Source organism: Phasianus colchicus, chromosome 14, assembly GCF_987193195.1.
Source record: "Phasianus colchicus chromosome 14, bPhaCol1.hap1.1, whole genome shotgun sequence".
In the NCBI taxonomy this organism is placed as follows: domain Eukaryota; kingdom Metazoa; phylum Chordata; class Aves; order Galliformes; family Phasianidae; genus Phasianus; species Phasianus colchicus.
Genome location: NC_143449.1, coordinates 5,915,669 through 5,987,757, shown reverse-complemented (window position 1 = coordinate 5,987,757; position 72,089 = coordinate 5,915,669). Strand labels below are relative to the sequence as shown.

General features: G+C 41.9%; 1 protein-coding gene and 1 long non-coding RNA gene across 2 annotated transcripts in view; both read left to right on the top strand.

The window, feature by feature from the left end:
- The window catches only part of SMARCA1 (SNF2 related chromatin remodeling ATPase 1), a 27,833-nt gene extending 27,437 nt beyond the window's left edge, over positions 1 to 396 (top strand). The window contains exon 24 of the mRNA XM_031602753.2: positions 1 to 396. This exon is cut by the window's left edge and continues 1,088 nt beyond it. The gene's annotated coding sequence lies outside the window, so the exon portion shown is untranslated.
- Positions 397 to 25,928: 25,532 nt separating this feature from the next.
- LOC116234921 (uncharacterized) lies at positions 25,929 to 53,498 on the top strand. Its single transcript, XR_004168233.2, has 7 exons — positions 25,929 to 26,296; positions 26,469 to 26,614; positions 34,184 to 34,251; positions 36,484 to 36,564; positions 39,134 to 39,206; positions 52,773 to 52,853; positions 53,101 to 53,498. It is a non-coding gene; the product is annotated as an uncharacterized LOC116234921 (long non-coding RNA).
- The last annotated feature ends 18,591 nt before the right edge of the window (positions 53,499 to 72,089 follow it).

Below are 72,089 nucleotides of genomic sequence, written 5' to 3'. Positions count from 1 at the left end.
GTTCATAGTTTCTGCTCACCTTGGAGTCTCTGCCTTTCTCAGATAAGTAGAACAGTGACTGTGACATCCAATGTTTTACTTTAATCTTCTGTCTCTGATCTGGTGTTTAGTATGGACCTTGCCACAGCAACACATGACCTTATAATGTCAAGTCTAGATTAATGCAGTGTGCTTTACATGGTACCTTCCTTGAAGATGTGTAAATTTCTTCTAGTGCAGTTTGCTTCCTTCGTGAGTGGTTTGAGATGATAATGTTGCCTTGTATTTCATGCTTTTGTTGGCTACTTTCTTCTGAATTTTGTAAAACTTAAACTTTAATAAAAACTTACTGAGTTCTAGGACAGAGTTCTGTCCACATTTTTGTGTTAATTAAAATTTGTTGGAACGTATCTGAAGCTTTCTGGGATTTGTATGTGAACTTGATGAATAATTACCAGTCTTTCCTGATGGTCTGCATAGAAGGTTTTGTACAAAAATGGGTGTGGTGACTCGGCTGGGCACTTGGAAAGATACTGTTCTTTTGGCTTTTGTATTTCAGATGGAGCTTTTTTTCAGGGACCCAGCATTAATTGTTTGCCCTGAGCTTTTATTTGTAAGATTTGTAGTTTAACAGAGTATTTATCTGTTGAGATCTGAGTTGAGAGCTATGCCTAATAATGATGGTGGGGCACAGCTTTCAGACAGAAGTCTAACAGTGGGTGTCAGCATACTTTTAACTGAGTATGCAACCACATTGGGATAGAGTGTATGTGGAGAGGGATGGCTTTCCAAATAGTATTGCTGGTATCAAAGTAGACAGCATCCTATTTTGTCCTTGGCAGGAGGACATCTAGTGTAATTATGGTCTGTAAATTGTTATGCAGCTACCTACATATAAATCACAAATCTCTGGAGCATTGCTATTAATAGAGGAAGATGCCTTATTTACATTTGCTTTTCAGCTCCTATGTCACTCAGCAACTTTATTGCCTGAAGTTATAAAAAACATGTATAAAGAGGAAGGGAAATAAACTGGAAGAGCCAAGTTTTTACTTATGTCAGCTAGGGGTAGAACCCTATTCCTTTGCTACTATTTGGCATAATCAGGTAATATTTTTAATGCTTAAAGTCTTAAAATACATGAAATCTGTTTTTTTGTTTATTGGAGATTAGCTTTGTTACACTTGTATGTTCTTGTGTATCCAGTTTCTCTGTACTATTTGCAAAGTATATGGGAAGTATTAAAATGTTAATACTTGTTCTTTTATGCAGATTTCCTGATTTTGGTTCCCTCAGATTAATACTGCTCCTTCAGTGGTGTGATACAGTAGCAGTATAGCACAAGATCATGCAGTCCTTTCAGATACTACCCTCATGATCAGACAGCTTCTCTGAAGCATGATAGGTACTCCCAGGAAATATGTTATCTCGTACAGTCTGTGGTTCCTAGTTAAACTAAATGTGTTGTTGAACAACATCCTTGAGAGCACTTGTATACCATACACTAGTTCCTCAGCATATTGAGTCTTCCTATTCATCATGTCCCACAGTGATAACTAAAGAAAATTGCTAACAGCTGCTGGTCAGGATTAAAGTAAAATGGATCTTTCTTTTCTTTTTCTGTTCTTCTAGTTGTAGATATAACCACAGTATGTGCCTAGCAGAATTTAAATGATACGCTGCTGTGGCTTAAAATTAGGTGGGCTGAAAGAAAGGAATCACTTAGTTTTAACTACTTTTATCTTAGATGAGGAATACTGCCTGTAAGAAATTTGTAAGCACTGAATGTAATTTCACACAAAGAACTCCTGAAAATTCTGGGCCTTCAGACAATTGGATAGTTGTTGAAGAAATATGATATGAAAGGTTTGAAAGGAATTTCTTGTCTCCTATCGAGTACACAACTAAAATTTGATGATTGTGTTAGGTTGAAGAAAGTAATGCAGCAATCATCTAGCACTTCTCAAAGTGCACGTAACCTCCTTGGAGAGGGCACAACATCTCTGGTGTTTTCTTTCAGATACTCATTGTTTCAAGTTAACCACCCTTTATTTTTGAGTTATGTTTGTGATGATGATAAACTTACATGGCTGGATCTTCATTGTTTCTAACTCCTATTTCTCATAAGGACATAGAAGGAAGGGTTTTCTCCCTGCTAGTAATGTGAAACCATCTTCAGGTGCCATTTGAACAAGTAGCATCCCTGTGCTAAAATAGATTTTTTCTTAAAAATTTGCATTGCTTCTTGAATTTATTGCTAATACTGGTTATGATTTAAAAAGAAAAATGAATTGGTTTTCACTCCTTGATATCATAAGCAAAGGAATACAGTATATGGGAGGTAATCGGAATTCATCTGTATGCCTGGTGAAAGCAACTTCTTTTGCATTTCCTACAGCACCTGCACTTTTTGCTGTGTGCTGTCACAGTTCCTGGCACTGTCTGTAGGCTCTCACTGTGCATGCCTCTTCCCCAAGTTCAGAGCAGGGATTAAGCATGTTCAGTGAACACAGATTTATACCAAAGCTACCGAAGAAGAAGAAAAAGCCCCAGGTAAGAACAGCCAAAACCTATGTGGACCTTTATGGGTTGAAAAAACATGGAATTCTTCAGCCAGCAGTAGTTTTACAGTATGAAATGACAGATGTGCAGACACTGACACCCATGCTGATCTTGGACTGGAAAGAGTTCATCTCTAGTTCATATCTGGATAAGAACTGAAGATTGATTGCTAAATTTTATGTCAGTTTATCTGGTCCATGTACTTCAAGCATGTATGTAAATGCTTTGCTGAATCACAGTTAGAATGTTTGCTTATTTTTTCCAAAAGAGTAGAATTGAACTTGGTTTGCATATTTTGAAACATAATGTGTTAATTGCATTTGCACTCTATCCAGCCTTAATAGGAGTAATATTTGCTGCTTCCAGGTTCAGTCTACATTGTGTTGAAAGGTAACTTCTGAACATTTTGAAAATGAGATTTATGTTGTACATTAAAAAATTGATATAACTTGTCTTCTACTAACTGCACTCTGGTGCTGACTGGCTCATGCACTTGGGATATTGTTCAGAATAGTTTGGTTTATTTCCATTTCTCTTGTACTGCTCAGAATTTATTACAGCTGAGTGCAAGGTGTGTGTATGGCCCTTCCACATCTGCTTTCAAACTCTAATTTCCTGTAATCTTAAAGTGCTAGTAGTGTCTGTATTTTTGTGACAGCCTTACTTGTTGTCTCAATACGTTGATGCTTTATTAAAGTATGTTGTTTTTCAGTTTTTTCACACCTCTGGTTTACTAAAATAAAATACTTTGGAGCTTATGTCCACTTGATGTAGAGTAGTAAGAACCAGACATTGTATCACTGCAGCCTTTGATCACTAGTAGATGTGACTCCACAATCTCATTCCTCAGCTCAGTTTAGTGCCCAGCTGAGGATGATCCGTATCTACTACCTACTTTCATACTGTCTGTGTCTGTCTATGAGCACTGATGCCTATCATTTACAAAGTGTTTTGGAAGCAGTACCTGTTAAGTCTTCTGAAGAAGCTTCTGTGTTCAAATAAGAGGACTTGTAAAGGGAGCAGCTATCCTGTCTGCAGGTATAGTTGGTAGTTTCCCCTCATGGAGAACTAGAAAAATTTGGGGCAGATCTGTCCCACCTGGAGAGACACTAAACTGTTGTTTAATGTTAAAAACAAAGATTTCTGTAGTCATTCCTGAAGAGAATGTTTCCACATCACTCTCCACTATAGCAGTTGTGTGACCTATGCTTTTATAGGCGCTATGAGAGCACTTCCACTTGGGACTAGGGAAAGCTATTGGGGGTCCCCATTTAAGCAGGGAAGCTGGAGGAATTTGGTGCTTTGCTTACAGGGTTTGAGGTCTGCTACAGTGCACAGATTATCTGGAAAACAGCACAGGAGAGTTGAGGCAGGTGGGAAGGGGATGAGCAGCTGCAGCTGTAGGAACAGCCAGAAGAGCAGTGGTGGTTGGTGTTGTTTTCTCATTGCAGCCACTCAGTGTCTGGAAGGCCAGCTTTCTCAGGGAACAGAACTTGTTGCTTCTATCTGGCAGTTTCATGCCTTAAAACAGGGTGAAAAGTTATCTTTTATTTTATCCATTGTTAATTAGTTGGATGCTGACCAAGGCCATAAATTCTTCAGGATTGAGTGCTTTCTTTGCCTTTTATTTTGTGATCTCTGCTGGGGGAAAGAACATTTGATTATGGAGTATTTTAAGTCATAGCAATCCTAAGCCTGCCACTAATGAGAAACTGTAGCTGAGATTTTTGTGCCAATAATGCCAAGTGCTGCATACCAGTGGCTTTTGAATTTCATGGAGCTTCTACACAATTCCAAGAGTTATGTTGGTGGTGAGTCATCTCTTCTAAATGAATGCAATACAACAGTTTATTCAGGTAGCATTATATAACTGCGTTATAGCTTAAGGTTCTCAAAGGAATTGGCTGTTATAAATTTTTAATTGTAATGCACCTTGAGGAACTGGTTATAAAACCATTATGGTACAACTAGTAACTATATTGGTAAACCGTAAACTTTTAATATTTATTAGCTGTGTCAATAGCTGTATTTATATACTTATGGATAGAACTTCGACTTTGCTAATTGCTCTTTTTTTCTGCCTGAGCTCCCTGTTCATCAACTAATGCTTTTTTTAATGAATTCTTATTCTGTGGCAGTAGGCACAGTAAGAACATATAATAGGAGTTCATATTTGGCTCTTGACTGATATGGAGTCCTGTCTTTTATTTATACAGAACATCTGAATAGATACTGTTCACAAAGTGCTCTTCTGAAAAAGAATAGCTGCACCTTATTCACTGACAACACACTTGTTGCTGAGTGTTTTAATATTATTCAACAGATGGGGGGGGCCCTGCCTCTGTGTTGCCACACTCTGTGGCAGGGACAAACTAGACCACTGATTTGGCATCTAATTTGAGTGATACCACTGATCAGTTAACTTTTTCCAACCGTGTTTGACTTAAGAGCCTACTTTGGTTGCATGTGGGAAACTGCATGTACTTTACACCATCAGCTCTGCTTCCATCATCCCCACTAACTAAAACAAGATGATGTGGTCCTTGCCTCCTTCTAGTTGTGGTTGGAAATCCTTGATGCCCTCACATGATTTTAGATGAGGATTCATATTTTCATTCAGTACCTTGTTCCTCATTGCTGGAGGTTGTTGGCTGCCTGATTTCCTTGTGTTCTGCAGTTGGCTGGTAGGAACATTCCTACCATGGTGCTACCACCCTTCTCAGAGCTGCTTGTAGCTCTCCTGCTTGGCATGTGTGACCTTGTCACAGCTCAAGTTCAAGCAGCCCTGGAGACCATCAGCTTATGTGCTGTTGATTGATGCTTCTGTGGCTGCAAAAAATGGAATCAGAATCATAGAATGTCTTGGGTTGAAAAGGACCTCAAAGATCATTTAGTTTCAACCCCCTGCCATGGGCAGGGTTGCCAACCACTAGGAGGAGAGGAGACACAAGTTGTAGGTTATTACTGTCACTTGAAACACTGCTTGGTGTTTGGATTGTAGGGTGGTCGAGTCTCTGTAATGAACAGATGCATGAGTATGTGAGATGTGCTCGATAAAAATGTACCTCTGGTTTGAGAGGAAGGTTTTGCATCCAAGCTCTAATTCAAATCCTGCTGGGCTGGCTGACATCATGGACATTTTCATGAGGAGGCTCCTTGGAAACCTGTCCAAATTAACAGATTGGGATCTTGGCATGTTTCTGAGCTGTTGTGAGGGCTGCTCTCACAGCGGCCCTCTCTGCTAACACTGGAAATGAAGAAGGAAAAGGTTGTGGCTTCGAAACAATTACCTGTGCTGGGAAACTTGGTGTGCAGTTATCTGGCAAGTAGTGGCAAAATCTTAGTTTTACTGGTTAAAACACTGAAATTTAAAGTAAAACTGCTGTAACTTGCTGCTGAGAATGTTATCGCAGTACTGAGGTGCTTTTGTTTAGATTTGTCTCAGCAAGGCCGGAGTCCTGCAGTCCCCTCCCAGTTGGTCAGTCCTTACCAAAAGCACCTGCAGTGTGCATGGATGCTGTCGTGAGGGATGAGCTGGGTGCCCCTTCCTGCTCCAGATTTTCAACTTGAAGGGCTCTGCCTGCTCCAGCTCCTGGTGGATGTGGTGCTCCCTATGCCCACCTGCTCTCGCCTGGAGCAGAGGCCTCTGCCAAAAAGCAGCATAAACATCCCAGCATCAGTCAGTGTGCCGCAGGACTGGGCTTCGGCGACTTGCTGTTAGAGTTGTTGCTGGAATGAAAAACAAAGGAAACAACACCTGCCCCTTTCAGAACAGTGTTTCAGCATCACTTTATGGCTTCTGTGGGTATGTACTTCAGAAATGATTTTAATTATTTACATTACGAAGTGATTCTAGTAGGCTTTGAAATTCACCTTTTGATGATTCCCATTGCTTGAATGCTTGTGTGGAAGAGGTACAAGAAATTTCCTTTGTTCAAACATCAGCCCTGGAGATTCAACATTTCCCTTCCATACTAAAAAAGAAACTTAATTTTTGCCTGTTTGGTATTCTGTGATAATTAACTCCTCCATATGCTGTATCTTATTATTGTACAGACCTGAAGATTTTGTGCTGGTAACAAAAGGAAAATCAATTTCAACAAATATAGTTGTTGCCTTCTTATTAGGTTACGGTACTCAATGCAAATTAATGTTTTGAATTTGTTGTCAGTCAATAGGTGCAATTATTGATTTGGGACTTACGAGGTAAGAAGTGAATAAATAAGCTTTTGATTTTGTTTTTGTACCATGAGAACATGACCAAGTTTATGGAGCTGCAAGTTATTTTGTGGTGAATCAGAAACAGAATCAGAGACAACTTATTTTTTCAACGCTGACTGACAGGTGTTCCATTTTAGAAGTGTATTCAGGGACCTGAAAAGTAAGAATTGTCACCGGTCCTGATTCCTATCCAGTCTTCTGTGGGAACACATCTTGGTACAATGCTTTTAAGTGCAGTTTTGTGCCTTTTGTGTAGATGTGCTGGGTTGCAGATGCTGGTAGAGTCATCACAGGCAGAGAGAATGACCCTTGTGTGCCATCATGTTTGCTCAAGTATTTCTTTATGGAGATTCTTACAAGCAGAAGCTTTGATGGATGAGTGAGAAATCAGCCAAAACAAACTGAAAAACAGGATGCAGATACATCATCAGATTTTCTGTTAATAAAAGCACCAACTACTGTACACAGTGGCAAAGCTTGTTCTTTGGTGCTCAGTGTTTTGTTTCAACAACAAAGGTGATTTGAATTGGAAAGGCAGGTACAATGGTGTTATAAAAAGACCGAATCTCTGGCAGAAGTAGAACACAAGCATCAGTTATTTGCTGTAAGATTTATGGTATTCTGTACATTGGTAATTTACTTTTTTATTTTCTTTCTGCAGAGTTACATCCAACCCTAATGGTCTTTCTGTATTGACCGATTGCTGCAGTCACTTTGTTTAACAATCCCTATTCTACTCTGTTGATTTGTGTACAAGACACGTCTAATAAGGGCTCCCTAGAGCCAGACATTACCTAAAGCAAACGTTGCTGACTCTCAGTTTTTGTACCAATCTCCATCATTCTGCATCAGATGCCTTGCTGCATGTTGCCCTCTCGTTCGTTTTCTGTTTGCAGAGTCACATAAACATTTATGTACTTTGTGGAGTGTTTGAGGTTTACCGTAGTCTTAGGTGCAGAGGCAGAAAATTAGGATTGTGAACAGTAATTCACTTGAAAACAGGAGAACAGTGTTATTGAGTTGTACTTTGTAAAGAAAATGGCTCTGTCTTCCATATGGATATTTTGAGATACAGAACTCTTTAGAAAAGTATGTTTGGTGGCATTCAACCATCCTGAGGTCTGCCTGATTTACTTAATGTTTACCTCCAGCTTTCTCAGTTCATCTGCCTCTACAATCCTGTGCATGGGCTGACTGCATCACTCTTGAAAAAAACGCATCTTTCATGCACAACTCTCTTAGTACTGTGTTGAAGGTAGCCTGTCTGAAAGTGGTCAGAAAGTCTTCATCAGCAGAGGGAACTCAAAGTAACATGTAGTTAATTACATCTATTAACAAAATGGATGGAAAATATTCTTTCCTCCCTCCCTCCCCCAACAGGGATTAAACCATTACAGTAAGTTATTCCAGTGGTTGCTGTATCCCTTGCTCACACCTAGATACTCCTGAAGTAGACTAGATGAGGCAACCTAAACAGTCAGTCTGTCAGTCAGAGCCTGTTTGCATGTGCCAAGGGTGCTGGAGAGTTAAGGAGAGCCTGCTTTGCAATTAATGCAGTACAGTGTGTTTGTGTTGACATACAGCTTTGATAAGACTGTCAGTGAATTACTACCTGCTTTTTTAAAGTCAATCCTCAAGGAAGGACGGTGCCTGGAACCTAAGATGAGCAGCACTGCTAGCTTGCCCATGTACTCAGTTTATTTTTGATTTAGCTTAGAGGCCTTCTTTGGAGGGTTGCTATAGAAATGATTGTTCTCATTGGGAATTAGCTGTAGTAATAATAGTTGTGAAATTACAGTATTTTTACTGCTCTCATGGATTTGGGTCAATGCCTTTAAAAATAGACCCGAAAGCAAGGAGAAGAAGCGATTGAAGACTTAGTACCCTTGATCAAATGGAAGCAGAACCTGGCTGGCAGGAAACCTATTAAAATAAAAGACAAAATAAGACAGACAGTTTTGTCAGATGGGGACCGCATTCCTGCTGGAGATCTGCTATGATTGATGTGAATTCTCTGAAGTTGCTGGGGGTTATAAATAGTAGGTCCTCTGCAAAGACTGTGGGTTATGTCTATATCTTAGATAGCTAGAAATAGATACAGATACCTTGTCAAAGACTCAGTGGCATTGTAAGGAAAAGTATATATGAACAGATCTATCACAATACTGAGCTCAGTAGATGCTTCTCCTTCTGAAGCAAAGTTGAGGAGGGTATGTCTAAGAGTCACTATATTTATCAAAGAGAAAAATGAAGACAACACCTTCTTACAGCTTACTAGTCATCTAATAGTCATCAAAAAGACCGCACAACTTTTAGTATGATTTTTTTTTTGTCAGCTTACATTTATCTGTTTGCTGAGAGCCATCTTATGTTCTGTCTCATGCAGCTTGGCAAGTGCTATTGGCTTTCTCTAGTTAGCATTTGGTACTACCTGGCCTCTTTTGTCTTCTTGGCTCTGTTATTTTATGCATGGGACTGTCTTTTATTCTTCCTGTGCAGTGTCTAATGCCCTTGGCCAGGATTTGGGCTTCTTCAGGAAGAGACCCAAGACCTCATCAGAGACCCAAGAGCTGATCAATTCCTCTTTATTGCAAGCACTGCTCCTCTAGTATATGTGCTCTGCTCACCATTTACACTTGCTGCGTGCATAATTGAAGAATCATGGAATAGCCTGAGTTGGAAGGGAGTGAGAGACCTTTCCTACATGTCTCTCTCTCTCTTCCCCTCCTTTGGATGCCCTAATAGTTTTAATCTCTTGCAGCATGTTGTATCATAGAATCACTAAGGTTGGAAAAGACCCACAGGATCATCCAGTCCAACCATTTACCCATCACCAATGGGTAAACTATATCCCTCAACACATAATCCAAACGTTCCTTGAACACCTCCAGGGTCAGTGATTCCACCACCTCCCTGGGCAGCCCATTCCAGTGCCCGACCACCCTTTCAGAGAAGTAGTATTTCCTAACGTCCAGCCTGAACCTTCCCTGGCGCAGCTTGAAGCCATTCCCTCTAGTCCTATCACTAGTCACATGAGAGAAGAGGCTGACCCCCAGCTCACTACAACCTCCCTTCAGGTAGTTACAGAGAGCAATAAGGTCTCCCCTGAGCCTCCTCTTCTCCAGACTGAACAATCCCAGCTCCCTCAGCCGCTCCTTGTAAGACCTGTGCTCCAGACCCCTCACCAGCTTTGTTGCCCTTCTCTGAACACGCTCCAGGGCCTCAATGTTTTTCTTACGGTGAGGGGCCCAAATCTGGACACAGTACTTGAGATGCGGCCTCACCAGTGCTGAGTACAGGGGGACAATCACTTCCCTGTTCCTGCTGGTCACACTATTTCTGATACAAGCCAGCATGCCATTGGCTTTCTTGGCCACCTGGGCACGCTGCTGGCTCATGTTCAGCCAAGTATCAATCAACACCCCCAGGTCCATTTCCTCTACATAGTCTTCCAGCCACTCTGCCCCAAGCCTGTAGCGTTGCCTGGGGTTGCTGTGGCAAAAGTGCAGGACCTGGCATTTGGTCTTGTTGAATCTCATCCCATTGGCTTCAGCCCAGCTATCCAGCCTGTCCAGATCCCTCTGTAGTGCCTTGCTACCCTCAGGCAGATTGACACTTCCAGCCAGCTTGGTGTCATCTGCAAACTTGCTGAGGGTGCACTCAATGCCCTTATCCAGGTCATCAATAAAGATACTGAAGAGGACAGGCCCCAGCACTGACCCCTGGGGAACATCACTTGTGACCGGTTGCCAGCTGGGTTTAACTCCATTAACCACCACTGTCTGGGCCCAGCCCTCCAGTACTCAAGATGGTACCAGTGCACAGCAGAGCGGGGCAGTCTCTGCCCTTGTCTGGCTGGCAGTGCTGGACCTGGTGCACCCCAGGGTCTGGTTGGCCATTCTGGCTGCCAGGGCATGCTGCTGGCTCAGATTCAATTTGCTGCCAACCAGGGCTGCCTTGGGGCTGGGAAGGGGCCTGGATAGGCTGTGGGCACAGCCTGTGCTGGGCCTTGGCTGGGCATGGACGGCCAAGAAGGGGGGAAGGAGGGTTGCAATGGTTCTCTATTCTCTAGGTGCAGGGGCAGCACTGAGGGACTGGAGAGGCCTTGGCAACCTCCTGCATAGGGAACCCGTGTGGTTGTACGCATAGAGTTCACAGGCAACATGTGGCTGGCCAAGCCACAAACTTTGCACTCTGGTTACCACTCTACCTCAGCAATTTTTGGCTGTTTAAAGCAGAAATGTTGAAGTGATGCAGAGTTTTCACAGGCTTCAGAGGTGTTCCCAGCATGCCTTCATTTTACACGTTCATATAACTCAGACTCTGATAAGTGTGTTTTGCAGAATCTCCTCTGCTAGCTTATGAAGACTGCCTTTCTGCAGCCCACAACATCAAGCCGTGGCCCTCTAAGTTTGAGTAGTGTCTGCTCATGTTCCTGATTATGGAGCAGTGACATTCCTGATTGAATTCTATGCTGTGCACGAAGCAGGTATCACCTCTGCTCCTCAATAGCAGTGGCTGGCAATAATTTCTTGTTGATCTCATCAGAATGAAATAAAAGGTAGTGTTTCAGGATCAAAGTGATTCTTAAAAGCCAGGAGTCCTCTGAAGAGTCCTTAGCTGCTGGGGTGGCTTCTTGTTGCCCTGCAGCTCAGATGGGGTTGGCCTGCTGGCTCCCTACTGGAGCTCCCAGTTGGCTCCATGGTACTGAGCTGAACTCCATGTGACTTAACTGGACTTTAACATCACACAGTCTGACTTTCCTTGTCTGTGTATTGTCTATGGCTTTGTAGCCAGGTTCTCTGACAGAGTGAATACAGACAGATACCAATAAGGGGATTGGATTTTCTTTCCAATAGCTCCTTTGATCAAATCAGCAGGATTTCTCTGGTTGCAGCTCTAGAACACTGAGCTCGTTGTGCCTGGGCATCATCCCAAGATGAGTGCAAAATGGATAGTTCCTCTTCTATGCACAGGGTGTCCTGTACGTCTAAGTTGGGTAAAGATGCACCACCTATCCAGAAACACCTGTGCGTCCATGATGTACTTGTAGTTCCTCTGTGACAACAAGCTCCTTCCTCTGCAGCTTGCTCACCTTCCCTCCTTGTCCACACCTGTCTGTGCTGTGTGTATCCTTTAGGGTTAGGATGGATATTGAGCTCTGTGTTACAATGCTGAGCGAAATGGGATGCGATCTTGGCTGGGGTCTCTAGGTGCTGCAGTAATTTTAATAAGAGACAGGTAATAAGATTCAGTGTTTGCAGCTTTTTCCCATTCATGTCTGTTCTCAGTACTCACAGAAGCAGGGACATAGCTGAAAGAACAGTAAGTAATTGATTTGCTTCCTATTGAATAAGTGATGTGCTGGTGGAATGATTAATGAAGAAGAAATCACGAGTGTCACTGACACAGAAATGGGGATAATCATTCCCTTGACAATTTTTTTTCTAGTTGAGTTTAACTTTCTAGTGGGAAATAGTTTCACTAATTCAACAACACCACCCCATAAATAACTCATCATTTCTTATAAATGTCAGGTAGGGAAATTTGTATTGAAGCACTGGGAAATGACACCTGTAAAGGAAACATTGCCACAAATAATGGGAAAATTGCAGATGTATTTTATACCTATCCTGAAAATCAAAAGGTCTCATAAATACAGTCTGTAAAAATGTCTGCGGAAGAGTTAACGTAACAGTACAAGCAATAAGCCTGACCTTTCAGTGTAATTTATTTTAGATTTGCTCAATCCTTTTTTATTAAAACTAGCACATCTGAAGCAGAATTAAATCCCATTATACCGGCTCTGTGATTGTATCAATTTTTCTCTGCCATGGCACACTTTATTAAAAGTTACTTTGTTTCATATTGGCTAATGCAATCAGGAGAGTAAATGAGGTTTTGTGTTCTTCGGTAGAGAAAGAAGTGTGTGGTTTCTGTCCTTGATAGTGGTGTGAGTTACCACGAGGCTGGGCTATGTTCCAGCCTTACAGCCCCCAGTTCAGGCGTTTTGTCCTGGCACTTCTGCTGGGTGCTGGGAGGACACAAGGTGCCCATCCTGCACCAGTCTGCTCTAGTCATGGCCCACCTTACGTGGGGCAGCAGCTTAACACAGGAGTTAAAAGCAGCGCGTGCATCTCTAAGGCCTTGGATTCACACTAATAGAGATGCTGTGGAATCTGGGATTGATGAGTTTTTCCGGGAGTCATATCAGCTTCAGAGCCCCAGGCACTGAATTCCATTTCCTAAATTAGATCTTTGTTCCAGACCAGGAGGTGTGCTCAGAAGTAGCCTTTGTCTACATTCCTTGACTCTTGTCTTTTAGTGGAGCCTGTTTTTCATGCCATTTGTTTGCTCTAGGAGCCAGCAGTTACTGAAGTGACAGTGCATTTGCTGCCCTTGTGTGGATTTTAGCTGGCTGTTTTCCCCCATGGTTTCTTGCAGTGCAGAGTTAGGTTGGGATGTAAGGAGGGGATTTAGATGGAGCCAAGTATTTTCCAGGTTGAAAGCCTGCCCAGAGTTATATAACTGAATAAGGTCTCCTGCACTTTGGAGTATTTACTGCTTCTATTTAATGGGCTGTTTAATATTTCAGTACAGACTTCTGTAGCCTAGCTGGGCATATTTCCATACTTATGGCATGTTTACAGTGAATAATAATAATGGACACAATTTATGTGTACGGCTTAATGCCCCCAAATCTGGTGCTGTAAATTGTTATGTGTGGGCACCTGGGGCAAGAACCTTTACCCCATCTGCAGTTTGTTCTGTATAGCATTTGGGTGAGAGCTCGCAAACGTGAGCTTGCTTTTTGTTTCTTCTCCTTATTGTAGATGTGGTGTAGCCTCTCCTTCCCTCTCCCATGTAGAGTGCACAAGGTAGGGAATGAGGTATGGCTGGAGCTCCCTGAAAGGACGTGTCATTGCTGAAGAAAATCAGAAAAGCCTCACAGCAACTCTTAGTTCTCTTTAGGATCATATTGGTGTGTGTCACGGAGGAAGCTGCTGAAGCCAGGAGCATGCAGCTGCCTCTGCAGTCCCTGTGCAAAACCTTCCCTTGTGCAAAGCACCGCATCCAGCACAGCTCTACTTGGTGCCTGGCTGTGTCCTCAGAGCAGCCTTTACAGGAGCAGTGCTCCTCTCCCTCATTAAGACTGAGTGGTCTCAAGCTCTGGACTTCAAAGAGTTTTCCAATTTGGAAAAAATCAAGCTGTTTTCTGCCTTTAAAATACAAGTGTTATCTCACAGGAGTAAAAGCAACTTCAAATATATATTGGGTACAGAATGAGGCCTCTGGGCAGTGTTATTAGTAGTGTAGGACTACGTAAGGGACAAACAACTTACTACTTATTTCTGTCTGCCCATAGCTGACCTTTCCAGGTGCAACGTGCCCTGTCTGCTGCATCTGGAAATGCTCCTGAGCAGCCCACAGCCTCCTAGGCTTCAGGACTTAACATTTCTTCAGCCAAATTCAAATATCTGCAAGTGGTGGGGGAAAAAAAAAAAGGAGAAACTTTGGAGGGGAATTGCCTATTCACCACTGAATCAGATTTTGTTTCTAACGGGTTCTGTTTGGTATTAATTTTATCTTGAATGTTTGCTTAAAAATAATTAAATTCTGGCGACAAGAATTGAGCTGACAAGCCCTGATGCTGTGCAACTGTCTGTTTTGTTGCTGAGCAGCTGTATCACAGCCAGCTCAGGAGTGGATCTTCCATCACAGTAAGGGCACTCTTGGGAAGTGGGGGATCGCTGCTCACCATACTCACTCAATCCTTGGCCTCAGCCACTGCTCAGGCACTCAGTAGTGATACCTGGAGTGAACATGTACTCACAAAACTCATTTCACATGGGCCACTGAGCAACCATTAGACATGAAAAACGTTCCTACCCCCAGGCTGTGTTTGAACCAGTGACCTGCAGGTGCAACATGCTGCACCTCCTGCAGCTGTGGAGCACTTTGGCTGTATCTAAAAGCAAATTAATCTGCCACACCATCATACTAATCCTGTTGTTAATCATGTAAACTTTTTTTTTTTTTTTAACAAATCAGCACAAACACAGAAGTACTATTCAAGAAAACATTTACACCGAATTTCAAATGTCCAAACCTTTTTTTGTCTGCTGGCTTACATTTTTCTGCATGTAAAGTCAATCATATACTTTTGATCTGGACAACTTTTATATTAGTAAAAAGGTCGCCAACAGCAATTCTCTCTGATAATGTAGAACCTTTCCCTTCTACCAGGCAAGCTGCTTTTTCTTCTTCTTCTTTTTGTCTTTCTCTTTAATTTAAAAGTAGAACAGATAGGGAAAAAAAAGTTATCCCCATATCTACCATACACCCCTTCACACTGTGGAGTTTCTGGTAGATATGGCAGCAGACAGACCCAGCTGTAATCCCAGTCACTGTGGGTGACTGAATCTCCGGTTCAGAATCTCCAGTTTCCTTTCAAGCAAGGGAAGAGCTGAGGAGGCAGGTAATTAGAAGTGCAACTGCAAACCAGCAGAAATCATTATGATGACAGAAATCCTGACACTTTTAAGCTGTTTTGAACTGTTGGCACTCCACTAAATTCAATGTAGACACATCAGTAGATTTGGTTTTATACTGGTAAGACTCCTCAAATGGTCTGTGTGGGCACCTCGTCATTTTGTGCAGTGGCTGGAGAAGCTATCTTGTGAGCACTGATTTCAGCACACATATCTGAGTGGAGCATTAGGCAGCAGCTCACTGCTAAGGGAGTTCACTTTGTGATGTCTCTGGGCAATACATGATAGATGCTTGTTGCATTCCTGCAGTTTATATCAAATGCCCACGATGATGTGGATAAGAATAATTAGTTAAATAAATACTCTGGTGTCAATGCTCTGGCAGGAGATACCATGGGAATTATCTGTATGCAAAAGGATAATTTAAATTGAGAGCATCTACAAGACTGATCAATGCCAAATCTACTGTTACCATTGATTTAGACATAATTAGTTTGAATGAAGACAAAAGACTGTCATCAAAAGTAATAACTTGAAGCATAGCAGCTAATTCAACAGGCAGAAACCTCCATCAGAGGTGTTTAGGGAAGGTGTTTTGATGCCCTGATGACATAACTCAGTGTGTTGACTCTGGTTGGATTTGCTGGTTGGTTTGCTCTGTCTATGTAGATGCTGTGCTACAACAGATCTGTTCTGTCTCTTCCAGGACATCATTAGCTTACTGTCTTTTTTTTCCGTTGGTGTATTTGAAGACCTCTGCACTGAAACAACCCTTCTCTCCTGGTACTGTGTTAAAGATCTCTATTTTTTTTTCCTTTAAAACTCAGTTGAAGACTGGCTTTGATTTTTGGATCTGCTACTTGTTTTTGAAGTCTCCTACAGCCTCTCTCTGTCTGTTCCCAAGCTTTTGCAGCTGGCTCAGAGCTAACCTCAGTTTCTTACTATTGCCCTTTCATGGCTACATACTGTGAAGCTTTCCTCCTACTCAGTGGACCAGGCTTTCCTTACACTCTGTTCCCCACTTGCCCTGCAGCTTGTTTGTCATCTGTAAAGCATAGCCCACAGTAGTTGTATGGTGCCCTAATCCTCTGGAGAATGTGTGTGCCAGGTCTGGGCTGACAGATGATCTGTGTTATAGACTCAGCTACTGCCAAGTGCCAGAGTTTATTCTTTCTCATGCTGTATTACCTTCAGTATTCAGCATCAGAGATCTCCAGTTCCCAACTTCTGTACCAGCCATGCTGCTTGTAATCCTACTGATGTGTTGCCTTATCTGTTACCCACCCAGTGTCTGTAGCCAGCTGAGCTGGCTTTACAGGGTGCCAAACCGTTGCAAACAGTGGGCAGCCCAGGATAGCAACCCATTTGAAATCTGTGTGCTTGACTCATATTCAGAGGGAGAAAGAACTAACAGTGGGCTGGCACAGCCTCTACTTAAGGCTGTGGCTTTATCTGAATCGACCAGAATTTTCCCTGCTTTTCCAGAATGAGTTGCTGACCTGGCACTCAATTGCAAGTGGCCTGCTGACTTCAGCTGGGCCATGTTGGCTTTTCCTGGTTGCAGACCTGACCCTGTGTTGGTTTGAATCAATTCAGAGATCAGGTCAGCTGCCTTGATGTTGGCTGACAAGGGAGGTTCAGGAGCCCCATGAGTGAGGTGCACTGAGTAAATGACCTATTCTTTCACCATCAGCCTTGAAAAGTGTTAGATGAGCAACAGCGTGTTGAAAATTTGTCCTTCAGTTTGCTGTCAGCGTGACTTTCCCCTAGGGAAAGCAGCATACTGGACTGCCAAGAGCCAGCACAGACTCTGTGGAAAACGGTGAACAGGGGTGGCAGGGCCAGAGGTGAGAGGGCACTGTTGGGCTGGGCAGCTCTCCAGGCAGTCCAACTGCACCTCAGTGGAAGTAAATGACTTCCACCCTTTCTACTGAGATTTTCTTCACACAATGAAAGGTCATCAGTTGATTTCTGTCTGAGCAGCAGAACTGCTTCCAGGCTGAATATATGTAATGTGGTCTTTCATTACTTTGTGTGGCTGCTTCTTCCAAGGAGCACCTCTTTATTGTTAGAGATTGCCACTGGGACAGCACTTTTTTGAGCCAAAGGGAAGAGGAATGTCAGCACAGACACTCTGCCTGGGATTAAGATATCAAAATACCAGAGAAGGTTGTTTAGAGTCTGGACTAGTAAATGAATTTAATCTCTACATTCTTTAACCAAGAGCATGTTCCTCAGGTACTGTGTGTCTCTGTAACTCGCTAGTACCAGGAGGAGCTTGTGCTGATAGAGGAGTTGGTTTATATACATATTTATGATTTAGTTTTCATTTTGCCTCTCTGTCTTTCATTTCTGAATTAAGCAGAAACAAGGCCACTTAGGAGAGTATCTTTGTGAGACAGGAAAAATCTCCAAGTTCAAATTCATAGCTGTGCTGTGTTGGAACAGGGTATTTAAAAGGAATTGGCTTTGTCCTTCACTGATATCCCTTTCTGTATGGTGCATGTGGGCACAAGAAGATGTTAGGTGGTAGTACTGGATTTCATGGGATATCATCTACCCCCTGAATAAAAAGAAAATGAAGGGTTAGTGCTGTCCTTACTTATTCATGGCTCAAGGTGATGAACTTTCCTTCTTAAAAGAACATTGGTTCTGGCTGTGAGGGGAAGAGACATCACGACTATGCATTTGCTTTCCAAATCCTGGATGGCATTTTGACACCTGCTGAAGCAGCAGCTCTGCTGCTCTGCCTTCTCCCTTATTCCTGCATCCTATAAAGTCAATCCTGAGGATTGTTGAAGAGTTAAACATTTTAGAAGCAAGGATTCTAGGAAATGTAAACAATGTAGTTTATAATGGGAAAGTATAAATTAACTATGGAGAAGGAAATAGCATGTTGAAAATAGATTAATAAGGAGCACAACTGTGGATGCCTGGATAGCTTTACCAACTAGTCAATTAGAGCCAATTATCATCCTTAAACTCCTAGCACTGTGTTTAGTATGCTTGTAGTGCATCCAATTTAGCTTGCACTGTTTCGCAGGCTTACAATTTTCTTTCTGTGTCTGAAATGATCTAGCTGGAGACACCATGAAAGTGCCAAGCATTAAGTATATAACAATTGTAATTCTTTTGACTGAAACCTGATTTGATTCAGTTGAAAATGACTTTAGTGTATTGGATTTACGGTTCATTTAACAAGTGCTGTAGATGTCAATACATTAGTGTAAACCTGATGCAGGTAGTAATTTGGTTTCTAATGAGGTTCCCCAGCAGTACCCAACTATGAAAAATGGGACATTCTTCAGTGGAGCACAAAGTGCACCTGCGTGGTCACAGATGTTGTCTGAGGCCCTGCCTCCTAACTTCCAAGGAACAGCAGCTTTTATGTCGTGCAATGGGCTTTAAAAATGCCTCAAATCGATAGAACATTAGAAGCACAGATTGAGAAGTATACAAGATAACTCTTGAGAAGTTTTCTTTTAATTATAGATTTAAATTACAACTTTAACTCCTGTAGTCTTAATTGTGCAGTTGTTGCACAATTGTGCAGATGCAAAATTCCAGACAGATTTAATGAAACTGCAGCAGCTGGGATCAAGAGAAACCTATTATCATTATGGGGCTGTGTGATAAGACCTCCTTACCTCACTGCTGCCTCCAGAATGTTTCATGGAATGATCTTTCTAGTGAAGGAGTTATTTGGTTGTAAATGTTTAGGTTTTGGTGGAAACAGAAGCACTGGAGAAAGAGCAGGACAGAAGGCCATGAGGTTCCCTTGCTCCTTGGCCCACCTCTTGCCTTACTTCTGGACATGAGATACGTTTCAGAAAAGCAGTTGTGGAGGATGTGAGTGAGTATAAGCCACTGAAAGGAGGACAGCAAGCTCTGAAGGATGAATCAGTGACGTTGGTACAAGCTGCACCTCAAAAGTAGGATGTGGTTTTGAAGATGTATCTGCCCATGTGTTTTCTCAGGCTTTTAACTTTGGACTCCTAGGGTCTCTTTTCAGACAGCAGCTCTTGGACTCACTGCCATGCCCAGGGAGCTTCCAGGGATGTAGGTCTCCATGCATGTGTCCCTCCAGCTTGTCACCCCTTTCCAGGGTGATGCAGGTGACTGAAAGTTTTGTTGGTGCCACAGCAGCTCTCAGTGGCTTTTTCCCTGTGTGAAGGGCCCTTCTAGGCCTCTGGCCACCACCTTTCAGTGTGATTTTGTTCTCACAAAATATTTAAAAACTTTTACATACAGCATGCTAGCAAGTAACTTATCAGCATCAAGCTGATTTCCAGAAGCTGAGACATATTGATCAATATGGGGCACATCAGAGCCTGACCCCAGCAAATGGTGTTGGTGTGATTAACTGTATGGAGAATAGGTGCAATCCTACGCAGAGAAGCCCTTCACTGTCTCTTGATTCAGTTCTTGTCTCAGCTGGAAATACAATGCTCTTCTGATGTCTGTACTTCTTAATTCCCTCCCTTTGCTGTTATTTAGCTGCTAAGTGCTACGTGCTGCTGTAGATAATGGAAGAAGCTGTTCAGAATGAACAGAAGAAGTGGTGGGCTGTGAAAGGTGTTAAAATACAAACTTTGCCTTGTGAACCTCCAAGGGGTAAGTCTATTTTAGTTTAAGGTGGCTATGCCCATGCTATTTGCTACATCTGGGTTCATTAAACATGTATACTATACTCTACTAGATGATAAAACTAACATACAGGACCCATCTGCAAATTTGTTCATGTAGTCCCAGCTTAAGGCTAAGACAGCAGCACAAGATGCCTCTTCTAGCAGCTTGCAATGGTTTCCAGAACAATCAATCCCAAATGACTGCTGATGTAGACTGAGTTATTTAACTGAAATTAATCACATTGTGGCATTACATGTCTAATGCTGTTAGCAGCTACTAATGACAGAGAAATAAAAATTTGCATAGGAATTATTATGTAGCACATCCTCTCCCTATAATGATGTTGGTCTCCCAGTGACTTTTGCAGGTGCTTCTAATTGATTTATTTGGAAGTAGCTCTGGATAGCACAACCGTTCAACTGAGATGCCAGAGTGAGCACAGACTGTTGGCTTCAGTTGCCTTGGGAGATCTATGAATATATGTGCTACTTCATAGTATCAGAAAAATGTGTTAAGTTGTTTGGATATGTTAATATTTAATATGCAAAGTCAAAGCAATTTTGCATTTTGTACTTTTGTGTGTTCTGAATTTAAGACTGAATATTGTTTAAAACATGCTGTCCAGCATCTTCAACCAACAAACCTGAAGACTGAGCTGAAGTTAAGGTTGAGCAGTGAACATTGCAAAATATGGCACAGCCACCCTTTGAGGCTGGGCCACAGTGAGGAGACAAACTGTCACTGAAATGGAGAAACACAGAGCTGGGCACTTGCCAGATCAGATCTAACAGCTCCAATTGAAAGGCATGTTTAAACTGCATTGAGTCCCTGCATCATTCAACATTAAAATAACTTTAATTGAATGAAACTTAATTAATTTCCAATTACAGAAAAGTTAGCGACTTAGGTTCTGAAGAAACGAGTCTACAAAAAATTTTTGATCATTTTATTTAAATGCCATTTTGGTATAATTTTCTTCAGGGCTCCTATGTAAAGTGGCATTTAGAGACAGCAGTGTACGTGGTGTGGGATGTGTTCCTACCCAGCCTGCAGTGCTAGGCACGCTCTGTGCTGTAAGTGAACTCAATTCACTGTGTCCTTCCTCTGGGGACAAACCTGAAACAGACAGCTACCGTTTGGGAGCATCCCTGCTGGCACCCATGTCTACACACTGTCTGAGGAAGGTGTTCCCAGCTCACTGATCCCAGAGTCCGCCATGGCCTGATAAAAAACACAAGGGCCAGCATGCGACTGCAAGGTGCGCCTTGGCTGGGATAAGCTGGGAAGTTCATATTTATTTTATAAAGTTTACAAAAGGGCATAAAATGCCATGCCATTTCATTCTGAACAGCTTCTTCCATCTTCTACTGCAGCACGTAGCACTTAGCAGCTAAATAACAGCAAAGGGAGGAAATTAAAAAGCATAGAGGACAGAAGGGCGCTGTATTTCCAGCTGAGACACGAGTACCTGGGATGAGAAGAGCCAGAGCCAAGGCTGCTCTGCCTGTCCATGTAATGGTTTCCTTTAGGGTTGCAGCAAACAGCCCCTTCCTGTCATCAGTGTGTGTTTTTTCTACAGCCACCAGGTGACAGTAACACCTGCATGATGTAGCAGCTGGGGCCTATGTCTGATTTTTGTTTCCTTATCCTTTTTATCTAGGTCCAGGCTTGCAGAACAGTGAAGATATGTCACAGCAGAAATACAGGCATGGTCACCTCCTCATGCTCCAAAATCAAGAGGGAAGTAAAAACTATTACAAGATTACAGCAATTAAATTCATGTGAAGTTCTTTTTTCTTGTCTTAACCTTTCTACTTACACAATTTCTGTTTTCCAGGCCTTTGGGATGCTGCAAACAAGTTGAATGCTTCTGTTCCGTCTCCTTTAATGATGATGTGAGTCTGACCCAACTGCAGATATTTCTGTGCACTGGAATGTTAGAATAAAGAGCCTTATTTGTATCTGAGAGGTGGCAAACCTGCTTCTTTCCTCCTGGTTCCTTTCATCATGCAGATTGGGAGGAATATTTTGTTTGTTACTTAAAAAAGCATATTTTTAAAACTTTTTTTTTTTTTTTCTTGTAAATACTCATTCCCTCTTGTTATTACATTAGCTATTCTACTTTGTTCTTCTGTGAAGCAAGTTTCAGTTTACAGGTACATCTGCTTTCCATTCCACAGCTTTAAGTCGTCAGGAAAATCTTAAAACCTACTTAATGAAGCCTTTTAAATGCTCGCCCTGCACTTTTGAGTGAAGTGCAATTTATATTTCATAAAAGTAGAAGCTGAGCTGCAAGCTGTAAGTAATTATCATATAATTAAATGTCTACTATGAAAGAAATGAAAACTCACGCTTCTTGGGAAGCTTCCGTGACTGGTTTATGCAATAGCAAATTAAATTACACTTCTTCACCTCATGAACATTCTGGAGGTACGTTGACCCATTTTGGAGATGCACCTCTGAGACTGCTAAGCTGCTTTGAGAGGGGAAGGAAGTTGATCAAAGCAGCAGATTCCATGGGCCAGGTAGAAGAACATGTAAATATGTGATGGGTTCTGCAAACTGGACTGTTTGCCTTCTTGTCTGGGAACACTAGCAGTTAATAATGAAGAAATCAACCCTCCATGAAAAGTAGCTTAAGTGAGCTATCCTGTTATTAGATTACTGATGCATTGTTGGGTTCTAGCAGATGTGGTCTTTCTCTGCTGGAGAGAAAAAGGTTCAATTTTTGGGTAGAAAATCTGGACAGAGGAGTAACTCTTCATGTATTCAGATATCCTATGTCCTAAGCTATGAATCCCCTTCTGCTGCCCAAGGAGGGCAGCGAGTTTGTAGACAATGCACCTGGTGAAGTTTGTGGTGAGGATCTCCAGCTCTGGGTGTGAACTGTTCCTTTCATTTGACAGCTACTTTTAACAGCTGCTCCTGTTAATCATTATTCAAATAACGGTATTCTACAATGAAAATTTCATGACAAGGAAGGATAGAAAGTAGCATATCAACATGTACATTCTGTGTTCTTGCTATTCGTGTTTTCGGCAGTTCATGGCTGGAGGGATGTAGCTGGCTTAGTTTCACCTGAAAAGCAGCAAAAACTCTGAATTATTTAAAGATGAGAAGCTCTGGCTTGGAGCTGTTCTAATGCAAGGCGCTGCTGCAATAATAGTCTGTTATGGCTTTATGCAGATGATGAATGAAATATTTTTGTGTGCTGATGGAATTTAAGAGCAGTTTCTGTATGACTTACCTTAAAGAACAGAAAGAATGAATGTTTCATCATATTTCTGTAGTATTCTGATCTCACACAAAACTTGTGTTCCTTTACTGCAAAAAGGGAAGACTGAGCAGAGACTGTGAGAAGCTCCACCACTTTGCTGCTTGAGGGTCTAATGAGCCCCATTTTTATCTCCTCAAAAGAAGATACAGCTCCTGCTGCCTCCAGTGTATAGCATAGTGATAGTTAAAAATCTTAGTTCACTATTGTATACAAGGGGGTGATGACAATGTAGTGGTATCCTTCATGGCATGCCAAGGGGACGTACAGTTGGCGTTGCCTTTTTTTTTCTTTCCCTCTAACTTTTTTCCTAAGGTTAACAACTTAACCTTGACTTCAGGCTGTATTTTTTTCTCATTACACTTCTCCATTACACATTATTTGGTTTGGTTACAGTCACTAGAGTTTAACTGCTCTGACATATTAATTTTTAAGGGCATAAATGACTTCATTAAAATAATGTCCTTCAGATAAGTGTACTTGGCACTGTGATTGGAAGTGGACAAAAAGAAATATGAAGCATCAGCTCTTCTGTATTAATAATATATTACAGAAACCAAAACCAGTAGAACGTATAGATATAAAAAGCTGTTTAGTTAACTTGAGGTTGCCCAGGCCCCTTAAATCCTTTGGGAATGGCTGTTGGATCAGGTCACTCCTAAGGGTTAGGTTAAGATTTCCTTAACAAAGCAAGCCCAGAGCCCCAGTGTGAGTTGGGTCCATCAGACACCCCGTGTTGCATTGCCACAAAAAGTGTCCAGGACACAACTTACCGTCCTCTGGCAGCCCTTTTGCAAATAGAAAACAAAACCCCCCAAAAGTTCAATGTATAGCTCACCTCCTTCCATTGATTATGATCAATCATTTGTATAACCATCAGGATTTTCCTTTATAATGTGCTTTTAAGCAAACCTTTGCTTTATGTTTGGAATCTCTCTTCATTTATATGCAATGCTGGTTTCTTAGTCTCCCTGCTTATTCAGCCTTATTTCTTAGCAATAATCACATGCTTGTTAGGAATCAGAAACAAAGAGGAACACAGTCTGTTGTATCCTGATAGGAGATGTTCGTGGGAAGTAGGTTAGAGTTAGAATAGGTGCTTGGAAACGAAGGCTGCTCTCCTGTTGCCACTGCTGGACTCCCTGCTTCAATCCCTAACATTAAGAAGTCGCAATAAATTCAGTTAAAAGGGGAATGTAGGCTCTGTTGCTGGATGATACCAAGAGAAGAAGGAGCGGCAGGCAACTTCTCCAAACCAAGAATTGCTCTTTCTGCAAAGGACCTGCAACCCTCCTGGCCAAGAAGCACGCTGTAAACACTCCTAGCAAACCTCCAAGGGGAGGTTACAGGCTGAGATGTATGGCAGCTACAGCGATGCAGCCTAAGAACAGACCATCCAGGTACACCGACAAGGTTCCTTTCTGCCAGACCTTTTTCCCCAGCATGATCCCGTGTTGCCTGGTCTGCAGCTGGGCCTGGTCCCTGAGACTCCATAGGGGACTCCCATGTGTTGCCTCAGCTTCTTATGATGTGACAAACACTATGAGCCTGCTCTTGAAGGTGTTTTGTGTGCATCCTAGTGCAGCTGACGTTTTAGCTGAGTGCTATCTCCTGCTTGCCCCTCCTTCTCCAGGGCTGTCTGGCCTCTTGTAAGGGCTCCAAGCTTCCTTCATGAATCATCAGGCTGGGATGTGCAAAAAGCCTTGAGGTAGTAAGTGGACATGTATGAATGGACATGTCCTGAAATCCAGCGTTAAAAAGCAGCGCTTGTGCCTCACAGTGGGGGCTGAGGGGACCGGGGCTGAACCCCTCAGAGCCACGCAGCAGGCAGACAGCAGCTTTGTGGCCGAGTCCTTGGCTGCTTCCCTCAGACCCGCAGGAGCAAAGCAAGGCAAAAAATGCCGGGCTGCTACAGATGAAAAAAACCCTTCCTAAAAAATGAAGTTAAAATTGAAGCTGACCTGAGTTAAAAAGCAATTTTCTGAGAATGCAGAGGTGCGAGAGGAAGTGCTTGAATGCACTGTTAAGTGGGGCTGTGAATGTGGGAGCCAGGCGGCAGCAGGGAAGGGCTGCTGGGGGAGTCCTGCCACGCGCCCGGAGCACATCTCCATCATGGAGCATGCTTCGTGTGACCGCTGCATTCTACCTGGATAAATGGATTTTAGAAGAATATATGTAATTTTTGAAACCACTTGACAAGGTAGTAATAAATCTGCCAGCGTTTCTACTTTGACCAAAGCTGAGCTGTAATTTGGGCTTCATTTCAATACCTAATGCCATTTTGGGGTGGGAAGAGACCTTCCTAGCTTTGCAATTAGATTTCTCTACAACAAGTACTATACTCAAACCTGTATCGTTGCCTTTGAGGAGCAGCAGTATTTAAAATCCTCTGTAATGCAATAAGCCTGAGCTCCAGCTAAGGGTGTGCTGTGCTGGTATAACGCTGCGCTGGTGGTGGCTCTTGTTATGATATCGAATGTGAGGTAAACACAGGGCTTTCTTCAGGAGTAATTAATAATTTAACCTCTGTGAAATAGAGGTGGCACTTCATTTATCCCAAGTGTTCTTTGATTTTCTCTGTGGCCCATTTCAGCTGGCATCTCTGCCTTTCTCCCCTTCTCACCCATGCTGGCTGCCTTCATAATAAGCTTTTTAGCAAAGTCCAGCTTTTTTATTTTTCAGATAGCACTAAGCTTTTATTTCACATAAAAATAATCATGTCTTACTGTAAAAGACTGTCTGTTGAGCAGACCACTGGTGTGATGGGGAGCCGCAGCCCCTGAAGCAGCTGCTGCAAAGCAGTACTCACTTTGCTAAGCACAGCTCCTGGACCAGAGCATGGAGTATACACATGTCTGTCTGTCCACCTGTGTGTGAAGCTGAAAAGAATCTGTAGGGGAATGTTAGCTCAAGGCTTGAACTGGTGATTGAGCAGCTGGTGAAGGGCTGTGGCTGCCCAGGGAGCACAGGCAAATTGTTTGCACCTGTGCTCCCCAAGCGACTGAAAGGGGTGGAACCTGGGTGCAACCACCCTGGGCTCATATAAGGGCTAGCCATGGAAGGGAGAGGGTCTCTTGAAGTTAGGCTGTTTCTTGGGGTGCAGTGCTGCTGCATGGCCAGAGATCCCTTTTCTGGTTGAGTGAGTTCAACTTCTTTTAATTTTTTTTTTTATTTTCCTTCTGTGTATGACTGTTGGCCTACCTGTGAGTGCTTTGCCTGCTATCACCAAGAATTGCTGAGAAGCAGTTTTGCTTCTTTGTGAGCAGAATAGAATTGCAGTGAATTAATTTGGTGTTTGCTTCTGCTTTCAGATCTGCATGAAGTCTTGGACCTGCCTGGCTCTATGAGACATGAACCTGTACCCTATGTGTGCAGTGCTTCAGCAATTCAGCATGTCTTTGTGCTGGAAAAAGTCTTCTTCTTAATCACAGTTTGCCTTGATCTGCCCCAGAGCAAGGTAAACTGAATCAACAAAGCAATTACTACTTTCTAAAATGTGAATTTTTAATTTTATAACTAGTATTTTCTACAAGTAAGTGCAGTTGCAAAGCTTTGTTTTCTGTGAATTTGTATTTTATACTTGAATTTTTGCTTGTATTTACGTAGCTTGGGAACTTTCCTGTTGCTTGAGTATTTCTCAACATCTCCCTTGTGTGGGTTTCCTAGTATCAGAGGTGCAAAGTTAATGGTATGCTTTTTCCCTTAAGGAAACCAGAGTCTTGCTCTTCACAGCCACTCAGTTTCAAACTCTGTGTTACTCAAGTGAAATTAGATGATGGAGGTCAAGTATTAGGAGAATAAGCAGGAAGATGTGCAGAATGAACTAATTGGTTGGAATGTTCCAGTGATTACAAAATAATCATAAAGGAATCTCATTCTGAAGTACTGGGAAATTGTATGTAGAAAGAGCATGGTTTCCTTTTCTTCCTTTCTGACTGCATTTTGAATAGGAGCAATCACAGATGGTGGCTCACTGGTTGGAGGTAGTTCTTCCCCTGGATTTCTAGTGCTTTTTGTTTGTCAGTGGAAGACAGGATATGTGAAAATCTCCTGTCACAAGCACAGCTCTACTTCTTAGCCTTTTGTCATTCAACTTCTGCAGGGACAACCTGGCTGGTGAGCACGACTCCAAGATTGCATCAGGGCCTTTGGTCTTTGATGTTCCAGGTGCAAGCCTGGTGAGGTGTGAGGCTTTGCAGTGAAGGCAGGTGAGAGCTGGGGCTCTGGAGCAGGGGGATGCTGCCTGGCAGTCTGCTGCTGTCCTTTTGCCTGGTCAAATAAGGAGTCCTGGGGCTGTTTCCATTAGCAAGATTTGTTTTAAAAGCTCATTTATTTTTGATGTACCATTCTTATTTTAAAAGAATGCATTTAAAAGAAGTTCTATTTTATTAAGCATGGCAGGAGTTGAGCAGTAGGAGACGTGCTTTCTCTCCCTTACCTTTGCATTTTTAAGTCCTCCTTAACCAATCCAAAAAAAGGCTCTAAGTGGCTGTTGGTGTTCATCCAGGATGTGTTCAGGTTTCCTTGTGCATTCTGCCCATTACCCTGGTTTCTGCTGCCTCTTTTTCAGGCATACAAGTCACCATAAAGCAGTACCTAACAAAAAATCTCCACAGCTACACAGGATTTGAGCAAGAGTTTTTTCTTCTCTGGAGAGTTACTCTTGTTCCAGATGCCTACATCCATACCTAATAACTTGCAAAGAATGTCCCAGCTCTTCGGAGTTGATAAACATTTCTTATGTCAGGATAAACTCTTATTTTATGTCCAATACGTATTTCACTGTATTTATTTCCAAAGCAACATAACGATAAAGGTTATTTAGCATATTTTTTTTCTTGTGTTTCCTGTAGTCTTTAGTAACAAATCTATTTTCGTTCTGAAGTGCTGCTGGCATTTCACAGGATCTGAGCAGAGCTTTGCTCAGCCTTTCCCCAGACTGGTTGAGGATGCTGGTGTGTACCCACGTGTGATGCACTGTTTCAGCTGTGGGAAAAGCCTGTGCCATGCAGGTATCAGTGGAGGTGAATATTGAGGCAACTGCTGGCAGTGATTCAGAGTATCACCAGGGAGGCAAGGTGGGGAGATGTGACCCTGGATCATTTTTACCCCATAATGTGCAAGCAATTTAGCAATTCTAGCAGCTTCCAGTTTCAGAGCAACGGATGATTATTTTCAATATACGTTTCCAGAGTATTTTCTTCCCCAAATTTAATTTGAGCAAAGAATGCTTTCAGCACTACAAACTAAATTGGTTGCAGCACTGTCACGTTGGCTTTATGTATTGCTGTTCCCATTTTTGGTGGCTAGGACACTTGTGCTTTTGTTTTACAATTAATATTTTGATGAAACCTCGTAAGGTACCGTAGGCATAAATATTTAATACCTTCCTCTCCATGTTTCTTTATTGCTGAGCTTGGTGATAAGTTAGTACTTCAGACTGAAATGCAGATAAAACAGTAATGTGAGCAGTTTAAATCCGCATTTTTCCAGTGCTCCTCTGGTCAAGACGACTGTGTTGCAGCAGGAGTATTGCTATTTAAAATTGTTTACCTCTACGCTTCAGCTGAATGCTGCTGTATGTGATAAATGAGGTAAATAAAGGTGCCTTTCGGGTCCCAATAACTGCACAAGAAACCTAATCATTCTCACTAACATAAAATAATTTAACAAATGGAACGGTGCCATAGCAGCCTAATAAGAAATTTCTGAGTACTGCACCACATATGGCCAAAGACTCTTCAGGCATAATTCGTGCTCCCCCCAGCTTTATGGTAGGCTTGTTTTATGTTTAATGTGGAATAAAATGTTGCACGTGGCATCCACAATACTCCCACATTTTTCTTTTCAGAATATAGTTAACTTTTGATCTGGGCATGAAGTAGTATGGTGTTTTTTTTTTTCCCCATGATAACTGGCATTGCTTTACCTTATGGATAAGATGTGTTGGAGTTCAGGGTGGGGGGATGGGAGGGAAGCAAACTTAAACCATTAGGTGTGGATTCTCATCTCTTTAGAGACATTACAATGTCATTTAAATAAAACAGAACAATACCTTTAAAGGTGGATAATGAAATGTCTGTCCTCTTCCACCTCCTGCTTCCTTCCCGGTTTGCCCAGAATAAAGCAATTTCTGAACAGATGAAGTTATTACTATTTAATAAGAGTAATTTCTTGCATGACACCAATGGGTTTCTGCTAGCCAAGATGGTGTCATTTGGCTTTGTTTGTATCTTTAAAATGATGTTGCTTAACAGAATACCATTTGAGGTAAAAGGATGTTAATCCCCTGCCTTGTTAGGGTGATCTGGGTTACCTCCTGTAGAGAAGTGTGTGCATCTTCTGTGCACACCCTCAGAGATTTGATCTGGAATTCAACCACCTCTGCAGCTCACTTACATAAGATAAACATCTTGTGTTCCTGCCTCAAGTACATGCTAGAAGGCAGCACTAAGAGATCTAATAAAACTTCCAATTCTTCTCCAAAGTGCAGTTTAGTTGCAGGCTTTATGTATTTATGTGAAGAGTCAACTTGTGCTCCTATCCTGTGCTTCCAAGCCTTTGTCTTGCAGATACCAAGGCAGCAATGCGAATAAAAAATAGAGCTGGAGAAAAACGTGACTTTATTAGAGCTTTGGGAACTTGAAGATACACTTATCGCAAAGTCTGCTGGTTAAAACAAACACAGGAACTGTCTGTGAGAGTGTCTCAATTCTAGCTGTTTCAATTGAACTATTGCTTCGCATCACTGGGTACTGGCAGCTCCCTGGCCTTGCTACCTCTTCCAGCAGGTGAGGCTGGCTGCTGTGGGGGCTTTGCAGAGCTGCAAAGGGAGCAAGGCCACAGTGCACAGGGAGCTGTGGCTGGCACAGAGATGGTGCTGTCCTGGGCTGCCCTCAGCCTCTGAGCTGTAGGGGTGCAGAAGTCACTGCTGTGCCTTCAAAGAGCAGGAGCTGTGTTTCATTAACACCAGCCTGAGTGTCATGGTGGAAGCACAGATGGTGTGTTTTAAAAAACAAACCAGGAAACACTTTAAAATAAATGAGAAGCAGTTATTCTCTCCTTTGGTGCCTATTGTAAGCAAGTGTTAATGTGGTTGGGCAGAGTCTGTATACGGGCTAGCTGTTCCTGTCTTTGGTGCAATGGGAATAAATGAAGACAAAGGAATTCATCTGAATACATCTACTCATACCAAACATCAGTGCCCTCATCTGAGCTTTGCTAATGAGCAGCTCTGCCAGAAGGGGGCAGGGCTGTAAGTGCTGACTGTGAGCACCACCATGCTGCAGAAGGATGGCTGGGTGTCTCCCAGCAGGTGGGCACTGCAGGCAAGATTTGGGAGGGCCATGTTAAGAATCATTAGGCTTTCACTGGTCAGCGTGGAGCTGATAGGGTGTTTTTCTGCTGAAGCCTGTTTACAGGAGTACAGTTACAGTGAATTTCTCATTTTAAATATGGCTTCAGTTCATAGTGCTGTTTTTTCCTTGACATTTAAATTTCTTCACAATAAATTAAAGCAAATGTCTATATTAAACTAAAACTTTAAAAAAAAGGCCAAAACCTCACTACAAGTTAATTTTCAAGCCATTGAAATAATGTTTTTCAGTAAGTATTTGCTTTTCACGTAGATATCTTGTACCTTGTCAATACACTCTCATCCTGCTTTCTACACGTTCCTCTCCCCTAGAAGTCCCATACAGCCTCGTGGATCAGTGGGATTTCCCCCAGATGATAAACTGTTTCTCTTACTCCCATTAGTTTGTTTGGGAAGTTGAAAAGCTGGAGTAATCAAAAATAATCATTGGTGTCAAAACTATTATGAATTATTAAAAGAGGCACAGCAATGGGAGCTACAGATGATTCCTCATTCTGAAAATGAGCACGTCTTATGTTATTGCTGCAGTAATTACCTAAAAATACCTAATACTTAATTACTTCCAAGGTGTCGATCTTCATAACTGTTTATTAGAAAATTCTAATGCATGGAGCAGCTGCTTCCGCAAGCAAATCTAGTTGTGGTGAACCTGACATTCTGCTCTAAATATTATTCCATTTTGATCAACATTATTTCTCTACGCATATCTTGTTACAGCTGTTACAGATTGGGAAGGGAGGGTTTATCCAGCTGCAGTGGGAATTGCTTTGCTCACTCACGGCTGTCAATTTCCAACTGCTGGAGCATGTGAAAACATTTGCAACCAATTTGTAATGAGGAAGAAGCTAGAACAGTTGGTCTGTGACCCTGTGCTTGGTTTCTTGGTGGTATTTCAGCTATATAAATGCCTGGTTCAGATTACAAAGGCTTCTCTTTCAGGGAACGATCAGCTGTGCGTGGAGGGATGATGCTGGGGAAAGGGTGTGGAGCAGTGAGATGTGGATCAGCAGCATACTGTGCCTTTGCAGAGTCCCCATGCACTTGTTATTACTGGTGTTGGCTGCTAGAAGAACACTTGGCATTTTGAATAGACGGCTTCAGTCTAGAGCACTTGTGAGGTTATCCTGTGTGAATTGCAGTGGAAACTGTGAGTGAATTAGGACAAAATGTAGCCCAGAAATATAAAATCTATCTGCTGTTTTGTGCAGGAAATGTTTAAGAAGTCCGGAATGAATGAGCACAACAACAGAAGCAACTGGAAAGCTGTAGGCCCTAGAAGCAAGCTCGTCAGTAACCTGGTTAATACAGGATTCTATAAACCACTGACTTCAAACTCTTATGTTTGTGTATTGCTGTTTCCTGTGATTTTTTTCTATTTTCTTTTGGGGAAAAAATATGCTGGATCAGGTATTGTTAAGAAGCCCAGAGCCATCTCTTCTTCACTTCAGCAGCAGGAGCTCTGTGCCTTTGAAGCACAAGGATTTAAGTTCCGTCCTCCCACCTCTGCAGTTTCTTTGCAGACCAAGGCAGTGTTGCAATGTACTCCATTAGGCCTCATGCTATCCTTCACGCTTCACCAGTGGCTGATGCACTAAACGTCCTTTACCCTCCTCCGTGCTGTTCCTCAAGCATCCTCACAGCTGAGACTGGGTCAGGGCTTTGCCACACTGTCTGGCTCCATCCTGGCACGTTCTGAGGCAGCAGCACTGTGCAACCAAGGAGGTCTGCCTGCTGCTGAGAGACAGCAAGAAATCATCTATGACCTAATGGTGATGCCTGTCCTTATTTCTGATAGTTTGCCATTAATTCTGAGTAAACAGCAGGTGTCTGGAGGCATGAGGTTTGTTGGGAAACTTGTATATTTTGTTTAATGCTGTGGATTAATCTCTGTGGTCTTAGTAACTCTTCAGACCTGTTACATTGCATTATTATTATTGCAATGCATGTGTTGCATTGTATTTAATGGGTATTCACTTAACTTTTTTGAAGAGCACTTGGTTCATTGCAAATCTTACTGTACCAGGTGCCTTGCAAGAACAAAATCCTCAAGCAGTGTCAGCAAACTGAACTGACTTTGTGCAAATTTCATGTTATCTAGCCTTTGTGTTTGTAGAAAATAACTAAACCACAGTTTTCATTCATTGGAGGGGAAATGAGTTTTTGTTAAGCGTGTGTAAGGTTGGAGCTGGGTCACCCTGAGAAACAAAGCAAAACCAGATGGTAAGGAGTCAGCTTGATTTCAGGAACAGTGGGTGGGCATGAGGAGTGCCACTGGCTTCCATGGGATGTGCTGCAGCAGTCACCATGCAAATCTCAAGGTATGGGAAAATGCGTGGTTTTGGTTTTTAAGCAAAATCACATTTCTGTGGATTACCTGTGACATCTGTAGGGAAGATATCACAGAAGAGAAAGCTTATAAATGACTGTAAAGCAAATGCCATCCTCAGACTGATGTAAGACCACACACCTGTGCCAGCTGCAATACACACAATCTTGTTTTCTGATGAATTCTGCCACAAAGAACCCAAAGCTTTGGGCTTTTATCCCAAATGAAAACTACAGCTTGTAGCAAGCAAGCACTCCTAGCACAGGGCTGCTTACTGATGGGAAACCTTCCTGCTCTTGAGTTTCTTATTTTCCTGTGTGAGTATATTTAACTGCTGAATCCTCGCCCTTTAGTAATTTCTGTGGATACCTATTGCTATGGTAAAAATGAGAATAAGAGTAGTTGCCAATACTGATGCCCATGAAATGGGTAAGCCCAAGGCTGGGCTTTGTCTGAGGCTCTCTCTAGCTGTTGATCCTTGCACTTTGTTCCTCCCCTTAAAAGCTTTGTCTGAAACAGGCTGTAAGATTGGGGCCACAATTACTTTTATGAATTACCTGTGGATTTTTCAGCTATTCAGAGTTCAGCAATACTGACCATGACTACTATTCAGAGTAGTCTAGACATAATGAAAAATATTTTAAGTCATCCTCCCCCTTCCTCCTCTCAAATTGTTCCCTTTCATTCTGAAAAAAATTCAAAATTGGGATGTTTAAAAAAAAAACACTTAAAAAATTCCTGTTCTAGCAGATATATTTGTTACTGAATTACCTCCTAGCATCCTGTTCTGTACCAAAAAGGTCTGATTTTACTTTTTTAATTTGGAGAACAGATTAAAGGTAAAGGGATCCAGAAAAGCTTGCAACTCAGTTGCAGCTTTATGAAAATTAAATAAAGCAAATGCATTGTGGTGGTTTGTATCTTACCTTGGGAAAAGGGGGAGCTACCATGAGCAGGTCACATATTCTGCAGCAGACCCAGTTTATTCTCTTTTATCCTGGATAATGAATATGATTCAGAGAAGAATGCAAATGTTTTTTCTTATTTCCTGACTCTAAAATTGGGACAGGGAGTTTGTTTAAAAGATAACAAAAGGATTAAAATGGGATGCAAAATGTGCAATTATCTGCGATAAGCAATGCTTTATGTTTTGGTTTGTGGGTTGTAAGTCTGTCACTGAAGTGTTCTTCACCTCGTGTAATATTTTATGTGACTGCATTGCTTTTCAATTATACAGCTCAGAGGAAAGTTTCCACTGACAAAAGCAGTGAAAGCTCATTGCTTTTAGTATTGGTTTTTAGTTTCTTTGCTTTTTTCTTTTATAGGTCTCAAGTGCCTCTTTAAATACAAGTCCAAATGACAGGAGTCCAGGAGTTTGGAAGTTATTAGAGAGGTATGGATATATGCAGCTAATGAAATATGCTTGCTTACAATATATCAAGACATGCAGAACACTGAGGAAAGCTCAGCAGTTTCAGTATTTAATATAAGCTGAAGTTAAAGTATTATATATTTTTTGCAAATGCAGCACATGCTAATCTATTGCTGAGCATTTGTCTAGCAGATTCAATTTCCACTCATAACTTTTCATTTATTTGTTTCTCTTTCACATCAACGCAGTTGTGTGTTCTGAGCAGTGCTGGTGAGATGTGTTGTGATGCAGCACATGGTGAAGCCAAGTGATGTACTGGGGCCAGGCACTGGGCTGTTCAGGGGTCTTGCAGAGGTTCTGCTTTAAATCCATCTTAAGTTTTCATCTGTGGTACTGAAGATGCACCAATGAGTGTCTGATAAAGGACCACGCTGAGCCATGTTGCAGCTCAGACAGAACAAGCAGTTTCCACTGCAGTTAGCCCCAAACACTGTGATAACGTGAATAAATTCAACTGCAGCACTGCTATGTAATGAGGGTGGTGTGATGCTGGTGAAGACCCAGCTGCTGCTCTCCCTGGCAGCAGCACATCTCATCACACGAGCCTTTCTGAGGCCTATCTGGTAATGAACAAGCTTGCGGTTTTGAAGGCATGAGAAATAATTGTTTTATTTAAAACATAGTACTGAGTCTGCCACTTGACGTGCAGCAGCTTGTTCTGGAGTGGTTCTTGTCAAACTGTTCAAAACACAAACAAGTTTTAAAAAAAAAAAGCTTTCCATTTCTGAATGCTTCCTTGCTGTGCAGTATGTCTGTAAATCAGTGTGTATTTCATGTTGCACTCCCCACCACGCTACCTCCCAAGTGTGGGGTGTTGGAGCAGCTGTGCAGGAGGGCTCTTGGTTTCTTTTGGCCTTCCTGCAGCATGGATGGTCCACATCCTTAGTGCCTATTTTGGCTAAACACCACCACAGCAGCTTTTTAAACATATACACTACTCTATCTTCTGTAGCTTATACTGCTATTGTGAAAGCTGTTTTGCTTGTGAGCCCTTTTTTCTAGCTTGGTGTCAGCTTTGGCTCATGGGGCATTTCACCCCTGCAATAGTTTGAGATCACACAGTGATACTGAGGGAAGGCATGTATCTCAAGGCAAGAAATAAAGGTATGTGCAGTGCTTTCCTATACCCCATGGGGCTTGGCCTTTGCAGCCCAGGCAGTGATGCTTGGCAGAGAACAAACAGAGCTTCTGTTCTGGGCCCCTCACTGCAAGAAAGACATTGAGGCCCTGAAGCGTGTTCAAAGAAGGGCAACAAAGCTGGTGAGGGGTCTGGAGCACAGGCCTTATGAGGAGCGGCTGAGGGAGCTGGGATTGTTCAGTCTGGAGAAGAGGAGGCTCAGGGGAGACCTTATTGCTCTCTATAACTACCTGAAGGGAGGTTGTAACGAGCTGGGGGTCGGCCTCTTCTCTCGTGTAACTGGTGATAGGACTAGAGGGAATGGTTTCAAGCTTCGCCAGGGAAGATTCAGGCTGGATATTAGGAAATACTACTTCTCTGAAAGGGTGGTCAGGCACTGGAATGGGCTGCCCAGGGAGGTGGTGGAGTCACCGACCCTGGAGGTGTTCAAAGAACATTTGGATGTTGTGTTGAGGGATATGGTTTAATGAGAACCATTGGTGACAGGTGGATGGTTGGACTGGATGATCTTATAGGTCTTTTCCAACCTTAGTGATTCTGTGATTCTGTGATTCTGGCTGCTGCTGGGTGAGAAGTATCACGAGAGGACCCTACTTATTGCCAAGTCCCACAGCTGGCCCTGGGGTGCTTTCCTGTGGTTCCCACCCTGCACAGTTCAGAGGTGAGCTCTGGTCAGAGAAATGGAGCTTGTTGTGTGTCTGTCCGCCTTGGGAAATGGCTGAGCTGTGAGTTGTCACTGGATGAAGGATCACTTGATGCCAGACTTGCTCTCGCATATGTTTTTCTGGGCATTCACTGCTGATAATAGTTGAAAGTGGAACAGTGGGGTAGTTAAATCCTTGGGCTGATCCAGTGCAGCATTCCCGTGTTCATAAATAATTGGCATGCTAAACATTGCTGCTGTTAATTGCACTGGTACTTGCAACTATTAATTCTAATTACTATTCATTATTTCCATAGCGTGTCAAATGTGCTAGAAACAATATCTATTGGTACTAAAGATTAAGATATGGTTACAGTAAGAGATAATGACTATTTTTCTCTCTTTTATGCAGAGGTGGAGCCTGGGTGCGTGGGGACACTTGCCTGTGTAATGTGATGCAAAGGCTGCTTGATTTTTGGGGTTGATCTTCAAGGTGAGTTGCTGTATCTTGTGGCTGGTGGAGCCTCACTGTTTTACTTCCACGTTGAATGTGGCCCCTGGTTTTGTGTGCCCATCCTCAGAACTGCTGTTACCAGAGCTGGTGACCAGTCAGCTTTGCTTTCTGGAGATGCTGGTAGGAGGAGGACCTTCTCATCTGCTAATAAGTAGATCCATTATTGTTCACTTCTTGTGCCATCAGTTGCTGGAGGAGAGCAGGTGTCAGCTTCTAAACAGAATTCCCTGTTGGAGTGCTTGGTAAATGTTACCTGTTACAGCTGCACTTGCTTGTAACTTAGTACTGGGAGGGTGAGGATGAGCCAGTGAGGCAAATGCAGCTTTTGGGCAGCTCATTGCAGCTGACAATTTTAAGTCTTTTAATGCAGACAATCGATATGAAGAGCTGTATTCCTGTGTAGATGTTTTATTTCAGTTTTTACTTCCTCTGGCAATCTTGTCTGAATTAACATACAGCTAAATAGCTGCTGACTGGAGCAGCATAGGCGCTGGCTGTGATGTAACACTTGGCCTCTGGGTAGACCTGCAGCAAGTCTTAAACATGAGAATGGAGACGGGGTGATGATGCGCAGTCACAGCTCTCCCTTAAAGGGGATCTCTGATTTCAGCAGAATTAAAAGGGCAGATGGGGTATGAGCATTTTCCAAATCCTGTCTCGCTGAACAGAGAATTAGCAAGATCATTAAACTGCCTCATTATTACCATGGTAATTATAAGATTAACACACTTCACTTCAGGATCTCTAATTTGTTTTGTAATATAAGCAAGATGGGAGATGACTTGGCTATATTTGAAGTCTTGGGACCAATAGTGCCTGAGGAATAGGTAGGGGGTTAGCTGCACAGAATGATGCATATCAAGTAGATATCAAACAGCTACATATGCTAATGTGTGATGTATACGTGAGCTGCAGAGATCATTTATTTCAGAGAGTGGCAAGTAGGTGCTAGGTTTGATCAGATTATCAAAGGTACCTGAGGACCTGTCAAGCGCAGCCCTTCCATGTTCTTCTGAAACTTTAACATGAAAAGACAAGATAGAAATGGGTCTGACATTACTAATGATGACAAGATCTGCAGATCCTTCCCTGGCACTCCTTGCTAATTTCCCCTTAAGGAGCCCGGCTGGGCATCCTCTGCTGCTGAAGCTGGGTGCTGCCTGGTCCTTATGTTTGTGGGTCCTTAGTGGTGGGGCACCATTACAAGCCTGAATTTGTCACAAGTTGATGTAATGCCGGTGTGTTGGTCATGGAGCAGAGTGAAACTGCAGCCTGTGAGCACAAATGGCATGGGGAACATTGAGGAAAACTGCTACACAATGGATGAAAATTAGTTCCTCTCTTTAAAGTAAACTGCTTATTGCTGCACAGCTGCTGGATCTTCTACCTCCAGACTTCATAAACCTGCATCTTGAGTTGAATCCCTGTTTTTCTCCTCTTGCTGTTATTTATTGCGACTTACTGTTTGGTATCCACTTATGCACAGTTTCACATGAAAGCTCTGTTATTTTAGTCTGTTATTTTAGAGGGGAGTTTTTAGGTGCTTGTTTGAAGCTGACTGTGATTATGTTGAGATCTGCAGATGTATCAGGCCCATGCTCCAAGAGGGTGGGACAGAGACACCTTTCCTTTGCCTCGGGCTGGTGATGCCAGCAAGAGTCCCAGCAGCAGCAGGCCCCAAGCAGCATCCTTGTTCCAGCCCAGGGGCTGTGGCTTTTCCGTATCTAGCACTTGAGCAGCAGATGGAGCAAAGGACCAGACAAATGCTTGCTGGATCACTGTGCTCCGAAAAGGGGAAGCAGAAGAGAGGAGGCTGTTGCAGCAATGGTTTTGCTGTTTAGCACCATAGCCTGGAGAAGACTGCATGTCTAAGCCATGGTCAGTTTTGTGTGTTTCCTCTCACCATGTGAAGAGCCCACAGAGCTCACCTCTCCCTTGGTTCAGCAGCCACAACAGAAGAAAATGAGCCCAAATGGGCACCGAGTGCTCATCTCCTGCACTGCCAAAAGCATCTGAGTGGGAAACAAGTGGGAGGGCTGTCTGAAGGATTATAGGTGGTCATTGCTTCTGCTTTGGTTGTAGCAAACAAAACAAATAGATGATGCTGGGAGAAAACACCTGCTTCTGCTTCTTCTTGAGTTCCAGCATGTGGAGTTGGGTGATTATGAAGAGCTATCAATTCCTGTTAACATGCAATCATATTATCTTAGGCTGGGAAATACAAACTTCCAGGGTTTCAGGAAAATGAAATGGAAAGATCTGAAGAAACATCTGTTGCTTTTTGTTTCCCTTTTTCTATTTATAAACAAAACCCAAAATGTAGTGATTTTTGGGTCCTGATACAGACTTTTATAGGCTTCCATCTGGCAAGGTGAGCTGGTGTTGTTACCATAGCATTGGAATGGGTTAGGTAAGGATTCAGCAAGCAGGAGGGCTTTGTTTATTGTAATAATTTCACCAAAGGTGAGTGGGGAACATTTCTGCTGAGGTTTCTGTGTGAGGGCCAAGGGTCAGACAGGACTGATTTTGTGACTTCTTTTTTTTCCAGCCTCCTCCTCTGAAGCAGCTTCTCTGTGCCAAGAGCTTCTGCAAAAGGGGAAAAATACTGCTTTGACTTTCAGGTATGTTTCTAATGTGATTCACATAATTCAAACTTAAACTTTCTCTCAAAGTGAGAGGGAACAATTGCTGGCTTGCTGAAGGGCCAATCTGCCCTTTTGTTTTATATGCATGCGCTCGCTCATTAGATAACTAAGCAGCACAAAGTTTAATGATTTATTTAGGATAATGAGTGTGAAATGTGAAATTTCCGTGAGCCTTCACAAAGTACTGTCTGTCAAGTGTATTAAAAAACATTTGCTACCTACTCTGAAACAACTGCAAAGCTATATATTTTAAAATTATCTCCTAAACAGTGACTACTTCTCTGAGTTATTGGTTCATATCACATTTACTGTGTTATCACAATAAGTCATTTTTTCCTGAGCACCTAGATGTTTCTCTTGTAGACCCAATTGCAATTCTCTTTCAATCCATTTATATTCCTATTAAGTTTGGCTGAAAGGTGTCACATTTTTTTTGCTCTGCCTGGATTCAGTGCTGACAGTTATACCAATGAACTGAAGCAGCTATTCCGTCTGCAGTCAAGCACCCATGATATCATTCCCTGCTAGTCAGTAAATTAAAAATGCTAAAATCTCTGCTCTTCTTTGGCCTGCTGCCTGTACTTTGGAGGTGTTTATTGCCACCTCGTACCCCAAGATTGCATGGTGTTTTGCATTTGATAGCTCTACCAATACACTGGAAATGTAATTGTTTCCTTAATGCTGCAGATGTTGCAGAAACCACCAGACTTGAATAGAAACGTGGGTACAGAGGGGCTTTCCAGACCTTGTCTTCTCAAAAAGCTGGTGTTTCACATTAGTGTCTCTGCCAAGTCTTTGTCTTCAAGATCTGATATACTGATTAAAAGGCTGGCCTAACCCCTACTCCATGCATCTTCTAATGCTTGTCTCTTGTGTGTGATACTTCTCTCTTAAATCTTGTGCTGAATTGTATGACAATTAAGCAGCCCTTAACCTTTTCATGGCCGTTTTAATCATGTCAGGGCTCTCATTTATGGGTTACATTTGATCTGGACGTTAAATGATCAAGTTAATCATGAAAAGGGGAAGAGTTCTCAGCATTCATTCTTTTGTCAGATCTTCTGCTTTGCCAGTGACTTCATCCATTTTAATGTGGCCAATTTACTTGTTGAGTGCCATCAAGTGCTGTCAGACCAATGCAGCCCTCTAATCATTCATAAGATTCTGTAAACTTAGTCCTTTTCTTCTTCATGAGTTATAACCTTTTTGGAAGTCATTTATTAGTTGATGAGATTATTTGTGGAAATGTATTTAAGGCTGTGAGCTGATGAATAAAGCAGGTCCTTGGTCTATTCATAACATGCTAGGACTGATAGTGCAGTCCTGCTAGCAAGCTGTTGGACTGTTCTGCCTGCAATACAGGATTTGCTTATCAGCAAGATTGGTGTTTTTAAAGATATTTTAAAAGGTAAATCTTAGTGACTGTATGCCACCACACTTGCGAGCCTGCTCTTCCTTTGTGGCAGCTGCCTGTTGCTGTAGCTGTAATGGTTGCACTTCCATCATACCTCTCCTTGCCTTGGTCCAGCCACTGGGCAGCTCTCCCCATGGTGGGATGGGATGTGGGGACTGTCCTTGTTGGCATAGTGGCACAGCAGCACCCTGGTCCTGGTGAGGAGCTGTATTTGTGGGTCTCTGTATTATTTGCTTAGCAATAATAGGTGCTAATGAGATATGGAGACTATGCATTATGTTGCCTTGTTTCCATTCAAATGTCTGAAGAACAGCCATTCCCCAGACATCTATTTATATACAAATCTGCTTGTGAAAATATTTGTGGACTGCAGATAAAACAGGGAGGTAGAAAGTCAGACCCTGCAGAATCAAATGGGAGAGTATTCTAGACCCCTGCCCTCTGTGTGGCCATCTCTCCATTGCTCTCTGTGGGGAAAAGGAGGGAAAGAAGCTGCCGTTCAGCCTGAGTTAAACTCCAGTGAGATGTGGGACCTGTTCTCAAGGTACTGTGAAGAAAACCTGCTCAGGAAGCAGTTCTTTTATTTTTCCCAGCAGAAACCTGGGTGTTGCACCAGGCTGGCATGGGGTAGATTGCTGGAGGAGGGAGAGACCCACAGGAGTGGATGTGAGCTCAGGGGATGTGAAGATGGTGATAGTGAAATTTTGACTCCTGTCTTTGGCACCTAAGCCCTGTTATTGATTTATCCATGAATAGTAAGTTTGTAACTGCATCTGCCAGGGGAAGAAGAGCTATTCCTGCCCACACGCTGCTTTGAAAAGGAAATAGCCCTGAAGAGTAAATATGACACAGCTGAAGGACAGCGATCCCTCAGCCTTGCTGGTGGGCAGATTTCATTAACTTTTCAAAACACATCATGGATGCTCTTGTCTGAAGCTACCGATGATATTGAGGGAGATCTTGTATGGGTCAGAAAACACCAAATGGGGCCATTGTTATAGGGGGGTGTGGACAAATCCTGGGGGGAAAGCTGAGTGGGGCTCTCATTTGGTTCAGCTGTATCTTGGACACCTCTGAACTGAGGCATTTTGAAATGAGATTTTAGGGAAATGGTTTTGTTTTCCTTAAGCCCACCACACAAACCATGCTTGCACTGGTTCTCTATCAGCATGGGCTGATGAAGATTTTTTGGAATCTGGGGAGTTTACTCCCCTGGCAGTTCAGACAAGGACAACAAAGAGCAAAATCTGCATAAGGATGTCCTCAGCCCACGTGTAGGCACTTGAGTGTTATCCCTGCCATGTCACTGCATGCACCAGGTTGATTACTTCAGAGGTCTGGGTGCAGTAATAAAAATGTGCAGCACTTAATTCTGCTACTTGGCACATTTTCCTTAAAGAAGACTAAGTTAATTTCTCAGTGTCATTGGGGCCCTAAATTATATGGCAAGTGTCAGAAATAATTAAGAGAAATGATGCTGAACACTGCAACCTCAGAAATAGACGTTATTTGCAACTAACTTTCAGCTAAATTCATGAAAATTTGCTGAAGTAGATGAGCTGTCATTTACTGTTCTTAGCAGTACTCGCTATTCCCTGGCCTTTGGTGCAGTGTGGAATCAAGCAATTTCCTTCTGAATGGCTGGCAGGAATCTCCAGAATTTTATTTCTTCACTTCCAGTTGATAGCTGCCAAATTGTTTTCAAGATGTGCTGCAGGCTCAGCATACTGGGATGCCCCATAAGAGAAGGGTGCCATGTGGGATTGGGTTTTAGCAGGCTTTGAGTCAGAGTCTCTCTTCCCTTTTTCCCCTGTTGGGCTGCTTCTTTCTCCTTTCATGTCCTTCTGGTGCTTGCAGAGGTCTTGCTGGGCATCGCCCTGCCTCCAGCTCACTGGCCCCAGCAGAAGCAGAGTGTCCTCCCTGCTCTCTCCTGGTGGCTGCACCGTGTGGTTTTCCTGCAGATGAAGTGACTGTGAGCTGTTGTACAGCAACAAAGCAGTGCTGGGTTTTGGCAGTGAAGGTAAAGCCCTGAGCACAGATGCTTGTGGCTCTTGGTAACTTTGCACACAGCATAAAACAGAACATCTGCTGCTGCTTGAGAAATCACTCAGTGTGATGGAAGGTCATTCTTTAATCCATCTGGGGGGGAGGAACACCTGTAGAAATCAGATGACATGGGAAGGAATGTGAGGTGGCAAGGCAGAGTGATGAAAGCAGAGCAGAGAGGTGGGGCAAGGACTGCCCAGCCACAGTCCCTCTGGGTGGGTGTGTGCCTGTTGAACACTGAGATTTTCTACACTGAATCAGAGGCACTGGGCCCTATGGACAGGAATACATGACTTGCTGTTGCTGGACAGCATGTGCCACATAAGGAGAGGAGCAGTACCGAAATAATTAGTCACTACTGACAGGCAGCATCATCTCCCTGCCCAAACCTAGGGTGCCACCAGGGGATCTTCTCAGCAGTGTGTGATGATGCAATTGGATGGGTGGAGATGCAGCTAGGCTATGAGGATGTTCTCAGCTGGACACTGCTGCATCTGAGAGCTTCCCCCAGCAGGTTTATGGTGTTTTAATTGTGGTTGTCTACGTGGCACTTATTTGCTGAGGAGCTGGAGAGCTGTTTTTGTTTTTGGCACTGGTGATCACTAGATAGTAACAGAATGGATGTGCAGAACAATAAAGTGAAACCTGGATTTCGGTCAAGATTCCCCAGAAAATTGAGAGTTCAGTTTCTGGATTTAAAAAGGAGAGGCTGTGGATGCCCTGTCCCTGGAGGTGTTCAAGGCCAGGTTGGATGGGGCCCTGGGCAGCCTGGTCTAGCGTTAGGTGGGAAGGTTGGTGGCCCTGCCTGTGGCAGGGGGGTTGGAGATTCATGGTCCTTGAGGTCCCTTCCAACTCTGGCCAATCTGTGAAATCAGGGCTAGGAAGTCCCATTTGATTTCATGATTCAGAGTCTTTCAGTTGAAGGGCTGAACGTTCCACATTGATGGACATTTGAGAAGTGGACATTTAAACTGGATATTAAGGTGTTAAGAGGTATCAAAACAGCTTGGATTTGTTGCTCTCTGGCAGAGTGGCTGTGAATCATTTAAACACTGAGGTTTTTTTTTATTTGATGTATTTTTTTCTGATGGATCACAGAGGGCTCTTAAACAAGGACATAGTAATGCTAGGAACAAACTAATTTTCCACGGTCTCTTGTTGAAGCTTCTCAGAGCTGCTGAGAGGTGCTGTATTTACACTGCCCAAATACACATTCAGCAGGGAGAGGGAAATGAAAAGGATTTATTGTATGGTAGTTTATCAAAGGTCAAGTATATAAAACAAATTCCCTTTTATTTCATGTAGAAAGAAATAATCTAGGTAGTAGTCTGAACTTTCTTGTTCTGAAAGACACTTTTTCTTCATGTAAAAGAAATAAAAATGTCAACTGGCAGCAGGCAAAGAGTTTTTTTTTTCTGAAAAAAAAAAAAAGTGCATCAGTCTCAGCCTAGTATCTAAACAAGTTTGACTGTTAACTTTGTAGAGCTGTTCTTTAATATAATCTTATTTACTTCCATCTCATTCTGCAGACCAGGGAAATAATAAAACGTGCTGCTCCTGTATTAGTGCTCTGGAGAAACATTTCAGTGGCACAGAGCAATTGCACAACATTTGTTCCCTCTGGGCATTTCAGAGGAGGAGTAAATGCCCTCTTCTGCAAGATGAAATCAAATGTACAAAGATCCAGGGGCTAATAGGAGTGCTGGCTCTCCAGACTTGCTTTGGCCACTGTGCTGCACGTCCCAGGATATAGATAAAGGCAATAGAACATCTCCTACAAATCCCTTGTAGAAGCATGATGATGACGAGAGAAGTTTATCTCATATATATTCATGTACATAAATGTGCTACTGATGGCACAGCCTGTGTGTTGTTTCCCCAGTACATGTATGTGACAGCATGACTTCATTCCTCATGCTCTGGTTCACACAAGATTGCTATGGGGAGCTGAAGTCTTTGTTCCCCTGGCTCTGTGGCACTACTTCATGTGCGAGGGTCACCCAGAGTATTGCGTATCTTTATGCACTTTTCTGCAGTCCTTAAGAACACACAGGTAAGCATCAATGCCAACAACACAAATGTATCAGCTTGATGTTCCCCTTCCTACAGGGAGGGAAAAGCTTGGAATTTTGTGGGTATGTGAAAGCTACTACAGCTGAAAATCTCTAAAAAATATAAGGAAAGGTAAATCAAGGGTGCAAGAGGCTCCTTCCTTTAGAAGATAGTTGTCCAGTTTTGGGCCAGCTAATGTTTATCAATTCATTCTGTTGCTTCTGTCTTCCTTACTGATGTAGATTTCTTTTCTTTTTACACGTGTGGTGTTACTTGCCATTGCAATGCAACCCACCAAATATGGAAGCTGGCCAAGAAACGAGAGCTTAAATGAAACAGCAGTCCCCAGGACTTCTTACAGGCAATGGCACGAGGGGAGAGGTGCATGTTAGTTATAGAAGCTGACCTGACTTTCCATTGCCTGATTAGTTTTCTTCTCAGCGTACATGTGTTAGAGCTGTTTGGGGTCAGTATTCCGTGTCTCTGGGATCAGTCTGTTGCCTCAGAAAGCAATTACTCCTTTCATTTTGTTTTGGGATCTCCCAGCTGCTGGCAGGAGATGAAGTTCAAAGTGGCTGTGTGGGATGAGGGGGAGGTTGAACCTTCAGCTGGGTCCCAGGAATTTGGTGGCAGACCTGTCTGATGCTGGGCACAGAGCCCCTCCTGCACTGGGTCCCTACCCCAGGCTGCTCACAGCTAGGCACTGTGCTGTGCATTCTTATGGAAACAGTTTTTGTAATGGTCTCTGGAAAGGAAAAGCCCATTTTGCAGCAGGGTGTTTTCTGCTGGATATGTTTGTAAATAGTTCTTTGCATGCAAAGTTTTAATGCTGACTTGATCCACGGCAGGGGAGTATGCAAAAGCCCAGCATGGGTGGATTGACAGCTATTATTCCAGAAGCTAAAATATGAATCTCAAATGTTTGTAGACATTTTGTCCCATTCTTGGTGAAGATGTACAGTTTAATCAATAAAAATGAATAATTTAAATTCAATATCTTCTTGTCACTATCAATAATACTTTTGTGAGTGATGCATTACTATCATAATTCAATTTGTCAGACACCACCAATTTTACCTGACAGTTTGCTAAAATTTTAAACTTAATTTACTATAGGCGTTTGACTCAGGCTGTTTAAATTACATTGAAGTTTTATCTTAAAAACATTGATTTTGCTTGAAGCATCTTTTCTGCCTTTGTGCTTATCACATTAATAACCAGTGAGAAGAAAACTTCAGTGGGCAAGCATGGGGAGAGCTGGAGGCTCATCTCCCACTGCTCAAGCTACTTGTGTTAGAGCAAGTTTTATAGATTGCCAAGTGGTGATGAGTTAATTTACAGGGATAATTACTCATCACAGAGATCTCCAGACCTCATTCCTGCTTGTTTCTCTTCTTGCTTTTGGTGCTTTAGTCCTGGCCCACCTTTCTCCAGCAGCTTCAGCTGTTGGTGTTCTGGGTGTGAGGTTCCTGCTCTTGCTCCTGTTAGGTGTAGAGGGTCCTTCATACCTTTCAGAGCTCCTTGGATGAATACAGCATGACCATTGGAAGCTGAAAGAGTTCTCAATGTGTGTTCAGGAAAATGGGTTCTATTTAAATCTATGAATAACAATATATTTCATAGAAATAACCACCTTTAGGAAGCTAAACTTAACTTCCTAAAACATTTGGTTAAAATGATTGATGTTTTTGTCCACTGCATAGAAAGAAATAATCGGACAATCCCAGTAATCCTCAGAATGAGGAGGGAGGGCTGGAAAGCATAGCATTCAGCAGTGAGCTCCTCCACAGAGAGCCAAAGGCACAGTGTGAGCCCTAAAGGCAGCCTTTGAGGCTTCGCAGTGTGTGGTAGCTCCTGTTGACTTTTCCCCCCACTTTGTTCTGAAGTCATAATGCAATTTGAGTAATTGCATCCTGTAAAAAGAAAGCACATGGCAGAGATTTGATAGCTGCAGTGATGCTCTGGTAGCAAAGCTTCCTGTCTGCATGAGAATGGTTGTGCTGCAAGAAGCTGAGGCCCTGCTGAGGGCAAACACAGTGTGTGTGCCACTCGCGGTGATCCGGGCTAATTTTGCCTGTGTGTAGGTGGTTCTTCTCCCTCTGTGTGGGGGTACATTTCCTCAGCTGTGTTCTTGCAGAAACCATGTTCTCCCTATGAAGTTAAATGCTCCATCTCCATGCTAGGATCAGTTCTATGTAGTAGTGTTACCCAAGTACAAGGACTGAGTCCCTTACGTCTTGTTTCACCATTAATATAATGTCTTTGTTTGGCATGATATTTAGGTGTTAAAGCCCAGCAGAAACACTGGGAGAGGAGCTAAATGAGCATGTCTGAGCTATTCAATTCACCTCTGCTTACTGTTTACTTGTGCTGCTCTTGGTGCCAGAGAACACTGGAGCATTGCTTATAGCTGCCCTGGTGGAGTAAGCAGTGCCTGGCCAGGAAACGTAGCCTAGGGCAGGAAGAAGCTGTTGGGTGCAGCATGGGGAAACGTGGGGCAGTGTTAGCAAGGGTGGGTGGTAGCTGTGCAATGGGACTCTGCTGTCACTGAGAAGTTCAGAAGGACTGTGGAGAAGAAAGGAGGCTCAGGAGTGGTATTTACATGGTGGCAGCATGCTAGATGCTGGAACTGCCTGCTTTGTTTCTGCGCTGGTACCAGGCTTTGTCTTGAGAACTCATCAGGGCTGTGTTTTCTTCTTCTTGCTGCAAGAATTTTTACAGCATCCTGCTGTAGCTACACGAAGAGGATTATGACTTCAAGCGCAAGGGAAAAAAATAGCAGCAGAAGCAGTGGATGAACTTTTTGAAGACTGAAGATGCTATTTTTCATGCAAATGTTGTTAGTAATGAAGACTGAGAGGAAAGGAAAAACAGCACATACATCACGCAGAGACAAAATTGTTTCAAAATAGGACATTTTTCATAGGTTGCCAGGAAGTGTCAGCTGCTTTTTGGAAGTGACTTGGTGATGTACTGGGCAGCACTGCACTGAGTGCAAGTAGGGGATGGAGCAATATCATTGTTTCACACAGGTACCTAATTGCTGCATCCCAATTTCAGAGGAGGATGCATGACTACTGCCAAGTGACTGATGTGAGAAGCAATAGAGTAATCAAATCTACCATATGTGTAATGAGAGCTGGTACTTAATTTCTGTGTATCAGCAGTAGTAGGTGTTTTACTCTGAAATAGGATGAATGCCATTAACTATCAGTAATAAAAGTATTATGAAGACAAGGGTGACTAAAGGCTTGACTTGCCCTATAAGTCAGGGATAATGATGAGTGTTTCGCTATTGTCTTGTCAGGTTTTGTTGGAGTGCATTCATTGTCTTGCCTGTTATTTTCAGCATCGCTGCAACTTTCTGGACTGGAAGGTTTTTGGGAATTGAGATATCCTGTCTTTTTTTTCAAGGAGCAGGGGCAGTTCAAGGGCTGGCACCACCCATGCCCTTGAACAGAACAACACTGGTGCTGCCCTGTTTCTCTTTTCATTTCTTTGTTGGATTGAACCAGGATAGAGATGGGACTGAGAAATGGAAAAGCATGTTGCCTATAAGTAGTGAAGCTAGTACTGTTTGGTGTTCAGATGAAAATCCCCATTTTTGGTGGTTTTTTATAGGGTGAACTTGAAGCATATAATAATTTCACTAACAGATAAATGGAATTGGGGATTTACCCAGGGAAGGATCTTCTTTAGAGCCTTGGAAGCATCTCCTGCTTATTTATGTCTAAGTACTTTTGTTTGTCTGGCCCTGCTGAAAAAGCACAGTTTCATGTTAGCAGCAGTCAGATGCTGCAGAGGCTGCTTTGGGTGCATTGGTAATCGGAAGTTTTTCTGATATCATTAGTGAATTTCAAATGTAAACACTGGAGCGGTTTTAATTACTTTGTAATTTAATGTGGGCAGGATTTACTGCTGTATTTTGTGACCTGTAATTTATTCGGTGTATTGCACCATGCCTAATAGAAGATCTCATGGTGGTGCAAGAAAGAGTACATGTTGCTACAGTAATTATATACCCAAACCTTTAAATCTCCCTGCCTTATTCATTAAAACTTCTAAGCTTTCCACTACAGGTGTTACTGATGTGTGCGTGAAAAGCTCAACTTCGCTGCAGAAGGAAAGCTACCAAATCTCTGAGGTGTTCTGGTGAAGTGCCAGAGATGCAGCAGCTGAGAGATTTCTTGCTCAGGGCTCACACCAGAATTTGGAACAAGCCCTTTGAGCACATCCTCAGTCAGCAGGACTCCCTGGGAAGTGCTGCAATTCAAGAGAGAGTTAACAACACTTCAGTTTCCACCTAAGGATAAGAAGGATTTGTCTGTGTGCACGATGGCAGCTAGGCCCAATGCACGTGGAAGCCTTAGTGCCTGGCCCTGTGACAAGTATTTGGTCTCTCCATTGCTCTTCCATGCACAAACTACAGGTGCTGTGTTCTGGCAGCAGTGATATGAACTCTGAGCAGCTTGTATGATTTCTGCAGGAGAGCTTGTTTACAATGTAGGTGAGAAGCTGCCCAGTAAACTACTGGGCTCTGTGAGCATTTATAGCCACCGGCTGTGATTACCTGGCCGTGGAAACAGCCACTAAACAGGTATTAATCTTGTTTTTAAATAACACTGGGGGAATCCTGGTATAAAGTGAGGCAGAAGAGGGAATAGTTGAGTTTTGGAATGGTCAGGCATCAAAGAACCTGATTTTGTTCATCTTGAGATCAAAAAGAGAAGGGCTTCCTATCCTGGAGTTATGAACTAGTCCTACTGACACTGCAAACTTTGAGCCCTGTGGTTCAAATTAATGATTATAAGTTTTCTGTAAAAATGAAAACTATTCCAGAAAATGCTTGCTGAATGTACAAAGTTGAACATGCGAGTGTATGTGCAGGTGCTCTGTCTGCTCGGGCTAGCAGGTCTTGTGTCTTCCTGTTATGTTTTATGGTCAGAACACAAACTGATTGCCTCTTTCTTCTCCTTCTTCACCCGAGAACTCTCTAAGTGCAAGGAATGTTTGCCCCAGCCAGCAGTTACTTTCTGAAGATGAGGTAGTAAATGTAGGGTATGCTACTCTGAAGTGTGCTGTATCAGGTGGCAGCCCTCGGAGAAAGTATGATCCAGGCTCAGAGGAGAATCTGTACCAGTGCTCCTATATCTGGGGCTTTCTTAGTATGCCCACCACCAGGGCAGCTGCATGTCTCCCAGGCATGGCACAGCTTTTGCTGTTGAGATGGCCCAGATATAGGCACATGAGCTTTATTACGTAATTCCCTATCTAGTTGCAGATCTAACATCAAACCAAGAGCCTAGACTTCATTCTGTTTTGAGAACAAGATGCAGCGGAGTCCTCCACCATTACCAAGGTCTTCTCTACCTGTCCCATCTCATTTCTGTGTGCAGTCCTCTGCAAAGAAGATAAGGTAGAAAGTCTCAAAGAGCCACATAATCGTAAAGCTGGCCTTTGTTTTTTCCTTCTACACTGATGTAGCCTTGTATACATCTCAAGTGAGTGACAGTGAAGTAGAGTATTTTGGGAAATCCAGATGGAATTTGTTAGGCTGCAAAGGCCAAAGAGCATTAGGAATTAGATTTTTTTCCCCCTTAGTGGAATTTTTGCAGGGTGTTGCACCAAAAGGCATGCTATGTGCAAGATGCTGATGTGAGGAAGAGCTTTCTCTGACACCTTTTTCTTAATGCCCATCTTGCCACTCTTTGTTTGGAAGGAACAAGGCCAACTGATAATGAACTATTTTGTATTCAAGGCTACAAGTCAAATGTTCGTTGCTCATTAATAATTCAATGTGACAAATTTATTACCTTGAAGGTGCTGTGAGGCAATTAGACAATGGGAAATTGTGTCTTCCTTTCAGCCCATTTAATTGGCTTTCACGTTGACATTCATCAAAACCTCGACTTTACGTGTAAACTTTTCATTCTGTAAGACTGTGGAACTGTGAGCACTCATCAAAACTCACCTGGAGGGTAATTTCACTTTTTTTTTTTTTTTAATAACAAGGAGAACCAGAAAGAGGGTGTGTGAGAGAGTCTACATGAAGCTTAATTAAAGTCAGTGGAGAAATTATCATCTCTTGGTACTTTTCACATGACAAAATGGCCTGTGGTTATATGTAATTTTGGAATTATAGCTGTTTGCTCTCTCTCATGGAGTGTTACAAAATTGTCAGTAAAATTAACATCTTTATCCTTTCTCTTCAGTTTTTTACGTATTGTTTGGGATAGAATAGAATGAATTTGTTTTAAATATCATCTTTTGTACTCCAGGTATTTTAAAGCACTTCACAAAGTAATGATATGTTATTAAACAGTGATAGAGAAGAGATTACCTTTCTAATAAGGACCCCTGGGCAAACAAATCATTTGAACACTAGATTTCATATTCTTGGACTACTTTTCCAATGTGACTGACTTCAGTATTGACCTTTAAAAGACTGCCATATGAGCTCTTGAGTCTGAGGAGAGACTTTGACTACAGTAATTTATTTTGCAGCTGCTGCATGTATGTTTTCAATTGCTGACATTCACCCTGAGGTTTGTTGGTTTTTTTTTGTTGTTGTTGTTATTTACGTGGCTTTCTTTTGTATCCTGTAACTTATTTGTATATGGCTTCAATCTTTCATGGACACCCTTGAAAATGAAATTGTTAGTTTCAAAGGTCTGATTTGTCCTTGTAAACTTAAGCACAATTGAAAATTGCATGAGTAGCTTTTAGAATGTGCAAGGTTCAACAATTTTTTGATTCTTTCACTTCATGATAATGATTTTTTTTTTTTGAAAACCCTTGTCTCTAGCATCTTCTCCCACCTACAATGTACTTTAAAAAATAATTTGAAAAACTTTCATCTGCCATATTACATAGTCTTTCTGTTTGCATATGTTCAGCCTTTTGTTTCTTATGCTTTCTCCCCTGAAAATACAATGGTACTGCAATGTACTTTTTCATGTATGAGTTGAATTTTATTCCCTTATTCACTTTCCTGGATTTTTCATGCAGTGGTAAACTTGCTGATGAGGCCCTGTATCCCTTTACTCAAGTCACTGATGAATGAATTAAATAATACTGGACCCAGCATCGACCCCTACTGAGCACCAGTAGCTGCAGGCCTCCAGCTGGACACTGTGCCACTGATCCCAGCTATTTGTCCCATCGTAGAAAGCAATCAGGTTGCTTAAACATGATTTTTCTTTGGTTAGTGTATGCTGACTGCTCCTGAACACCTTCTTGTCTTCCACATGTAGATCAAAACATTATTCTTCTCACGTGGAGATAGTGGACATGAATATTTGGCAGATGTGTAATAACATGTGAAATAATGGACCCCTGAGTACTGCCTACAATATGTTCCATCAGAACTAGAATGAAGCAATAAATTCCCAAGAGAAAAGCTGAATATTTATTACCAAATTGACATACCATTTTATTGATACGGAGCCATTTCCTTTTGGTTTGTCTGGAGAAATTAAACAAGAAGAAAAAAAAAAAGGCAAAATGATTGCTACATTCAGCAGCAACTGCCTCTGCCCTGAATGACTGGTAGATTTTTGCAGTGTTGTGTGGTTTGGAAGCTTCATGTGGTCAGATTTGGTGGCATTAATACTGTGCGAGCAGCTTTCTGATGTGTGGTTGAGTTTAAAGCACCGCATACAAAATCAATGTATGTTTTTTGAGAGGGGCTAAACAGAAACTTGTAGGTAATGCCAATACTTTGGCTAATAGTTTGAGAAGAGTTATTTTAAGCTTGTATTTAGTATTCTGCTGAAATGTGGGTCTTGATGACTGATATCCATGTCTCCGTATGAACCATGATAATCCATCTGACATATCTTACAGTGAAAGTGGGTAAAACGTTCTGCCTAAATACCCGTTGGCTTAATGTCCATCTGGATCTAACTGTATATGTCTATGTCTAGCAGTGATTTGTGCTATGTGCTCTAGACAGCGGTGTCAAGGAAGGCTTCTAGTATCCTAAAAGTTCCCTTAATAATACTTAATAATACTTTGTCTTTCTGTTGCAGTTCTCACTGGGAACCTTGAAACGCTCCTTGATTAGGCAGGCGTTATTAATCTTGTGTTGTCTGACATTAAGCCTCAGACAGGTAAGACAGTATCTACTATTGACTCTACATGCTATGGACTTAAAATATTTATTAATATTTATACCTTTATGGGGTCTTGCACTGCTTTGGAAGCAGGCTTAAGGCTTCCCTGGACTGAGTTGGATTGGAGCCAGGTCTTTGATTTGGTTGCATTTGTTTGGGAGTCAAAGTTGTTTAACACAAGGATATAAAAAAGAAGAACGCATACAAGAAACAAGATCTTTGTCTCCCTCATCCTCTGTTTCAGAATATTCTTTCCTACATTTGTCAGAATTTGTGTGCTTTGGCATATCAAGTCTACTGTGGAATTGATAAGCATGGACTATGGATGAAGTGGAATTCAGGCAGCCAGAATATTTGTGAATCAAAGATAAATTTAACTTATTTCTTAAATGGGAGCACAAAATTCAACCTGTTAGAGAGTGAAAATTATGAGAAAAATATTGATAGTAATTTTTGTACTTACAACAGCCTGTTTTTCGTTTGTTAGAAAACGCCTTACTAAACACTCATTTTCTAAAGCTTTTGTTGCATTAAACCATCATTAACATGTCAAAATCAATCTTCTTCCTTTCTATTCCTTTCAAGTCAATCAAAAATTTTCTATTGTCAACTAGAGAAGGGGGAAAACAAAGGTCAACATTGCATCAGTCTTTCCAAAAGCTCTGTATTGTAAATTATTTAGGTGCTCGAATAAATCCATTTTTTCTTTTCAGTGGTGGGACAATAAAAGCAAGATTTACTGTGGCAAGTGAATAAAAAAAGAAATTAGCAAAAAACCAAACAAAAAGCTGCTTGCTTGGCAACCTTTTGCATTAATCAAAACCTGAAGACTCGACTGAAAGATCAATATTTGGCTTCAAGATGAAACATAGCAAAGCTTCCATTAAAAAAAAAAATTCAGAATAAAAAGGAACATAGGCTGTGTTAATCGAAAAGAGGCAAATACAAAAATCCATATAGTCTTTTGGTTATCTGTGATAAAATGGCCCCATTGGAGCTTGACAAATTACAGTATTTTTATGCACATATCAAAGTTCAACTTGATTGTCTCATATGGGGGAAAAGACCATCTGTCTGTATTCTAGAAATAATCTGCATAATTGACTTTCAAACAAGCCTCAAAGAAACAGGCATTTATCACCTTAATTGTGACAGGCAGAATGTGTGTCCCTGCTATTTTATCAAGATAATAATAATAGCACTGTGTGGATACCTGGTATCCTGTCTTGCTCTAAATTTTTTTCTGTTTGTGTGGGTGGGAACTGGGTCCTTTGAGTTATGATTACTTTGATAAATGACATGGGAGGCAGTATCACCTAGGACAAAAATAGCAGAGTAAGATGCCACCAAAGGCTGGACTTGCTGTGCAGGGCTTAAGATAATAGCTTGCTGGAATTTGGAGGATGTAGCAGGAAATTTGTAAGTGAGTAGCTTGAACATGGACTGCAGCTGCAGTATGCACATATAAATTCCCCTTATTAAGGGATTTCCTCGGGTTTTGAACACAGAGGCTTCTGCAGTTGCTGCTTAGAAAGTGACACAGGGCGGACCCTGGGGACATTCAGCCAGTGGGAGCAGGAGGAGCTCAGGGAGCAGTGCTGTCCTGTGCAGGCAGGGTGGCTCTAACTTTCCCTTTGCAATAACTTATTGAATTTATTTAGTTTTTTTTTTCTTTTGCAAGTGAAATCAGTTTAGATAAATCTGCATTGGTTTTCTGATTTAAGGTTAAGTTATACTCCATTGATTTAAGCTATACTGAAAAAAATAGTATTAAACTGAAATAAGTGTAAGCTCGCAAGTAACCGTATGAATTCATCTAGGATGTTTGTTGCTGCCTTGACATTTTGGTAACATAACAAAGTCTATACTTTATTTTTGAATTTTTGTATTCTGTTGCTGCTCAGATTTTCATTTTTAGAGTAACTTACTGTCTACAGTCTCATTTTTCACACAGAGCACAGTCTGTAAAAGTTTTGTAGTCATTCCACATTTCACTCTCTTACCACAAAAGCAGGTGTGCAAAGTCAAATTCAGTGCTATGGTGCGCTGACTGTCACTGCTGGCCTCCAAGCCAAAGTCTTCTGGTAAGTCTTATTTGGATCTTTTTATGGATGGAGAATTTGGCTTTTATAAGCCAGCAGGAGAAGTAACTCTAGAATTCGAGACCAGTGGTTGAGAATAACTAAATATGCTTAAAACTGGCCAGAGGGTAGAAGTCTTGGCTTCGGTGCCTGAGAACACGAGGGCACAGTGGGCTGTTTATAAAACCTCTCTCCTGCATGAGTACCTAAGCTTCTCACTCTATAAAACTTTTTAATGACAACCTCTTTATGACTTACACCTGGTTATAGCATAAGGGATTGATTAGGTCTCGAATCTGACAAGGAGAGTAGGCAGCATCTAAAATATATATATCTTTGCACAAGATGAGCCAACGTGCTCTCCTGTAAAGTCAAGCTGGTGAGCGTGGCTGGGACTCAGGGCAGTAAATAAAGGGATGCTGGCTGTGCATGCTCATGTCCTCTGGGCCATGAGTCTGCTCCTCAGAGCTGGAGTAGAATTACCAGAACTAACAGTAGCACTTCCCACCACGCTCAGTTTTTATTTATGCTTTGCTCTCCTGTTGAAGGATCGCAGGGAAGATCACCCGCTCTCCCCCCTGTTCTGCATTTGGCAAGTTTATGTTAATGTGGCCTGGTATTTACAAGTGGGGCATAAACGACTGACAATTTTATGGTGCTAATAAACAAGCTTTTTTATATGTGAAATGTTCTGTTGTTATATTCGGAAATCCAATTCAGAAACGTACACTTGCATGTGGGAAATATCAGAGGTGCAGTGTAAATCTGAGTTGAAATAACATTACGCGTGCATATGGTATCTGGTAAAGAAATTGCTGAGAGAAATAAAATCAGCACACACAGGGCATTGCTGGAGGCAGTGTTTCTAGTAGTGTGAACTAGTTAATGCAGGCTGTGGGGGAGGATACTAATGAGGTGGACAAAAGAATGATAATATTGGTTAGAAGACCTGAAGGATGTTCATCACGGCACCAATGACCTTTGTCTGAAGGGATTTTTCCCCTATGCTAAATGCTGAGTTTAATTGTGTACATCACGTTCCTTGAGAAAGATTTAATGTTTTAATTAATTTTTATGTATTGTACTTCTGTAAACGTGAATTATTTCATTGTGCATTGAGTTTCAACCAAGGTGGTAGGGCAAGTTGGTAGATGAGGTGGACTCTTAGGTAGGTGTGAACTGCTAGTGCAAGACATGGGAGCCATATTGATTGACAGCCTCTGCCCAGGAGATCCCTGCTACTTTTGGGGCTGTTCAGCTCCAGGGAAATCAGCTCCAGGAGCTGTGAACCCATGTGAAAGTGGACTTGGTGGCTGCCATTGTTGGAAGGAGTCTTTTAATGTTAATAAAGTAACTTCCAGTGTATAAAAAGCATGGAGGAAGGTAGATTTCAATCAGAGTTACTGGGCTAGGAAGAGAAAAGATCCCAACAGAGGTGCTGGTGTTGTTCAGTTCCTGCTGAGTTACATGAACAATGAGGACTGATGGTCCAGCTTTTAGCAATTGCATGTATTGCTCATTAGATGAACATTTCCAAGTTTTCTTAACTGTGTCAGTCAGCTTATTGTAAATTCTTCATAGGCCTGCTTGTATTTTTGCCCTTAGCCTTCAAAAAGGCTGCATAAAATAACCTGAGGCAAATTCCTTTCTTGGTATTATTTCATTCAGCTCTAGCAGAGCTGGTGGAGGAGGGGAGGAGGTCTCGTGATGCGTGTTAAGAACACTCCATAACAAATCTCTGGAAACAAACAAACAAAAAAATGTTTTAATTTGACATGGGAACATAGTGCTAGGTTCTTGTGTTCAGCTGTTTTGTGGATGTTTCTATGAGTTGTGATGCTCAGTTTAATGCTGTCACTGTATCTGTATCCATTCCCTTCGTCAACAGTCTACTAACTGCCAATATGCTATTAAGCTTATTTGCTAGTTTGTTTGGTCTTGTAAATTTGATAATTAAAACATTTTACTTCACCTAGAAGGTATTGTCAGAGCTTGCAGTTGGATAAATATTGGGGAAAAAAAGAAAATTTATAACAGAAGATGAATGTCTTAGTGTACTACTTTTGTTTCCTGATATTTATGCATATAGATCTAGAAAGGTGTGTTGTATCTATACTTCCATGATGCTTTTTTCCTAGCATTTGATGTCCTTTGCTTCTCAGAAAACTGTAGAACTTGTTTTCTTTCTGGATTTTCTTTGCATCCTGCTATGCCCTGGGGCATCAGGAACTGATTTGTGTGTATTTGCAAGATCTTTGGATATTTCCCATGACAGGTACAGATTTGAATCATAGAATGGCCTGGGTTGAAAAGGACCACAATGATCATTGAGTTCCAACCCCCTGCTGTGTGCAGGGTCGCCAACCAGCAGACCAGGCTGCCCAGAGCCACATCCAGCCTGGCCTTGAATGCCTCCAGGGATGGGGCATCCACAGCCTCCTTGGGCAACCTGTTCCAGTGTGTCACCGCCCTCTGTGTGAAAAACATCTTCCTAGTATCTAACCTAAATCTCCCTGTGTTTAAAACCATTCCCCCTTGTCCTATCACAGTCCACCCTCGTAAGCAGCCGTTCCTCCTCTTGTTTATATGCTCTTATTGGAAGTCTACAATGAGTAGTCTCCCCGGAGCCTTCTGCATCTTTATTTTAAAAAGTATTTAATTTTTTTGTTTGGTTGTTTTTTTTTTTTTTTTTGTCCAGAGTTTGTGGTTCATCAGGAGTTTGTCATCTACTCACCACACAGACAAGTGAATGGAAAGATCAGCTTGGCTGTGGTAGGATCACCTGGTGAAGCCTTTCCTGGCATTTGAGCAATTCAGTTTTTAACAAACTGGATTGTTCCAACTTATGCTGCTTGCTGAGGTTTGTGCTGCTGCCACCTGCTCCCTTGGCTCTGGGGCTGCCTGCCCTGCTCTTGTCCCTGAGTGCAGCAGGCATGGGGGGCCTGCAGGGTTGGTCCGATGGGCTGGCAGCAAGCAGCAGTCTTGAGTTCCACAACCCCCTGAAGGCTCAAGCCAGGCTCATGCATCAGCCCAGAACAGGTCTCATTGGTAGGCAGGATTTGATGCTTTTTGCAGCAATAACTGACTTGTGGTTAATAAAATACTGCCCCATAGTTTAACCATAGGAGGCTTGCCTTGACTTGGAAACTCTGGCTCAGACCACGTGAGTTCCTCAGGAATATATCCATAGTGTACTGTTGGCACCTGATAAATGAGATCTGAAGCTTATTCTGTTTTATGGCACTTCTCCTTGTTTTCTATTTGCGTGGTAGAATTGGAGATAGTCCCATCTGTAGCTTCAGCTGTAGTAGTGGAGAAACTCATCAGAACCCAATGCTGTAATAAAAGGAAAAAATTGTAAATTAGACTTTCCCCTCATAGACAAAAGCTTTGAAACATGTTTTTTGTTGTGATATTTTTCCACACTGCAAAAAGTTTGAAAGTTGTTATCCACAGATTCTTCTACTTCAGATCATATGTTTTTCAGAGCAGGGATCTGTCAGATTTTTACTTATTTTTAAAGCCCTATTCACACCCTATGTCTAGTTTAAATAATGCTAATAGTAAATAGAAACATGCCATTTGACCCAGCTGACTTTTTGTTAGTATTATTGCTACCTAAAGGACTGTATATCCATTGGCATATTGAGCATATGGGAAATGATGTTATTTTTTTCTATTGTTTTGTAGTTTAATGTTGTTTTTGTTTTGCAGTAAATCTGTAGTGCCCTGGTAGGCTTTATTTATAGCTTGCTTTAACATAATTTCCAAGTATGTAATTATTTGTTACAGAACAATATTTGCTTTATTTGTAAGTGTGGGTGCCTGAGGATTCCTATTTCTGCATATTGGTGAAAAAGTGAAAGGCACAAATGTTCAGTTTGGTGGCACTTGAGCGTTCAAATGGGGATAGAATATCAGAATTTATGTACTCACATTTGGATGACAACACGCATAGGGCTGAATCTGTCTCAGCTCTTGTCTACAACATCATGATAATGAATGGCATGGCAAGCAATGTAGGTCAAGATGATGTTTTACTTCTTTCATATGATGTAACTCATATATAAGGGCCAAGATCTAGAGCTTTACTCTGTGCTTTCAGATTTGCATTTGTTTTTTTCAAGCTCATTTTGATCTGTTCAGAGGATGCCACTGCATTAGCAATGCAGTACTTTGCTTCTGTCTCTGTTCTTTTTGCTTTACCTTCCCAACCCAGGTGGAGTTGTCTCCCATAAATCCTCAGCTAGCCTCAAAATTATAATGTATGTAGGTAAGATGCATGCTTATTCTTCTCTGTAGGGAATCATATTTAATGAAGTTTATGGTTAAAATTCAGCAAGCCGTACCAGCAGCACGTCACTCAGTGTGGAGTGCTACGAGCCTTTTTTTGAAAGGCTATTCCTTCAGTACTCATTTTGCCAAGTTTTCCAACACCTACCAAATGCAGAATGCTTTTTGAAACTTCAGTGCATCACACTGGTATTAATGAGAGATTGTGGTACACTGTGTAGTGAAAAACAGATCCATAATGGCCAGAGATTCTATGAATCAACTATGATGAAATGAGAGCAAAAACATACCGTGTTAACTAAGAACTAACGTTCCTGCAAAGCACCACGTTGTCTTCAGAGATCTTCCCAAGGCATCTGAAACAGAAATATCATTTTTTACAGCCTGAGTAAGACCTTAGATCTGCTAAGGCAACTGTTTTTCATCAGTGCTTCGTATGAAGTTGATCCTTGCTTGTGAATTCTGGAATCCTCAGTGAAGGTAGTCTATTATATTTTATTTTCATCTGCTGTACATTTCTTACCAGAACTCTATGTGCAGTTTGTCATGACATAATGTTGAGTCCAGAGTATGTATTGAGACCTGCAGGATGTAGCTTAGAGATCATATAGATGTGTGTGTGTGATCCCATGTGTCAAATTATACTGAGGATTAGTATAATTAGAAATACTAGCATTATCTGAATTCAGTGTTGGACTCCTGCTCCCTTTTTTCCCAGGACAGAAAATTCAAAGGAAATAGGAATCAGCCTTTTTTGTGGTCCCACAGCATTTGTTAAGTGTATGTTGACGGTGGCTCCAGACATTTGTGCACTGCAAGTGGTGTACTTTGCTTCTTCTATTGGTGGACGTCTTCTTTCTACCTTTGGGCCAGTGTTTCTCTTCCAAGCTCTTCACTTATCATGCCTACAAACCTTTTTACCACAATTTTTAGGTTAGATATTGGGAGGAAGTCCACCACAGAGGGTGGTGACGCACTGGAAACAGGTTGCTCAAGGAGGTTGTGGATGTCCCATCCCTGGAGGCATTCAAGGCCAGGCTGGATGTGGCTCTGGGCAGCCTGGTCTGGTGGTAGGTGATCTTTGAGGTCATTTTCAATTAGGCCATTCTATGATGCTATGATTTTTCATTGCTAGTAATAACATTAACCACATTAACTTCCTTATTTCTATTAGAAGAGCTACTTTTCTTTCCTTTGTTTAATTTTGCTAGCAGAATCCACCCTGTTTTGATAGGCTGTCCTAGTTAACACTGAACTTTTTTGTAAAGGTTTTCATTCTGTAGTAATTCTGCAATTGAAATGGCAGGCAAAGGGAGTTCAGAGCCCTATTATTTCAAGTTTATGCGCAATAGTACATGTTCTTTGTGTTGGAAGGCTGTAGGAGCTTGGATGTGAAATGCACAAAATAATTCTTAGTGCATGGCTGGGGGTATTTACAAAATGTCAAATCCATCTTGCAAATCTGTCCTGAACCACAAGAATCACGCTTTCAATGGTACAGGCTTGGAGATGTGTAGGCTCTTCCTTAACCTGCATTTTTAAAACACAAGTTCAAACTCTCAGCAAATTTCTTTGCTGTGACAGGTCAATTATGTGCATTCTCATACTTCAGTAATGTAAAACAAAGCAGTGTGAGTCTGGGAACAAGATATAATGCAATACTGCTGTGTTGTGCCAGCATGAGTATTTAGAGACTGGCAGTATCCTGGCGAGCACTGTTGTTGCCCCTACAGTTAAAAATTACAAAAGTTTATGCTTATAAAATAAAGTTTTATTAACAATCACAGGAAATAGAACTTGAATGGAATTACTAAGTTGTGAGTGTATCAATGTACACAAATTTGGGTGAGGTCAGCCGTTGTATTCCCTGCAGGCATCCATAGGAGGTTTCTCTTTATGCAGTATGGGTTGGATACTGGAAAAGATGGGATCAAATGTTAGATTTGCTCTCTTTCTTCTTAACAGTGTGTCAGTGGTTAATTGAAAATGCAAGAAAAACAATGCAAGTCTCAGTGTAAAATGGTAATGACTACTTGTCAACTGGTCTTGGAAGAAGCACTCGGGCATTGGTATTATACTTCAGAATGTAGGAAGACTTGCCCTCTATTGACTAAATACTCTGTGGCATAACAGCTTAAAAGGGCTACTTGTAGAAGCAGGGGCTAGAGGTAAGCTTTGAGGAAAGTTATGCTCTGGTAATAAAGGTAGATGCAGAAGGAGCTAGTTATGGCGTTGGTCAAATTGGTGCAGATCTCTTCCTCTTCTCCCATGCTTAGAATCCCAGAGTTAAGAGATTTGGCTTTACATCGTGGCAGTGCCCTGATATAAGCTACAGCAAAGTGTCAAATTTTAGCCCTGTAATCACTCAAACTATTGTTGTTTTCTGTAGAATTTTTTCTTTTTTTCTGTGCACGGGTCACAGACTTCATGTCAAACAAATTGTGACGCAGTTTAGGCAGAATTAGAGAGAAAGCAGAGCCCTGACTCATAGCACACCATTTAATCTCGGTCTTCTAGAGGGAAAGGAGTTGTTTTACTAGTTCTGCTCATGAATCCTTTTTTCAAGACACACATAGTGAGTTTGTGTTATGCTAATGCAACTCCATCTCAAGGGAATATCAAAATGCTGAAGGTCAACCACGTTACGATTTACCCTCCTTCCCTGCCTAAATTGGAGGTAGGCAGCTCCTCAGTTGCAGGTGAAGATATAAAATGACCTTTTCAAAATGTTGAGGAGCATGAGCAGCGTCCTGCAGTTGACTTTACGCTGCCAAGCCTAGTGTGTTCTACTTAGTCATTACAGCTGTTGACTCAGTGTGTTTATGCATACAAAATGTAGATACTGCTGCCTTAAGACCTGGCAGTAGGATACGGGGCATTCTGTGATCTTGCAGAAGAATTTCCTTGGGTAATCAGCAAGTCTTAATGACATGGAAAGAGCAATTAACATTTTGTTAATGGAAAACATATTTGATCTCTATCCATATACTTATTGTACGCATCGATATAAAGTTTATAGAGGGACTTTCTGGAATGGAGATAATTGCAGAATGGTTTTGTTTTTTTTTTCCAGCTGACAAGCAATTTGTGAAAATGATAATAAATTATTGCACGATGCTTGGAAAGCATAGACACAGTCAGATCAAGCATTTCAAAGTGTTCTCTTGTTTAAACAGCTTATTAAATTGTTAATGACTCTGAAAGTTTTGCATAATATTATTTAAAAAGAAAAACCTGTATGTGTACTGTGTACTTAATGATGAATTAAAATTTTAAATTGCTTACTGCATGCAACCGCTATAGTATGGCTTGGGATTATGTGAACATATTTGTTTTGTCCTAGATTGAAACTTGGATGAAATTGTTAAACACATTATGTTACCATAAATTTTGCACACGTTGAGCAAGCGGTATATTTTCCTTTGTCTTTTCGCATCAGTTAAGTAAATATGATCCTGGTTAGCTGAGGAGAATTACTTGATTCATGAGCCTATTTGCATGAGACATGGAATGGGAGAGCTGCATTTTGTGGAATCATGAAAACCTCGCTCTTGAAAAAGTCTTGCCTATGGGTTTTGAATATAGATGCACGTAAAAAATGAATCTTAGACTGAATTAATTCCCGTTCTTCAGTGTCTGAATCTGCAGAAGGTCCCCAAAAAGCTAGGACAAAAGTATATGCCCTTATTTCTGCTAACTCTGCATAGATACGTGCAAAAGGTTCCTTTAACTGTCAAACACGTATCAGTACATGCTTAAAATTAAGCATACGTTTCTATACCTTCTGAAAAGGAGTGCTTGAAGTCAAGGCAATGCTTAAGTACAGGCTTAATGCTGGCTATGCAAGTATCTGGCACCACAAGGACCTTTCTGTAGCAGGAATTATTTTCTGCCCCAGCAGGACAGCCATGTAGATAGCCAAGGATCAGTCTTCAGAAATAAATTTGAGTTCATTTTGTGAAGGGTTCTAACCTAATGAAAAATTGCTTCTTCAGAGGGAAGAGGAACAAACTAGAACAAAAATACTGTCTTTTGACTCACAACAGAATGCATCTTATTTTTATTTACGTCATTGTTAAATGGATTTCTTAATTCTGAGTATATTGCTTTGCAGTCATTAGACACATTACCTGGTGTTCTCCCACTGTCATTCCACCATCATGTAAGAGGTATGTGCACACCAAATGTATGCTGAATGGCAATGAGGGGTATTTTAGAGCCTTGATATTAATATTTCAAATGTTTTTGTTTCGTTGTCTTACTTAATATTTTATTATCAGATTTTTACTCATTATGTGTATGGCCCTATTCCCTGTGTGAATTGATGAAGTTATGTAGCAGTAAATTGAAAAAGAGAGCTATACATACAGGATGATTTATTGTTAATGTGAAATTCAGCATAAACCTGCAAATGCACTAGCAGAAATCCCTAGCTTTTTCAAAATTCATATTATGAGACAGACAATCAGCTGCCCAACAAACAGAACATCTTGTACTCTATTAATCCTGCAGTGACAGATCCCCTTGCACGCATTTAGTTTTTCAAATAATACAAACATATGTCACCATTTTGTTTTTATTGATTTTGGACTTTCAAAGTACAGCTACAGCAAAGGCATTATGAAGACATTTATTGCAGAGTTTGCTTTGATTTGTTGCAGTCAATTGAAATTGTGTCAAAGTAAAGTCTTTAATATTAAATATGATGAATTCCCTTAGGCCCTTATCGTGCAGCATCATCCAACTCAAGGTGACTCCTGCCACTGAAGCACAGGAGCTCTGGGCTGGGAAGTGCTTCCCAGAGCACTGCCCACCTGCTGGCCAGAGCAGGAAATGATCATTCATTTCATGTCATATGAAATAATCCCATTCACAAGTATATTAAACTCATTCTTAGAATACTTTCCTTCTGTTTGGCTGTTGCCATTATTTGAAGACTTTTCTTTATGTACCCATTTATTTTGGGGGCAAAAGTAGCACGTAGCCACAAGAGACTTTCTTTAATGACCAGTTTAAAGTTAACCAGTGTTATTCTCAGCCTTGAATTTTCTCCTGTGCTTGGAAAGTTTCATTAGTATATGTGCCCCTGTTGAGCTGGCTGGTGGAGCCATGCTAGCACCGTACTGGCTGTTTCTGTAGTCACACACCCAAGCTTTTCTCTTCTTCAGTCCTCTCGTGATGTTAATTTTCTACTTTACATCAAAATCGTTGTTGTTCTTAAATGCTTGATATTCAGCTTTGATCTTGTAACTCTTCCATTCCTCCTTTATATTGATCAGATCTCCTAACCTGACATCATCAGCTAATGATTTTTCATTAGCACACTCTTAATAGTAGCCTGACTCATGAATAAATATATTAAATAAAGAAAAGCACTCAGTTCTTGCAAAATTGTTCAAGTTCCTTCTTTCCACCTTGGCTATCCTATCATCTTCTCCTTATATTAATTTCTCACTCTTAACAAATATTTTCCATTCAGTATCCTGTTGTTGGAGTTGTGAGCTGCATTCTTTTCTACCAGCACAGGCTCATGCTCTCTAGGCAGAAGTCAGCTTTTATGCCATGCTGTTTTGAAGATCTCTGTAAGTGGGGTGGGTGGCTTTAACAGCATTTCTCTGAGGAAGGATGGGTGCTGCTTTTTCTTAATTCTGCTCTAAATCATGAGATGAGGGAATGGCAGCTATTTTCAAATTGAAATCGGTTGCTTCAATTCTCAGCTTGTCATTCAGCTTGGCACGTGAAATCAGATACATCAATTTTGGGTTGGTTCCCAGTGGTCTCATTGACTAGCCCAACCGTTTGGTCTCTAATCTTAAAGCAGAATATTATAATATTTAAAATATTTTTTTTTAGCTTAGAAGATGGTTTTATGTAAAACCGTTCATGTGAAATCGCTTAATCTAGAAAGCCTAGTATTTCTTTAGAGTAATTTTACTGTTCGGAAGCTGCGGGAAGGATGTAAGATTGAGGGGGCATTTCTTGCAACCCCGCCATGCCCTGCAAAGGAATGGTGGTTGTGTGGAATGGGCTGTGAGCAGTTGTCCCTTGCAAGCTGACAGTTTATAAACTGAAAATAAGGGAAATTTTTCAATGAAGAAAATATTCTGCTGCCTAGATAGGCGACTTTGATTTTATGTAGGCTATAGTAAGGGAATAGCAGTGAGGAAGTAACAAGGGTAAAAAGGAATCGGGGATTTTAGCAAAGGAAAAATAGACATTACAGTGAGTTCAATAACATTTTATCAGCAGAGAATTAATGGAGTTTATCCCTTTAACTCACAAAATGCAGCCAATAGCAAGCTAAATTTCATTGTAACATTTGTTAGTGAGCAAGGAGGTATAAAATGCAGGTTTCCACTTCTAGATATAGCTCTGAGAGCTATGTTAAATAACAGAATCGTTTATCTATTGACCCGGGCTGTGGCAATATTCATTAAAGTTTATTCGTGTCTTCCCAGTGACTGTAGTGAGAGTAAACCTCTGCTGCTGACCATAAATGTGTTTAAGTGGGGTGAGGTGAAAACATCAGCAAGTTTTCTGGTCCCATTCCCCTGGCCCTTGCAGCCTGCTGGCATGTTCTGAGGGGTATGCACTTGGAGTGCACAACTGAACCCTTTGTTTCCGAGTATCAGAAGCTGATTTCAGACAGTGCCAACACAGCTATGTACAAGCTTGCTGCTGTGGGGCTCTGCTGAATCTGAGGCAAGGCAGGATGAGGATTACTCCTGCTGCCTGCACCAGGCAAAAGGGCAGTAGGGCTTTCAAACATCAGGCTGACAGTGACTTTGCAGATGCTGCCACTACTGTTGACACCTGCAGAGGGGAGCAGGCTGTCTTTCTCTTAAGGCAGGTAGTAATTCCTGTCATTTCCCTTCCTCTTCACAGCTTCTGCATCACCCAGTCCCACATCACATTGCATAGTTGCTCCTCTGGAGAAAGGCCTCATGGTTGCCCAGTGGGTCAGCCAGGCCCCTTTAGTCCTGGGCAGGATGCCCAAGCTTTGGTGTGCTGTGATTGACAGCAATTTATGCTGGAGTGCAAGGAAAGAGGGGATGCTGACAGTGCCAGTGCTCTCTTAGAATTATAAAATAGCTTGAGTTGGAAGGGACCTTAATGATCATCTAGTTCAAAATCTCAGTAATGGGCAATATTACTGCCCAGTAGATCAGGCTGCCCCATGCAACCTGGCCTTCCTTCTCAGCTTCCTGTCATCAGCAAACCTGCAGAGGGCATGCTCAGTCTTACTATACAGGTCTTTGATGAAGATGTTAAGAAGTACTAGTCCTAAGACAGACCCCACTCATTTCCAGCCTCCACCTGGACATAGAGATTTTGACCACAATATTCTGTGACCATTCAACCAACTCCTTATTCACTGAGTAGTCTGCCGTTCCTGAAATGTGTCAACTGATGAATTTCAGTATGTCAGAGATGGATTCTTGCCCTTGTTGACAGAGGTTTCTGAAGTTTTCTGAGCTATGCCAAACAGCACAGATCCATTGATCAAGACAAAATATTTTTGTTTTCTTACAGAGCTGTTTAATGTTACTTATAAGCACAGGAATAAGCACAAGTGCTACTTTGATGTTTACTGGGTGGTTTGGGAAATTTCCTGGGATCCTGAAAAGACATTGCTCCTGTTGAAGAATCCTCATTCCCCTTTCCCAAACTCCCTTATTTCCTTCATAGATGGTGAATCACACCTTGAGCAGATGAACTAGTCACCTGCTGTGGGGTACACCAATTCTGGTTTTATCCATCCAAAAATGAGAAACCCTTTTGGGCAGTTTGACCAATTCAAAAAGAAAAATAGTTAACCCCCCATAATAATACTCTAATGGAAGATATTTTGAAAATCCATCACTTTGACAAAAAATAAGCATGTCATTATTTGCCAATTACAGATTATATTCCTGACCCGAACAAAGGTTGAAAAGTAATCCATTTTTTAAACTTGAAGCCTGCAGTGTAAATACTAACAGAAGATCTCTTTGAATTTTCCTGCTGGGGTGCTGAAACAGCATAATTTGAAGATGGTTTTGAAAGATGTCAGTAAAAGTCTGTATTTCTTATTTTGATTATTGGAAAAAGCATCAAAGTAGAAATCAAAGCCATACCAATAGAAAACAAGCTGAAAATAGAAATGAAAATTTGTGATGGATCACTTGAAAATGCCAACACTGTTTTCACCTCCCCAGCTGGAAAGATAGGACCACAGGATGCTCAGCAGGTATAAAACATCCAGGTTGGTTTAGTGTGAGTGTTAGAAATATTTGTGCTGTTTAAAGTGTCAGCAATCACAGAGAAAACCAGTTGGCAATTCAAGAGCGGCTGTTGAAGAAAGAGGACAGTAGTGGATGTTTTCTTTAATGCCCATCTTCTAATTTATTAATGGTGGTGAGAGCAGTAAAGGGAGTCTGTTCAACTAAGCACAGGCGGAGGAATACCAATTAAATTAAGTAATGAGGGGAACGCTGTTGTGGAGTGCCAGCAGCAGCTGTAACACCAAGGAGCAGGAAGCAGAGTTTTGCAGAACCCTGCATGCTGTGCTGTGGTGGGTTGGCTGTGGCTGGCTGGCAGAAGGTACCCAGCTGCTTGCTCCCTTCCTCAACAGAGAGGGAGAAAGTAACATAAAAAGTTGGACAGTACAGATAGATAGGGGTATTGCTTGCCAGTTACTGTCATGAGCGGGACAGATTTGACCTGGGGAGAACTAGTTTATTGCCATTTAAAACTTGATGGGTACAGCCATGCCCTGTAGTGGGGCAGCTGGAATCATCTGGGACCAGCTGGGATGGGCCTGTGGCAGCCCCAGTCTCCCCTTGCAGGGCCCTGCAACCCTGCTGGGCACAGACACCCGGTGGGCACACCTTGACTTACTTGGGTAACCAAGAGTATCAGTTGCTACTCCAGCTCAGTGTAATGGCTGCAGATGGTGCCTTACAGGCACTTCCCAAATGTTTTTCATTTTCACATATCATGTGCTGTATGTAATTGTCACCTGTTTGGCTAGAGCTCCTATGTACCGACTTTCTGAGTTCAGCTTTACAGACATATAAGATAGCACTAAAAATCTGGCTGCATTTACTTTATAGAGAACAATTTAAAAATAAAATCACTTCTATGCTATTGGTGGGATTTGTTTTACCCATCTTTACCTGTTTAATATACAGATGGGGTCTCTCTGGATTCAATGGACAAGTGCTTGTGGGTTATTGTTTATGGGTCCTGTTTCAGCTGTCTGCTTCAGGACAAAGGGAATCCCATCCTTGGTGCTTTAATTGCTACAAGGTCAACCTACGATGGGCTGATCAGTGTCTTGGTCATGGAAAGCAGTTTATTGAATAGCGTGTTATTTTGGAGGGGGAAAGTATATGAACATTATTGAGTTTCTTTCCCCTTAGGAAATACCATATTTTGATAAAGTGAAATGTCACTATTGTGATTTTAATGACATTTAGAGGAAAATACTAAAAAATCTTAAAATCTCACCAAAACAAACTATCTTTGAATACTCTGGAAAAGAACTTTTGGAAGTTGAGCTTTTAATGAAACTGATTTTATTCCTTTCACCTCAATTTTGGTTACATTAATTTGTCACCATGAGTACCATCTTGTTCTCATTTTAGTACGGTTTTGAATGGGAACCTCATGCCTGGAGGATAGTTAGATGGGTATAGTGAAGTGTAGTAGAAAACTTTTGGAGGCTTCTGGTGAAATCACAGCAGGCCAGGCTCTATTCTTTTTGCAACTTTACCTCTCCTCGCTTGATGTGTTATTTGTATTTGTTTACTGCTGCAGATCTTACACTATGAGTTTGTTCCTTCTGAAGCAACAAGGCATGAGAAGCGCAGATGAGACTGCCTTGGTATGTAATGCTTATCACCTTCAAAGTAGTGCTTGATTGTGATAGAATTGGAACGCAAAAGCAAGGTAGAAATGCCTAAAAGAAAGAGCTACTTTGATTATCTGTAAAGGAGCAAAATGCAGAAGCACTGGGAGTATATTTTGGAAGAGCTGCTAGGTGACAAAACCATGTAGCTCTTGAGTTAGCAGATGGATCTAAAGAAACTCCTGGTAGCAATAGCTGTGTGGATTATATACATATGTTTGTTCCCCTAGACATTGTCTTGTCACTGTATTGTGTGATCTAGATTTCTTTATTTTTCTATAAAAAAACGTTCATCTTTTAAAGATACTTGTTTATGCCTATGCACCTTGCACTGTGAGCTCGAGTGCTTGATTGCACTAATGCGGCTCAGAGGGGTGAGCACACCTCTGCTTAGGCACAGCTTTCAATAACAAGACGTCTGTTGCTTACAGTGCCAGCAGAATAATCCGCTTTTACCATTTAAGAGCTAGGTACTTCTTTTTTTCATTCTCTGAATCAGAATTGCCTCTGTTTGGAAGATGCAAGTGCTGTTTCACTAGACATGTGAAGGGCAGTGGAAGATAGCCTGTTGCGGCATTTAGATATCCTGTTTGACGTTCCAAGCTCTTGGAGTATTTATGTGTAGCTTTCTAATCCCCCAGGGAAGCATTCAGATTTACAATTTTAAGCCACCGCTCGTCCAAATTTTGACATTCAGTCAAACAGAAATTTGTTGTAATTTATAATGCTTGTTAATGAGGAGCATCAAAAATTAATGCTCATTAGGATGCTTATTAATATGCATTGTAGTCTCAGTTTTGACTTAATTAAGTGAAGCAGCACTTCATAGAGGTATTGTGTCACTGCAGTAAAAAAAAAAGAAGTTGAAAACCATGCTGCAGTAACAGGATGGAGAACACTCCCTTTGGAGAGCATTACCCCAGATTTTGTTGCAGGCTCACCTGCCACTCCAGCTTCCTGACAGCTAACAAGAAGAGCTACTGCAGAGCTACCATCCGTATTTGTTATTCAGGGTTGTTGCTACTTGCATTCCTCAGAGTTTTCTGAATACAGTGCACAGCGCAGAAGTAGTTATTAGGTAGTTTCATGAGTGTATGTGCATGCTCTGACATAACTTTGGTAAAGATTATTTCAGGGGAGGCCTCAGGAGCTTCTCTTCTTTCTAAGGGCATTAGAGATCCCTGAAATCCATAGCAGGGGTTTAAATCAGCACATTCAAAAGTATAGCTGTAAGCACTGATCTGCCTGGCACATGTAAGGAAATGTGCAGTAAGCAGCTTCTCATAGCCATACACCACAGCTACTTTCCTGAGCTCAGTTGTATGTATTGGTTTGAAGCATTCTGTGTGAAGTTCACAGCCTGAGGATCTTGCTTGGATTCACTGCCTGACTGGAGCAGAGTCAACTTATCTAAATGCAGCTCACAGCATGGCAGGACGTCTTCCTTGGAGTATTAATTAATTAATTAAACAGCTGCCATTAACTGCTTTCCATGCAAGCCATGGAAATTCAGGAGTAATTAAAAATAAAAGCAAATGTCCACTTGGGAATGTGAACTTGTCAGGAAGGCTTAGTGCTCACTCAGCATACCAGCTAAGGGTTTCCTAGGTCCACGTGCCCTTCTCTGCCTGCCTTGCAGCCCATGTCTTGTCTCCTGTCCAGAAAATGGCTGCAGCTCTTGTCTGGATCTCCTGGCATAGGCAGTACTGTATAGAGAAGGGTCTCCTGCTGCAGCAGGAGAGGGGGCCGAGAGGAGTCAGTGTGAGAGCTGGCAAGATGTGAAGAAAAGCTAAAATTCATGTTGGGACAGAACTAAGACTGGTTCTTGTTCCAAAGAATTGACTTGGATGAAAGATACCCAGAGTTAATACGGCAAGGGTAGGGCAGAGCTGTGAGGCTGTCCCATCAGAACAAGGTCAAGAGCAGGTTCCCCATTTCTCTCAGAAACATCTCTAGTCTAGTAACCTCTGCTAGGTAGATAACAAGCTCTGTTTTTTCTTCTTGCTCTATTCAGCTTTGTTGTCTCCCATCCTTTATTAAAAATTAAATACAGTACAACGTGGGAAATAGGAATAACGTACCTTGTTTAACTCCCCGCTTACTTCATCCTTTTCTGTGCTATAGCCTCTGTCTCTACTTTTCACATGCTTCAGACTTCAGACTGATGACAAAGCAGAACAGGGTACCAATTCACAAAGGCAGTTTTGGGCATCATTTGTTTGTACTGTTCTTGATGGTTTTTATGGGACTTGGAAGAGGAGTGTGTCCAAATCAAACATCGTGGGTCTTCTTTGGAAGGCTGAAAGACATGGAGCTGTTCAACCTGGTGAAGAGAAGGCTCTGTGGGGACCAGAAAGTGACCTATCGGTATCTAAAGGGAGGCTGTATGAAGGAAGGGGACGGACTCTTTAACAAGGTCTGCTGTGACAGGACAAGGGGAAATGGTTTCAAACTAAAAGCGAAGAGATTTACATTGGTTGTATGGAAGTTTTTTACAATAACAGTGGTGAGGCACTGGCACAGGTTGCCCAGAGAGGTGATGGGTGCCTCATCCCTGGAGACACTCAAGGTCAGGCTGGACCAGGATCCACAGGTGGAGCTGTGGGTGTCCCTGCTCGTTACAGAGGAGTTGGGCTAAATGGTCTTTAAAGGCCCTTCCAACTCAAATGACAGTGATTCATGGGAAGAGTTCAGTGGCTTCAGTTGTTCCTGAAACACTTAATTGCCAGAATCTCTTGTTTTCTTGAGCTGCTAACTGCAGAAAGTTGAATGTTTTTCCCCTTGGGGAACTGATTCTTTACAGTCCTATACAGCAGGCAGTTCTGAGTGAGTGTGAAATGCCATCTTGTTCCAACAGGGAGAGGAATGGTTCCTGGAAGTGTTTCATACTTGTTTTGGACACAAAGTGTTTGTAATATAATGGACAGGGCTACAAGTAACTACTACTGACATCCCAGGAGTTATTTC